The following is a 72089-nucleotide window of genomic DNA, read 5'->3' as shown; positions in this document are numbered from 1 at the left end:
TACATTGATTGGAGGTTTAGAGGGAAATTCATGGCCTAGTAGTGAACGAGATTTTAGTTCATCATTAAATGGTCTTTGGTGATGCATTATTAAGTTGGCATAGATATTAGTAAAGCTAGGACTGAAGAGATACCTGTGATTCATCACCATCTCCAACAAGTTTCCCTATATGAGTATGTCTCTCATATCGTTCCAGGACGTTTTCCATGCTGTTACACAACAAAGTAGCTAAACTTTATTATTCTATTGACTATATAATTACAACAAAATAAATAAAAATAATATGTAGCTTTATAAGATGTTGTATGTATATGCTAAGTAGCCAAAAAGAACTGAAGGTATATTAGAGGAATTGTGACCACATAATTTGTTTTATTTTGAAGATATTTTGTCTTTTCCAAATCATTCCATGGCCATATAGAAGTTTGCCATTCATATATATGGGAAAAAATATATTAATTGAGCCTTTGGTGCCCTCAGCTTAGCATAATTAGAAAAACCCATTACTTGGTCATCTAAGCTAGCTGGCACTGTACCTTCCAGTTAACCTGCCAGTTCAGCCTATAAAACTAAGGGATATTCCGAATATTTTACAACTTTGACCAATTATACCTAGCTTATTGCTTCTACCAAATATATTTTTTTGCTTCTATCAAATATGTTTCACTCAATATAAAACAAAAGGCTATTCCCAACATGCTGCAACTGCAACTTTAGACCAAGTGTACCTTGGTGCTTCTACCAAATATGTTTCACTCAATATAGCGGGTAGCTCCGTAGCTGACTATATTTCGTACACAAAACACCTAGACAAAAGTATTAGATGCCTATTGGATCACATGATGGCATGGAAAAATGGAAAATGAGCAACTACAGTTCATTTTTGGGATATATATATATATATATATACACGAGTGCAAGAAAGACAGATAGAAAAAAAAATTAAGGAAGAGAGGAATTAATGAATATGATAAATAATGTAATGAGAAATATAAAAAAGTTAGATGAAACAAAAAATAAGTGTAAAGTAGCAATAACTCTAGCAAAGAGATGTGTCTGGAATGTATTTTAATATTGGTTTAAATTTATTAAGTTAGATCCTTTTTGTGATCTATCTTTATATGGTTTATATATATATTGTTGATTAAGAAAAATGTCACCATATTTTATTTTACATGGATCGATTGTTTAACAACAGATATAGATCTAACAATGTTAAATATTGCTTTTGTAGTAGTGTTTTCTCCCAAAGAGCAAGTTATCTTCTCTACTCGATGTCAAAAACCAAGCATATCATCTTATCACTTGGCCAAATCTGTAATCAGAGCATTTTAATCCTTGAAAATTATGAATAATGTCGGAAAACACTTCATTAAACTTAATCTGTATATAACCACACATCCACCGAATTTAGTATTGTTCCCATACCTTGATTATCTTTCTTTTCAACTCAGCAAAACCAATCTGAAGCACTATTTTAGCCATCGGCCATAACATAAATCCTTTCACCAAATTGATGATGATAAGAATATATTTCTTCCACTAAGATATGGAGGTTTAGCACAAATAAAATTCCTAGTTTTTACATACAAGTCAAACCCATTTACTTTTTGAGTTGTATATTTGTATCTTTATTTAATATATTTTACAATAAAGTGAGTTTTTAAATAAGTTTTTTGGTTAGGCTAGAATTTTTTTTTTTAAAAAAAAAGGCAAGACCAATTCTTAAAAACAGACTTCTAAACAAATTAAGTTCTGGCTTATAAAACCTAGAGTGATATTACACCAGTCATTCCTATTCATCCGCTTCCTTTGTGCGCAGCAAAGTTCTTTGTCCAAAAATTTAACACAATTGTATACTTAATATTTAAACCCGGACATTTGATTAAGTTAATCTCAGGGTAATTGATTTATCTACTCAATTATTTTCTTCCTATATTGAAGGTATAATTCATTTTGAGAAATTGTATTTATATAGTAAATCCATATGCTGTTTTTTAATTAAGAACCAAATAGAAACAAAATTAATAAAGGTGACATAAAATAATTAATATGATAGAAAAATATTAAGAAAATAGTATTAAAAATATTATATAAATTATATAATGGCTAAATTTTACTTTATTTTATCTTTTATCCTATTTATAAAATTTATTTTTGTTCTTTATCTTTTAAATTTTTATCAATTTAGTCTTTCCGAGTAATGATTGTTTTTTATTTTGAGCTACGATTTTGAATCATTTCTTAACTCATTCAAGATGTAATCAAAATTATCTAATTATACTTATATACATAAAAATTTAGAATCTAACAATGTTCAAACAAATAGATCATAAACATAATAAAAATAACTTAAAATAAGTTTAATGAGCAATTGAAAAATTAAAAATTTAATATAATTTTCTTTTCAATTTTTCATAAGATTTATTTTTCACGCAATTATGTTTGACCTTAATTTTATGGTTCAAATGTCATTTGTATGGGATTCATAATTTTCATATAGGTGAATCTAATAGAATAAATTTTATATTTTAAATAAGTAAAAAAAAAATTGTCTCAAAATAAAAATATTATCAATCATTTTAAATGACTAAATTGATCCAAATTTAGTTATAATATAAATGACCAAAATGATTTTTTAAAAAGAAAAAATATCAAACTGAATCTTAAAAATAAGCTAAAAGATCATTAAGTATAATTTAGTCTGATATAATTTTTTTTTTCGACTATACTATTCATACAATACTTTTCACCATATTACTTAGAACACTATTTTTTTTTCCTTTCCATCTTCATATCAAATAGCTTTTGCGTAATTTTCTCTTTTTTCTTACAAAATGTTCTACTAAAATATAGTTGCATAACTAGCATATTCTCTTCTCTCTTTTATGAAAAAAAATTATCAATGGGCACCCTAGCTATTTAACACTTAAAGAATAAGAAATACTTAGACTAAGAAAGAGGAGAGAAAAAAGTGTAAGTATAAATGTATGATATAGGCAATTTTTTTTTTTATTAAAAGGAGTCAAACTCTAATATTATAGTTTTTACAAAAATTCACACATAACTCAACCAATGGAATTTAACTCCCTTAATATGGTATATGTGATATAATGATGTAAAACGAGATGATAAAAGAAATTAAAATGATTCATAGACACCTACCTCTTATTTGACACTTAAAGTGAAAAAGAAAATAAATATATAAATAATAAATAATATGAAATAAAAAATAGAGATAATAAATATTAATAAGGTGTTCATAATAAAGAAAATGACTTCCCAACATTTTAAGAGGGATTAAAAGAGAAGATAAATAAATAGTTGACATAATTGATGGTGTAATATGATAGGAAGATACAAGAAAAATGAAAACATTGACAGAATATTTATAATTTGTATATGTCCAAATATTAACATCATTGTAATCTGTGATTCATATAACATTACTAAAAAATATTATAGATATTAACAAGGTATTTGATTTATATACTACTGTAAAAAAATAAAAACTATATATCATTACTTTTGATTTTATTTTCACTTATCCCTAGTCATGGTACGAATATGATTAAATGACGGCTTCTAACATGCAAGGAAACCTGCCCCTGCCATATAAGTGGAGGGAAACAGTGTTGGAACAGTAAAGTCTCTCCCAATATCCAAAGATCCTCGACCTGCCAATAATGCAGTGTCTGAAACACCACAAAGGTTAAACACAAACACCTCTTAGCAGAGCCAGAGAGAGGACCCTGTGCATGCAGAAAGAAGTTCACAACACAACAACGCATTGTCTTAAACATGGACAGATGCAAGGACCTGATGGCTTAGCAGAGAGATGCCCCTCCACAGTCCTTATGAAGCTTCCTAAAGACTAAGACTATCATGCATTTTTTTTTTGGTAAACTAGTATTCGTCGACTAGGAGCCAAGTATTTAAGAATTTGACAACTTGCTATAGATATTTTTCCATATGCATTAACCTGTTATCAAATCCTTGGTCATATGTTTATAAGAGATAAAAATATTCATAAACTATATCACACTATGTTAATTAGTTGCATACTTTTTTAAGGATAAAGATGCAAAGACCGTGCTACAACACCTTAGGAGGAAAAGAAAGAAAAATGTAAGTATAATAGAAAATATGATTTGAGCAAATGAAAAATAGGTGTTTGTAATATACGGATGTCCATATGTCATTATTCTTTCTTTAACTATCGTAATTAAAACATTAATAATGGTTTGTGAACATCCAAATGCTAATTAATACTTAAAGAGATAAAATAAAATAAAATAGAGAAGTAATAAATTTATAACAAATATGATGTATTTGTTAAAAAAAATGTTCAACTATCATCACCCTTAAATATTTGACTCCATGACTTAGAAGTTTCATGAATTTCAATGCTTTAGACTTATTATAAGATTTTCTTTTTATTTGAGATTTAATTTCGCTAAAAACTATAAATCTCTCCTCGATCAAGCTGTATTCTACGAGAATCAAAATTAAGTCTTTCCTCATGAGTTCTGTCATGTGTTATGAAACCACAGGGATAGGTACATATGTATTCTACTATTCATATATGCAGCTTCCTTAAGAGGACCACATTAATTGGCATCTCTGGTTGCAGGCTTCAACGTGGGAATTATTAAGGTTTTGATCGTCACATGGTGGAATTCAACACAGGTTGGGCTGAACGGAAATACAAACAGGCACATGATCTTTTATTGATAATTACCAATTGACGTATCAGTTGTGAAAGGTTAATCTTTTTTTATTAGACTAGTCCTTTGTGTTAGACCTAACTGGCTCTCTCTTGGCTCACTCTAACTTTGTGTAAGGGAAAGGGGAGTAGCTAGTTCCAAAGGAACTAACAAACGAAATAAGAGTATATGCCTTCTAGGAACTCCCTAGGAACACTGACAAGACAAGCTATGTATAATATAAGCCTCACAAAAGAGACCTGGTGCACGAGATGAACTCCTACTTAATAGGGTCTTGGGAATATATATAGTTGTACACAGACAGTTCTCATGATTTGAAAATGTAAGCTTAAGTTACAAGACAACAACCTTCTCTATGACTCTATCTATTTCTCTCTAGGGAACTACTCTTTGATTGAAATTAAACTTCTTTATTATAAGAAATGATCGAGAATAATGAAATTGATTATTAGTGTGCATAACTTAATTTAAGTAATTACCTAATTATTAACAATTTTTAACTTTAATTATTTATGTTAAAGTCAAGATTAATCATTCGTTCGTTTATATATATTAAAGGTTTTTTAAGGTAAAAGTAAGAGAAATAAATAATTGTTATTATTAATCATTAATTGTATGTATTGGCACATTTTTCATCCCACAACTTCCCCACCTGAACCACCAATACACCAACGGCACTACCACTCACTCATACTGAATCCAGTAAGTATCTACCAAAGATATATGAGAAGGAGTCCTGTACCAAAAACAAAGTGGTATGAACCATAAAATAGGCCTTCTGCTAGTTAAAGGAGTTTCACATGTTGGATTAGTTGAACTCGAAACAATTATATTTGATTAGGTTGGTTTAATTTAAATTTTGATTTTTTAACTTATTCAAATCAATTAAAATTGGATTGGTTTGGTTCAAGTCATCAGATTATAATAAAAAATAACTTATTATTTTTTCAATTTTTTATATACACTTATTGCCTATTTTATATAAATATTTAATGTTATATCTATGCAAGCCTTAATTTTTAATAACTAATTATTTATTTATTTAAAACATTTAATTTTTTATAGTTATCACTGTAATATATCTTTAATTTATAAAAAAATACATAATAAATAAGGTTAAATTAAAACATTTGATGGCATTAGATATGATCATAAAAAATTAAAATAGATGAAAAAAAAGAAAATAAATAAGTTGAAACAAAATTTAAGTTCTAAGTTTAAAATATATTAATTGAAAAACTTGAATGATTGGATTGATTTGGGTTTTTAAAAAAAAAGACAAATATGATAATCCATCCAATTATAATTATTTTAATTTGAAGTGACAAGAACTAATTATCAAACCAATTTAAATTATTTGGTTTGGTTGGCATACCAACTTCAACCCCGGTCAGTTTCCACACCTGAGGACTAATCCGGATATTAGCTAGTTTTGGGGAGATGGACTGATTCATCCGATTAGATGAACATCCCTACGTTCAGTGGGAAAATAGGCACTATGTGCATGTTGTTTATTAATTTTTTTTAATAACTTCAATATTTAAATAACTTAAAATCATTAATTTGATAAAGGAATTTTTTTTTATAAAAAAGTGTAGTAACCTAGTAGGTAGTTTAGAGTAGTTAAAGAATAAAATAATAAAAAATTTAAAACAAAATAGTTTATTAAAAAGCTGAAGCCAAAAGAACATTAGATACATCGCACCAATAATAATACATATAACGTGTTTTTTTAACCATTTCTATCTACTTATGATGACATGTATGTTAAACTTCCTAGCTGATGCATGGTCAGATACAGCTAAGCAACAATCCAATCGAGGACATGTACACCCCCGATCCCCCTAAGTGTTCTTTTCTCTTGAAGAGCTCTCACAAGGCTAAACTGTATAGAGAGTTAGCTTATATAAAGATGCGTGTATGCCTTATTGCATATTGCATATAGACATATAATGCATTAGTAAATCAAATTATTTTGATATTTGGCATATGTACTGCCCAAATATTTAATAACCAGCAACAGGGAAAGCACTTTTTTTTTCTCTTGTAACTGTCTGGATAATCTTATAGCCATCTATTAATATATATTATCCTTTTGACCGATTCCAAAAAAAAAGTTAACATTTGATTAAACTTCAACTTTAACCCCTAAGAGTATAAGTATTTATCAATTTGATGCATCACTTTTGTGACTACCACCAAATTTGAATTAGAGAAAGTGATGAGTGAAAAACTGTTTTACAAGACAGTATTTGGATTACGCGTGATTAGTAATGTGATTTGATTTAACCAATATATTTAGCACTTTCATGAGACTCATGAATCATGTTTTGAGGTAATTTATTGAAAAACTCACCGTTGTGTATTTTGATGATATCTTGATAATCACCTGAGACACATTAGAAGTGTGTTGAAGTGTTTAAGTATTACACTAGAAATGTGTTAAAGTGCTTAAGAAGTTTAGCTTGTATAGAAATAGAAACAAACTGTTTTACAAAACAGTATTTGGATTATGAGTGGTTAGTAATGTGATTTGACTTAATCAATATGCTTAGCACTTTCATGAGACTCATGAACCGTGTTTTCAGATAATTTAATTTATTGAAAAATTTGTAATTGTGTACTTTGTTGATATCCTAGTAACCGCTTGGAACACATTAGAAGTGTGTTGAGGTGCTTAAGTATTACACTAGAAGTGTGTTGAAATGCTTAAGAAGCTTAGCTTGTATAGAAATAGGGACAAATACACATTTTATACTAATCAAACAATGTTTCTAAGATTTGTTGTGGACTCTTGTGAAGAGTTTTAAGTCTTTAGGAATTTAATTCCTAACTTTACAAAACTCCCATTTTTGTTTGATATATAAGCCATTTAATCTAATCGATAAAATAATATAATATACATTAATATTCTCATGTTTAATGAATAACTGAATAGTGGGATTTTTTGAGATTTCATAAAATCTATAAAAAAAATTATATCTTGTTTTGATATAGAATTGAACATGTATTCTTATAAACAATTTTAGTTTTATATATAGAGAGAGAGAGAGATGGAGAGAGACTCTAATAAACTGTTTAAGATTAGAAATAAATATATTTAATTTCTAATATAACTTATACAGCCTTACACTATTAACATACGTGAATTGCATCTTAAAATTAAAATAAACATATTTTGTACGAATAAGTGTTAAAATAAACATAATGCAATTATATCAAACAGGATAAGCCAATGTTTAACAGAAAAAGGCAAGCTATTGCTTTGCTTGCTTTGGAGTGTGGAGATTTGGGTGCAATTAATAATTAGTTGTTACAATGATAATATGTTAAAATTTAAAAATTAATATCATAAAATATATGATAGTAAATTATGAGTGTCTAACAGGATCCGTGGAGTGCTTATTTCAAAACGTTATTAACACACACATAGACACACACAGAAGAATAGAAAGAAAAAAAAAAGGTTGTGTAAGAAAAAGTGTCTCAATCCGCATGCCTAATGCATATTTCGTGAACCGGAAGTACAGAATCCTTTTCCAGTTAAGAAATTGTATTTTGAAAAACATATATACAATTAGGGAGATATTAAGAAAAGGAAAAAACAAAAGTGTAATACTATAGATTGATGATAAAGATAGATGAAAAGAATATTATATTATAAAAATGTGATTTATAATATATAATATTTGAGTGCCCTTGTATTCTCAAACCTTTTCAATATCTTCACTTTCTCTTCCCAAAAATTATACTATTACACCATATAATATTTGAGTGCCCTTCTCTTCTCTTTACTGGTGTATAAAATAAACAGTCACACTACATGGTTATAAAATCTAAGGGAGCAGCTAGCAGCAGCCAAAATGGCATGGAAAGCTCTAGGGTACTGTCAATGTTTTTTGTTTGGTAGTGGATTATGTGTATTTTATATGGGAATAACAACTAATAAGACAAATAATTACATAGTACATGCAGCATAATATAATACAAATACACATCTACCAAGAATACTACATACTGGAGCTCAGCATGATATATATCCAAGTCCAATATTAGTCAAACTTTTATTATTTCCGTTGGAGCCAACAAATCACTGTCTTCACCAGAAAGGAAATTTAATCATAGAGATTTATAAAGTAACTGTAAACATTTACCAAGAGGATCGAATATAATAAAAACTTCCACAGTTCCATTATAAATCGGATGTGTCAAAAGCTGGTAGCTGGTATGCATTAAAATGAAAACACAATAACAAACTAGGAAATTGTATGGAATTGTATACTACTACTATTTCATTTATTTTTACTGCACCAAGGTTTGAAAACACGATCTGTGACCGTCAGTGGCAACATCAAGTTTTTCAACTCACCCAAACCACGTCATAATGGTAATAGTGTCAGCATCGGCTGCATTATTCTGTAATTTCTCACAAAGATTGCGACGAAATTGTAATCACGGCCGCACAATTTAAAACATTCCTGAGTACTATTTTATTTTGACTTTGAAGCAAGCTAGTGAACAAGTTAAAAAGGTAGAAAATATTAAACAAACCAAAAAAAGATATCTAATTAAATAAATGATTTGGATAGATTAGCGAAATCCAGAATATCATGTACGTAAATACATACATGGTTTAACAAATACCTGAGCTACAAGTAATCTAAGCAAGCACTTAAAAGTTACAAGAACAAAAAAAGAAAGGGGAAATATAAAACAAATAAGGTCTAACTCAAAAAAAGTGAAGCAAAGTGGTTAAATAACAAACCTGGATTCAGAAGAATACTCAAAAAGCTTCCCTTTAGCATTGAACACAATCAGTGCCACTTGAGCATCACAGAGCACAGAGATTTCATTAGCTTTCTTTCGCAGCCCAGTTCTCCTTTTGGAAAACGTCACTTGGCGGCTGATTTTGTTCTCGATCTGCTTCAGCTGAACCCTTCCTCTCCCCATGATCTTCAAACTTTCCCGATCAAGAAAGAAAGACACAATAAGATAAACAAATGAAACACACAAACACAAATAAGGAAACCCTAGAGTGAGTGAAGAGCATAGAGAGAGAAAGATAGAGTATAATACCTAAGCTAAGGGAAGACAAAAGAAGGAAGAAGAATGAAATGAGAAGAGTAAGTGGGGGTGTGTTGTTATGTGACGAATTCGCATATATAACATGAGTATCTTTCTATTTTTGTGGTGTGCTAGAACGGTTCTAAAGTGAAGCCAGTTTCCATGGTGAAGAAAAGTAAAAGATAAGAGAAAACAATAATAAAAAAAATTAAAAAAGGGTAGAAATAAAAGCGAAGAAAGAGAGTGGAACGAGGTTTGGGTTATGGTACGATGCGGTGTCGACTTTTCATTGGATGGGGAGGAACCGGGTACATGTGTTGTCGATGAGGGATTGTTGGAGAGGGACACGTCGTTGATGTCACGGATGGTGACAGTACCGTACGAGGTTGTGGGTCCCAGGGTTCTAACATGCGGACGAGAAACGGGTTTGTTGTGTTTGTGAATGCCACTCACTCCTTAGTTCTCACTTCTATTCTTATTGGTCATTCCGTTATTAATTGCCACTATTTTTCGGCTAATAGGTTATCAAACTGTACGTTGCATATGATTTTATAAGGTTGAGGCACAATATGCATTTGCCAAAACTTAAGGATGAATCTTTTCAAATATTAAGATTTATTTAAGAAATTAATGTTTTTTAACAGATTTTTATATATACATATTTTAGGAATTAAATTCATGACTAAATGTTTAAGGAATAAAGTTATCTACTAATTATATTATAATTACACCATATTGATTATGATTTTATAAAATCATATTCACACTAAAGTAAGGTGAAAAATTTTAGAATTTAGAATTAGGGATGGAATTTGATTGATATGAATAGTGCATCGTTTTATATGTTGTATTTTGTCCATTATAAGATCATGGGTTGATCTTATATTATCATTTTTGTAGAAAATATGATCGTTATGGCCTATGATTAGCATGATCTTTAGATTATGACTTTTACATATAAATAAATCATACTTAAATAGAAGGTCGAAGCAAGTATTTGAGTGGAGTTGAGTACACTTTGTCATTTGGTGTGCTTTATCTCTATAGTAGGAGTGATCTTAGGTTGAATTTGCTAGTATTTGTCATGATTGTTTGTGATTCTATCAATATTTGTCATGGCTCATGATCGGCGTGATCTTTACTTTATGAATTATTTTCATTATTACATATAAATAAACCAAATTTGAACGGAAGGTCTAGACAAGTAAATGGGTGGATTCATTACAAAGTGACATGTAAGGAATACCCAAGGAAGATACCCTCATCTGCCTTAGCGTCAAACTTTCCTAGGCTTTCTTTACCATTGTTTAGAACAAAGCATTTACATCCAAAAACATGTAAATGTGCAATGTTTGGTTTTCTATTGTTAAAAAGTTCATATGGAGTTTTCTTAAGAATGGGTCTGATTAAGGCTCTGATCATAATATAACATGCGGTGTTAACCGCTTCTGCCCAAAAGTATTTTGAAAGAGGTGTGTCATTTAAAAGAGTTCTAGCAATTTCTTCTAGGGCTCTATTTTTCCTTTCTACTACTCCATTTTGTTGGGGTGTCCTAGGTGCAGAAAAATTGTGTTCTATACCATACTCATCACAAAACATTTCAAAATCATTGTTTTCAAATTCACCTCCATGATCACTTCTGATGGAGATAATTTTGAGATTCTTTTTGTTTTGAATGACTTTGGCAAGTCTTCTAAATGCATGAAATGCATCATTCTTATGAGTAAGAAATAAAGTCCAGGTATACCTAGAATAATCATCAACAATTACTAATGCATAGTAACTTCCACCAAAACTCATGACCCTAGATGGTCCAAACAAATCCATGTGTAATAATTGCAATGGTTGAGTGGTGGAAACAATATTTTTAGATTTAAAAGATACTTTTGTTTGTTTACCTTTTTGGCATGCATCACATAACTTATCTTTTTCAAATTTAAATTTAGGCAAACCAATAACTAGATCTTTTGAAATTAATCTATTTAGATGATCCATGTTAATATGAGCAATTCTCTTATGCCATAACCATGGATCACAATCTTTACTTAAAAAGCATCTATCATTTTCATATTTTTGTTTTAAATCAATCATGTAAACATTATTTTCTCTAAAACCTATATGTTCAATATCTTTATCATGCTCATGTTTAATAACACATTTTTCAGAATCAAAAGATACTTTATATCCTTTATCACATAATTGACTAACACTTAATAGGCTATGCTACAAGTAAAACATTTTCAATAGGAGTAGAAGAACTCGTACATATTTTACCGACTCCAATAATTTTGCCTTTGTTGTTGTCACCATATGTAATGTGTCCACTTTTCTTGGGGGAAATGGTTGTGAATTTGGATACATCTCTCATCATGTGCTTCAAACATCCACTATCTATGTACCACTTCTTCCTTACAGATTCTTCTTTATTGTTTTCATGAGATTTTGTCATAAGACACAAGTTTGCTTGGTCTTCATCATAATCTTGAGATGACCTATTCCTGAAAATGCTTTTGAAAAACAAAAAATTTAAAGAGGCCATGAATCTTGAAGTTGTTAAACTTTCTACAAGATACCTGCTCTGATACCACTTGTTGGATCGAGTGGCCTCAGAATAATTAAGAAGGGGGGTTGAATTAATTATTCATAAACCTTTACTAATTAAAATTTTACTCTTCTAAGGCTTTTACTTATGTTGTTAAGAGAATAAGGAGTAGAAGAGAAACTTAACCAAAAGTAAAAGCGGAAATTAAAATGCACAGCGGAAAGTAAAAGAGTAGAGAAGAAGGAGACAAACACACAAGAGTTTTTATACTGGTTCGGCAACAACCTGTGCCTACATTCAATCCCCAAGCGACCTACGGTCCTTGAGATTTCTTTCAACCTTGTAAAAATCCTTTTACAAGCAAAGATCCACAAGGGATGTACCCTCCCTTGTTCTCTTTGAACAACCTAGTGGATGTACCCTCCACTAGAACTGATCCACAAGAGATGTACCCTCTCTTGTTCTCAGTCAAACCCAAGTAGATGTACCCTCTACTTGTACCACAAAGGATGTACCCTCCAATGTGTTAAGACAAAGTTCTCAGGCGGTTAAACCTTTGAAATTTTGTGAATGGGGATACAAAAGAATTCTCAGGCGGTTAGTCCTTTGAAATCTTTTGTATATGAGAAAATGAAGAATCAAAAGAATTATCAGACTGTGTTGTTTTGAATTCTTTGACAAGGGAGAAGGGAGACACAAAAGAATTCAGGCGGTTATTCCTTTGTTCTTTTGGAAAAGAGAGAAGAGAGACACAAAAAGAATTTAGGCGGTTAGTCCTTGGCGAATTCTTTTTGGCAAAGGGAGAAAGGAATGAAAAGAATGAATAGCACAAGTTTTCAAGGTTTGGAAAACCAGAAAACTTTGGAAAGCTTTTGGCAAAAGGAAGAAGAAAAAGAAGTTCAAAAAGACTCAGAAATCAATATGGAAAAATTGCTTGTGTAAAGAATGAATTGGAAAAGATAGATGTATGAAATGCAAAACAAAGCATTGCTTTTATAGACTCTTCATGTCTGGTCAAGATAACCATTAGAAGAGTTATGACTTTCAGAAAAACTTAAAACCAATTTGAAAAAGTCAAAAACTATTTGAAGAGTTACATCTTTTGATTTATTCAAAAACTATCACTGGTAATCGATTGTCAAATCAGTGTAATCGATTACACAAAGCTTTTATGTGAAAGGATATGACTCTTCACATTTGAATTTGAATTTCAACGTTCAAAGGCACTGGTAATCGATTACCAAAACATTATAATCGATTACAACTTTTTGAAATTAATTGGAACGTTGTAAATTCAGTTTGAAAACTTTTTCAAATCAATTTTGTTACTGGTAATCGATTAACACAATCTGTTTGCTACTGGTAATCGATTACAACAATCTGGTAATCGATTACCAGAGAGTAAAAACTCTTTGGTAAACATGTTTTGAGAAAAACCATGTGCTATTCAATTTTTGAGAAAACCTTTTCATACTTATCTTGATTAAGCCTTCTCTTGAGTCTTGAATCTTGATCTCTTGAATCTTGATTCTTGATTCTTGAATTCAACTTTCCTCTTGAATCTTGAAGTGTTCTTGATTCTATCTTGAATATCTTGAACTCATTCTTTGATTGACCTTTGAGCTTTTTGTCATCCTCTTTGTCATCATCTTTTGTTATCATCTTTGTTATCATCAAAACATCTTTGAATCACTCTTGATTCACCATGAAGCTTTGCTTCTACATACAGTTGAAGATGACTTAAATAAATTAATTGGTACTACCTATACCAATAAGATGCATCTAATTTTTGGTAGATCATCACTTAAGAACACCATAAATAAGTGTGCTTGACTTGGAACAATTATGGGATGAGTGATCTTCTGGGAAGTTTCCCAGAAAGCATGGTAGTAAGGATAAAGCACGCTGAAAATCTCCTTGTTGGTTTGCACAATCATTGATCTAGAAGTAGCTAGAGTTGTTTGATGAGATCTTGAAAAGGGATACCTACGGAGGGTTCTAACTAACAACAATGTTGAGTGAAGTGTCATCATGTGAACTATCGACAATCAGGGATGTTATATAAAAGATTTTGATGGTAGGTTATCTTAGGCCACAAATAATCAAGTATCCAAGTGTAGAAAGCACATATGGTAGGTTTAAGTCAATAAGGACCTAGTGCCTGACATTTCTCTCCTTCTATACACTTAAGTAAAAATGGAAGTTGATACATATTTCTCTAAGTTTGAAACAAAAGAGTTTGTAGTCGAATTGCAAAGGATGGTGTCCTTTATGCATTCAACGAGGGAGAATATAGTGATCGCCAAGCCATGGTCAGCATCCAAACATGTATTATATTCTTGAAGGTTTTACCTTGTCAAACTTCACACCATCTCACACTACAACACTTCTCACGGTTATACTTTACTCAACTCCTTGATGGTTAGAATCCTCCATCGGTTAAAATCCTCTGTAGGTAGCCCTTTTCAAGACATCGACAATTTACTTTGGCTTCTTTCAAGATCATTGAGTATCCCCACAAACCAACACATGATTTTTTAGCGTGCTTTGTCCTCACTAACACGCTTTTCCAGAAATTTTCCAGAAGGTCACCCATTCCATAATTTTTCCAAGCCAAGCACGCTTAACTTTGGAGTTCTTCAGTGATGGGCAACTGAAAAGTAGATGCATCTTGTCGGTATAGGTAATAAATTAATTCTTTTAAGTTATTTTCAACTGTACAGTCTTATACCTGCACAACCTTTGGATCCCTCTGTTTTTGGTGCGATTCGTCGAGGTGTTACATCTCAACCTAGCAATCTCATTTGATGAGTTTGAGTGCGACATTTTGAATGCATTGAATGTGGCTCCAATTCAACTTCATCCAAATAGTTGGGAAACTATGCAAACCTTTTAAGTTATATATGTGGAATGTCATGCACATGTCTCCTGTACCTTCCTAAATTACTCTATCACTAATATATAAAATTGAGTTCTAAGGTGAGATGGGTACCCTTAGAGGGATAAATAAATTAAGCCGTATTTTTTCCTCTTAGGATTGTAAAGGAGGCTTCTTCTGATTTTGTCCTATTGTAGATTACCAAGACAAAATTTTTAATTCTCAAAGGAAGTCGAAGTTTCCTTTAAGTAATGAACTTGCCTCTACTAATTTTCTATCAACAACCATCATCCAACCTCAAACACAATCCCACTCACAAATTGAACCTTCACTTAACCATCTCTCAAGCCCAGACCATCTCACAACTAGAACCTTTACTTAATCAAACATAAACCCACTCTCAAATTAAACCTTCCACCAGCCACAAACCTTAGATAACCAATGCCTCTATCATAAGACATTCTTTTCTTTAGACCAAACTTCACCTTCATTAATCCAGAAGTTGTTATGCTTGATGAGGATGGCAATCCTATTTTGGATTCTCAAGGTAACCTTATCAAATAAAAACCAATTCCTAGAGAACTCCCAGATAGATTTTTTAGGTTCTTGGGCACACTAAATCCTAACATGAAATTCCCTAATCAATCAGGTTTTAAACTATTGGATCAGTCGGGAACCTAGAAGGGGGGATGAATAGATTCTTTTGAAATCTTTACCAATTTGTTCTTTAATCAAATTAAAAACAACCCTTTTGAATTAATCAATGTTCTCTCAAAGGATCACATAAAAAAGATTAGTACAATCAAGAAAACTTAGTTTATAACAAATGTAAAAACAAAGTTTTTATGCTCCTTTGAGATCAATTCCAATACCAAGATGAATTCAAGACTAAGAGTTAAGAGAAAAAGAGAATCACAAAGACTTTATATTGGTTCAGTCCATGCAGGACCTACATCCAATTGTTCTAAGACCTCTTAGAACTTTCATTATTTAGATAATTAAGTACAAACATTATGCACACACAATTCCCTAAAAAAAACTCCAATTTTTCCCTTGAAACCTACAACAGAGAGACCTAGAATTGAAACTCTATCAATTCTCTGAACCTCTTGGTAACCCTAACCAAAAATCAAAACATAAAGAATGTAAGGTAAAGGATTGAATACACCTAAATGTGTAGATCTTCATTATCTTGAAGTTCTCTTCCCAATATGATTAATTCATGATGGTAGAAGGAATGATTCTTTGATCAACTTCAATGTTGGATCAAGTGGCCTCGGAATAATTAAGAAGGGGGGGTTGAATTAATTATGAACGTGTCATGACTAATTAAAATTTATCCTTCTTAATACTACTAGATTCAATTAGGCTTTACTACAAAGCTATGAGAAAGTAAAGAACAGAAACAATAACTTAGACAAAAGTAAAGCGGAAATAAAAAGTGCACAACGGAAAGATAAAGAGTGTAGGGAAGAAGAAGACAAACACAAGATTTATACTGGTTCGGCTACAACCCGTGCCTACGTCCAGTCCCCAAGCAACCACCGGTTCTTGAGATTTCCAATAACCTTGTAAAATCCTTTACAAGCAAAGATCCACAAGGGATGTACCCTCCCTTGTTCTCTTTGAACAACCAAGTAGATTTACCCTCCACTTGAACTGATCCACAAGAGATGTACCCTCTCTTGTTCTCAGTATTACAACCCAAGTAGATGTACACTCTACTTGTACCACAAAGGATGTACCCTCCAATGTGTTAAGACAAAGAATTCTTAGGCGATTAGTCCCTTGAATCTTTGTAAGGGGAAACAAAAGATATCTCAGGCGGTTAGTCCTTTGAAATCTTTTGTTTAAAGGAAAGGGGAAGAATCAAAAAGAATTCTCAGGCGGTTAGTCCTTTGAATCTTTTGGCAAGAGGGAGAAGGAAAGAATCAAAAGAATTCTTAGATGGTTAGTTCTTTGAATTCTTTTGATAGGAGGGAGAAGGAAGAATCAAAAGAAGAATAACACAAGTTTTTGGCCAATGAACTTTTCTTGAATAAAGAAAGTATTGAACAAAAACTCTTAGAAGAAAGTTAAGAATAAATCAGAATGATAATCTCTTTAAAATCCGTGCCATAGTCACATATTTATAGTCACTTGATGACTCTTGAAAAAAACAAGTTAAAAGTTGTGACTCTTGGCAATTTCTTCAAAACTAGTCACTTTTTAAAAGTTGTGACTCTTTTGAAAACTAGTTACTTTAAAAGTTGTGACTATTTTGAAAACTAGTCACTTAAAGGTTGTGACTTTTGAAAAAATCTTCAGAAACAAGTCACTTTAAGAATTGTGACTTTTGATAATTTATTTTTCAAAATAAGTCACTGGTAATCGATTACCATAATGGTGTAATCGATTACACATCAACAGATGTGACTCTTCATGTTTAAATTTAAAAATTAAAATATTTAGAAACACTGGTAATCAATTACAAGTATTGTGTAATCGATTACACGAGTTTGAAATTGTTTTATCACAAGTTGTGACTCTTGAAATTTGAAATATAATGTTTTAAAACATTGGTAATCGATTACATGCTTATGGTAATCGATTACAGCTTTGTAAATCAGTTTGAAAAAAATGTTGGCTACTGGTAATCGATTACTACCTTCTGGTAATCGATTACCGAAGAGTAAAACTCTTGGTAAGAGATTTTTCTTTGAAAAATTCTCTTGAACAAAATTGTGTTATTCAATATTTTGAAAAACTCTTTTAATACTTATCTTAATTGAGTCTTCTCTTGATTCTTTACTTGAATCTTGATTTTTGATTGAACGACTCTTTGATTCTTGAAACTTGCTTGACTCTTGATTCTTGACTTGAGTCTTTGGCATCATCAAAATAAACTTGAAAAGCATTGCTTCCACATTCAACATTCAGACTTATACAATGCAATCCTTTTAGAAGACTCTCTTAAAATACTTTTCTCCAAAACTTAACGTATTAAGAGTCGCTAATAAAGAAAACACATAGGATATTTATAAATTTTAATAGTTAAAACATATCTAATCGACTATAAAATTAGGCAATCGATTAATTTGTAAAAAAATCCCTTTTGTTCTGCATTTCCATAAACTAGATAATTGATTATCAAATGGGATAATCAATATATTCGTTTCAGCCTAAGTATCTTTGTTTCTTCTATGGTTTCTGGGTTATTGATTATCACATATGGTAATTGATTATAATATCATACAGAAAGCTTCTCATTATTTCCAAGAGTTAGGTAATCGATTATCAAATGAGGTAATTGATTATCGATTAATTCGATGCTTCTAGCCAAATTTCAAGTATAAGTAAGTTCTTTGGAAACTTAGAGAACTAGAATACTTCATTCACTTCATATTTGATCAACACTAAGCATGAAAAAGATTGAGACTCTATCACACACATGCCTATTCTAAAAACATTCTAAAAAACATGTTATGCATTGCAAAATTATCAAACCAAAACTAAAATTAAGGGCTTCAATCTTTGATCTAACATAAGCCATGTACAATTTCACTAAATCATATATACCCCTACATCTCTTAGGATTAATCCTCTTCCAATCAAGCAACAAAGTGTATGGGATGACCCAAACTTTAGTCATGTTGTGATTGTCATAGCCACTCGTCCAACATCCATATCATTAGAAGCTATTGCTAATAGCTTGAGATATGTTACTTCTAATTCAACTTTTTGTTGAAAACAAGTTAATTATTAGGCCATCCAACTTGAAGTTTAGGCCTTTGCATCCAATGGAACCAGACATTTTTCTTGTTAAAGAATATTTGAAGTGTGTAGGATAGGTCAAAGCACAAGTGTGAATGAAAAAGAAAGCTATGGCATATCCCTCAACACTCATTTGCCTACCATTGGCCTAAATAGAAAGAAAACTAAAAAAGACCACAAGCACCTAAGTTGCCTATCAAGACCAACGTGGAATTTCATAAGTTGCTAGATATAATCAATGTTTAGAATCATGGATCAAAGGCTTGTTAAAACCTTCTATGAGGACGATGCCAAGAAATTTTGGCAACAACATATGTGGGATATAAAAAAAGAAGTTGGTAGTTCAAACCTTTTAGAAGCAGAAAAGGTTGCAACTCCTTCTATTTGAATTGGACGAGCAAGATGCAAGGGTTGCAAGCATTACAACTTTATGATACCATTGCATGTTGTTAACTCATTGGAAAATGTACCAATTCGTCTCAAGTAGTAAAGTACTCAGAAGTTCGAGTGTCGAATCTATAGGAACTTTGTTTGTACTTGTGTTGGTGTTTATTCCAATTTCTGAGCAAGAGAAGAGTAGAAGAAATAAAGAATTGTAAATGTAAAATTTGGAGAAAGTAAAGATAAGGAATTTAAAATAGAGGATAAAGAGAGGTAGAAGATAAGATAAAGATTTAAAGAAAAAGATGATAAAGATAGAAGATAAAGATGATGATAATGCGTTTGAATGCTTAAAGGTAAATTCATAATTTAAAATATGTTGGGGCCTAGCATACCAAACTACCGCTGATGCAATGTTAAGGTGTTTCTCTATTTAATGCTATTCCAATTTTCACCCCTCATCTACTAAGATACACAACCTCGATCCGTCACGATAAAGAGCCTAATTTATCTATACTCTCTCTCAAATCCCTTTGTAGAGATAAAACAGTAAATTACATGAAGTTTGGAGAAGTATGCATAGGCAAAACAAGATCACTCTATCCCTAGCAATGAGTTGTTTAGATGCCCTTTCCTAGTTCTTTAGAAATTAAACACTTCCCAATGCCTAATCCCTAAACAGATGCATGGATCATCAAGCCATACAATAACAATAAAGCACATGAAAGAAACAATAAAAATTGGCATTGCATTAAATAGGTAGTAAGGAAAGATTACATTACAAGGACATTTGACTGCTAAGCTCCCAACAATGGGAGTTTAGCCTCTTATTGTCATGGGAGGCTTTACACTTTAGGGGCTAATGTGGATAGAAGAAGAAGAAGGATGGATAAAGAAAGAGAAGGAGAGAATGGCTATGGAAGGAGGGTTTCCCCTATTAGAGATGCTCAGGCTTTGGATATATTCATTAGAGAGCTTTGAGTCTCGGTGTGTTTTTCTCCTTTGCTTCCTACCCCTTTTATAGGCCTAAGGTAGCTTAAAATTCATGTGATCTCATGCTTAGTGCAGGCTTTCACGCTAAGTGCACCTTTGGGCTTCTTTATGGCCCCTCTTCCCACAAAGCCTGAGATGGTCGCTAAGTAAGGAGACGGGTTGGGCCTGACTTGCGCACTAAGCAAACTGTCCCTTCTTCAACTTTTTCTTCAAGGTTTTTTCTTCCAGTTTTTGTATCAATTTTCCTCCAAAGCACTTGTAATTTACTTCTTTTGAATCCTGCTGGTCAAAAATTAACATGATATTAAATTTCTCATTATTTCATTAAAAATAACAGTAAAGTAAAAGAATTTTAATCGTTCTTAGCCAAAATTGACTATCAATTAAACTCAAATTTCACAGTTATCACATACCCAACTAGAAAGAATTTCTCACCTTTGATAGGTGTTGAGATTGAGATTATATCTCTCTTTTTTGTTATCCATGTTTATCAATCTCTCGAGTTAATTGCTAACTCTTACGAGTTTACAAGTCCACTTACCCTCTGCAAGTTGACTCTTGTGCAAATTCTCTTTTTAGTAGATTCTGGGTAGACTCAGTAGATTTTATGCAAACTCAGTAGACTATTGAGTTTATCACTGGGTCAATAAATCAATAAGTTAATAAAATTAGATGTAAACTCATGTTGTTTTGGGTTGTTTTTGGTGTGTTTAGGAGGATTCAACATACTTCAATTCAGTATGTTGTTCCTAAATCAAAGAACCCTTACTGTTGATGGATTGGCAAGTGCATCAATTCGTCTCAAGTAGTAAAGTTAAAATGGAAATCTGAGTGTCGAATCCACATAAACTTTGTTTGTACTTAGGTAGATGAATATTTTATTAATAAAAGAAGTTAAATAAAATTGACTTGAAAATGTTATGAGAAAAATAATAATTTAAATTGGTAGAAAATTAAATCAAACAAGAGAAGAAATTAAACAAGAATTTAAATTGATTAATTAAAGACAGAAAAATTAGAGAACCCAATAATATTGTAGAAGTAAATTCAAAAGATGAGAATGATGAGAACTTAACCTACCAGAGCTACTCTTTGATTTAATGTTAACGATTTTTCTCTATTTATAATTATTCCAATTTACACCTGCATCTACTAGTATACTCTAACTTTGGTCTCCTGTATGAAAGAGTCTAATTTATATATTCTCTCTCTCAAATCCCTTTGTAGTGCTAAAATAGTAAATTGCATTTAAGAATAAAGATATATAACAGGCTAAAAAAATATCAACTTATCCCTAGTGATGACTTTATTTAGATACCATTTTTCAATTCTATTAGAAAATAACGTCTCCCAATGCTATCCCTAAAACTTAACATGCAAATGGGTGATCAAGTCACAAGAAAAGATAACACAAATGTAATATTCATATATAAATAGGAAGAAAAATCACATCAAGAGTAGTTGGTTGCCAAGTTCCCAACAAAGGGGATTTAGCCTCTCATAGTCACAAGAGGCTTTACAATTGCAAGAAGAGAATATTTAGTGAAAGGGAATAAGATAAGAAAAAGGGATGAAAGGAAGAAATGTCTTCTTATGATTACTTCTCCTTCTTCTAGTATTTGCCTTCTATAAAGAATTATATTTTCTTGAAATTTCTGTGTGTTTTTTCCTTCTTTTTTCTTCTTTTGTAGGTGCAAATTAACTTAGCTAAGCAGCCTTCTCGCGCTAAGCCCGTCTTTACTTTCCTGAATTAGCTTGTTTTCCTTAATTAGCATGCTTTCCTTAATTATCCATGTTTTCCTTAATTATCTTTTTTTTTTGCTTTATTTTACTCACTAAGCATCATAAATTCATCACTTTTAATATTTTCTATACAAAAACATAAATGATGTTAATTTAACAATTATTTGCTAAAAAAAGGAAGAATTATGAGAGGAAAATTACAAATTCCTATATAATTTAACCCCAAAATATACTTATAATTAATAGTTATCACTTACCTCTAAAAATATCAAACATTTATTCTCCAACAACATCAAACCCTCATTGGGAAAGCTTTACCACTACTATCACATTTGTAAGTTATTATCTAGTAGTGATGCATTACTAGACTTGGTTATTTAAATATTATGGAATTTATAATTTACTATTTTGTTTTATTATGTTGTTGAAATGTTCAATGTTAGAAATGGCAAGTTGAATCATAAATCAAGAAGAGGGGTGAATTGGTTCCAAATTGATTTTAGACCCCAAATGGGAACTTTTCGCAAATAATTTCATTAATCCAAGAAATTTAGGTGTGTTTCAAAGGCCTTTTGTTTTCTTAAACACAATCAAACACTAACTCAATGATTCATAACAATTATTAAAGCTTAAAGAATAATAAAATTATGCAAGAAGCGATACAAGAATTTAAATATTAGAAAAAGATGCACACAACATTGTATACTAGTTCGATTTCAAAGAAATCTACATCCAGTTGATCCAAGTAAGCCACTAGAATCTTTCCACTATAACCTTTTGAGTTACAAACAAACTGACAAGCAAATGTACACCACAAATGTCTAAACTCTTTGAAAACTTATTAAGAACTAAACCCACATGTAGAAAATCCATTACATGCAAACCATTAAGAAACCTACTCAATGAAAAATGAAAAAAAAAATCACAATTAAGGAAAAATTCCACCTAATTTGTGAAAGATTTCACTTGATCTATGAAAGTTTTGAAATATTTCCTATATAGTCTCAACTATCCTAATATATATATATATATATTCAATTTGATTTATCCTCAATATATTTACTAAATTTGTTTTTCACATTTCTCCTTGTTACATACTTAAAGTAGAAAATTTAGGACAATTAATGAAATTGAGTAGTTATTACAAGTTACATTAATTATTACTATTTAATGGCCTTAATTTTACTAAATAATTTTATTTCAAACCTAGCATTAAATTAAAATTTCTTATCATATTTTCTCAAAAAAAAGTTCTTATAATATATTATATTTACAAATTTTTATATTAATATAAAATTATTTAGTATTCCAATAATATTCATCAAAATTAACATAATAGATTCTTAAAATATATAAAATAAAATTATTTTATTTATAACTATTTAATTTTAATAAAATTTGACACACAATTAAAATGATATATATAATTATAATTCAAGTTAGATCGTTAAAAATCATATTTTGAATAAATTTAGGCATATGTTTAAGGTATTTAATAAATGGTCGAATTTTGTTTTGAGTCCTTGATAAATCTTTTTGTAATTTTGAGTTTCCGATGTATTAAAACTTTTATTTTGAATCTCTATCACCAATTAAGTGATAATGTGTCACCTTACAAATTGATATTCCTAACATTGTTAATAATAGTGTCACGTCATCACTTAAATGATGATGGAGAGTCAAAACAAAAATTTTAATATATTAAGACTCAACAACAAAAACTTTATTAGAAACCTAAAATAAAATTAAGTTATTTATCAAAAACTTTAAACATATTTGAGTCATAAATTTATTAATAATAATTAGTTTAACTTATAGCAGAATAATTTATGCTCTCCATTTTTTAATAAAAAGTATTTATTATACTAGGAGTGGATCTTAGTTTCAAATATATTTATTGATGTTGGTTGTAAGAGGTGTTGAATCATTGCCTGTCAACTCCAAAGGGTGCTATGAATTGAATAGAATTTTGACAACAGAAGGTCCGTAATTATGATTTCTTTTGAATTTTAATTATTATTGTCGTTTTACTTATGTTAATACTCCTATATAGGAATGAAACTTGGTAGCACATCAATTGAATGGGCTTGCTTTTAATCAAATCTTGTCCGAGCTGAGGAAGCTGTGGACCATACTTTCATGGGCCTTTTGTGTCCAATTGAATGCTTACCTTGTCGGCAAAACAAAAAATAAAAATAAAAACAAAAAGCTTCGGGAAGAGTTAAGTGAGTTGATATTGAAAGTGACTTACTTTATTCATATGCTAATTGACTAAACCAAAGTAAAACATCACTTTTATAATGTGATTTCAGGTCAAAATTCAAAGAGATAACTTTTGATTAAGTATTTATAAGAAAAGCTGTCTCTTAATCCTATGTCACTTAAGATGTCTTACATGCACCTAGTAATAGAATATAAGCAATTGAGTTACTATATATATATATATATATATATATATATATATATATATATATATATATATATATATATATATATATATATATATATATATATATATTGCATGATGCGGGTGACTTATTGAAAATGAGGCCATTGGTTTTATCGGGTACAAGTTCTATTGAAAATGCTACTTATTTCGTTGGTGTTTGTTCAAGCGACAAATCTAATGGTCAATAATTTATTCTTTAGGATATTCTTAATTGGATACTTTTTGTAAAATAAATTCTATTTTATTTAGGAATCTTTATAATGATGAGTTCATAATGGTTTGAAATATTATTGGATTTTTATAATGAAATTATTATGAGATAATGAGTCTAATATATTGGTTGGCGGTGTTAATCAACACCTATATGTTCCGAGTTTCATTTTTATAATGATCATACATGACTTAACGATAAAAAGATTTTTTTTCTTCTTATTTTACTACATCGATTTTTTTATTTTTTAATTTATTATCGAAGTCTCCTTATTTTTTAAAATTTACTATCTAAATTATTAGAAAAAAAATTAAACATTGATTATTAACTTATTTTACGCATATCACATTGAATTTGTGTTATTGATTTTAAGAATTAGAAAGTTTTGGTGATGTGAATTGAGATTATTAACACTTTTTTTATTATTAACACTTTTTTTGACATAGATTGTATTATTGGTTGAAATTTATTAAAAAAATACAAAAATAATAAGTAAAGCCCATTAAGTAAAAAATAAGACCTACTACATTTTGTTTATTTCAATTTAATCAACTTCAACTAATAATAAAAATATGTCAAAAAAATGTGTTGAATCCTCTCTGATTAAAGATTTGATTAAGTGCATAAGAACATTGAATGAGATGAACATTATTCTGCGAACAACTTAATCAATGAGGTGTTCATTCAATTGATTGGCACCATGTTGTTTGAAGTTGAGTATCAAATCAATGATAAGAAGTTTTGTGTGATGCCAGCCTTTACCCAAAAAGCTAAAAATGATTATTCTTTGCAGACGAATGAAAAACTTCAAAGGACAAACAAAACAAGTGGTGGGAGAAAAGGAATGGCTGGTGATGGAGATATGGACACTTCTTGTGGTCCTCAATGCCCTCTTCTTTCTATTCTCATTTTTCACATATCCAACTAATCTCCCACTTATGCCACTTCGAGTACCTACTTTCCCACACCCCAATTTAATTAGCAACCCCCCACTCACTTCCCTGCAAAATGAAACTACATAAGTCACAATACTGAACAAATTTCATTTGAATTGAATTTGTTAAACATTAACTATATCCTAAACAACGTGTGTAATTTCTGCACAAACTTATGTAATTGGTTATAAAACATCTGAGGAATTTTACATATGAAATTGTTAAACATAACTTTTATATGATTTTATTTTGAAAATTACATCTTATTATTATCTTTAACGGATATCTTACTCTTTTAATGTGTTTAAAAGTTCATTATTTTCAGATTAATTTAGCATTTGTTAATGTGTTTTTTCTTTAATTATAGAAATTTATTTATTATATAAAAATAAGTTGTAGTTGAAAAATGTAAAAAGATAATAAAATAAGATTTATTTATTGTCTTTTGACTACATTAAAAATAAAGATATAAAAACAAAATAATTCAATCCAATTGAAAGCTATTTTTTTTTTTTATATTGGATGGAGTTGAATTTACATTCAAATTAATTCAAAATGAACTGTAGTATATTTTATGACAGGATCAAATGACTTTTATGCTTAAAATTTCACTAAACACTAGTAACCATAATTAGGATTCTTATAAAAATTTAATTAGAATATATTAATAATGTAAAGAAATTTATAGTGTCATCGAATCCTGGATTGTCATGTAATTGAAAATTATTTATTTTCACAATAATTATTTTAAAATAATTTCTATTTATTCTGTTAAGATATCACTATGATTTACATGATGGCATCACTATTGTTTCTAGATGTGATGTGGGATAGACAATTAGTATAGACATGTTAAGGTGTGATCTCCAAGAAGGCTATATTTTATGAATATGTATGGGAAGTTCTATAGGATAAAAAATCTCCAAGTTTATCAAGAATATTTAGGAGTGTCACTATACAGGGCACATGATTACATAAAGTACACTTCATTGGTACTTGCACCAAAGGGCTACACACTTCATTAGAATAACAATCAATGGAATTAATTCTAAGATTGATGGTTGAGATATCCAAACAAAACAATCAATTGACCATTTGGCCTCAACATTACAATTGAGGTGATCGATGTCATTTTTATATATAGTGGAAGGGTCAGGGATCATATCTCCAACGACTTAAAAACAAGTGACAATATGTATTATTGAAACAAATTTTATCAAAATTCAAAAGTTTTTTTTTCTTGTGGGGGTGGGGTGGGGGTTAAGACTGTCTTCCTAATATATCTATAATCTTATCAAGGTTTTCTCTTCGTAGTTCACCCTTGAAAATAAATTCAAGTGGCATTTCCATAGCCTCAGTATACTTTACAATATTGTCATATATATCATTGTACAATGCTCCACTAATGAATGCAAGAAGTTTAAAAACAACTCTTAATGCAGCCAGATTAGAAAGAGATTGCAAATAAAAAATGACACTAACTGGTCATTCAGTCAGATAAAACTTGTCCTTCCAAAATATTCAAATTAAATACTATAACCTTCATGCCACATCCTATGTCTATGGCTAAAGTTTTAATAGTTTTAAGTCAGTCACTGCTGTTTTTATGCCAAAACAAATTAACAGAAGAACAAGCAGCATTTACACATTTCCAACAGCAAGAGGCATTTTGACTTTGGCCTTAGGTGTTTGCTAATTTTATTTATGTAGCCATCTAAAATACTGAGATCTTAGGTCAAAGCATCCATCCAGGAATAAATCCATTGACTTGTTGAGCTTGAGTTGTGGCAGCTAGCTGCTGCTCTGAGGCTTCAGGGATGTACCTGTAGTCAGAACTGCACCAAGGGACAATCATTAAAATACAATTCAAATTAAATCACCACATTCAGCACAAAAATGCAAGAAAGTGGCTTAATTACCCTATCTGCAATGTGGGGTTGCACTCCAAAGGCTGGAAGAAGCCTTGAGAGTGAGCATTTTGGGTTCCATATGGCATACTTTGCTCACCAGCTTCCCATGTTTGCCTATACTGGTTTCTTGAATTGATTTCTTCCAGCTGCCAACAAAGTAGTCATGAACCAAATCATCATTATAGGACCTTAATGTGAATGGAAGAATAAACGATATAAGGTTATGTTAAACATTGCTGAATAGTTTTTCCATATTACAAGTATTAAAGAAATTGCACAATCATATTATATGCAACAGGACAACAGGAACAATAATATATCAATACATAAACATACTGGTTTTAAATGAGCAGCCAAGTGGAGAAAATGAAGGAGGAACTTCTGATAAGGTTTTTATTTATTTTGTTTGGAGAAATTCATCTGTGAATTCAGTTCTTAGACTAATCTAAGGACTATTTACTAGAAAACTTTAACTTCCAAATATCCAATTCCAATCTGATTCACCAAGAATTAAGATGCAAGGTTGTACTTCTAAATGGATTTATAGGAATAAAAATAACAAATTATCACACTAAGATGTCATATTGCCAATTTTGCATGTTGTGGGATGAATTTGGTGGAAAATGGTATGATGTTTGTTACCTTCATGGTCAAAGATCTGTTTGCTTCCACCAACATATGCTCCTGTATCAAACAATAGCTTGAAAGTGTTATAGACACACACAAAGTTGCTTTACTCTATATTCCATAGTTATGCTAATAACACTATTTACCTTATTCTGAAGATCAGCTAACTGGTCCAGCATGAACTGAGTCTGCAAAAGTAAAGTTCCACATAGTGTCAGATAACAGTAATCATAATTAGCTTTTCATAATGGAACTTAAGACTCTTAAATTACCACTGGTAAACATATGAAGAAAAAAAATTCAATAATGAAAACACATGCAATTTCTTGACAGTTTCATCTTCTAGGCTTATAAAAATGTGTTAGATATAATGAAGAGAAAATCCTGTTGGTGTCCATTTTCGCTAACAATAATTTGTTTATTCTGTTACACAACTATTTGAACTTTGAACTCCTAATGCAGAAAATAAAAGGATATAGAAAATATTCAAGAGAGAGATGTGAAATCACATGGAGAAAACTACATTAGCCATGTGGCCAGGGTCAGTCAATGCAACAACTTATAAGTACCACTTTAATGAGCTTTCTATGTATAATTTTCTGAAGAAAAAAATAATGAAACATTGATATTTTATTACCTTTGTTGACCTCACTTGCTTAAGAGATGAATCCAGTTGGCGCTCAAGCTGCTCAAGATCTTTGGTATTTAATGGGCCCAAGTCTTCACCAAGAAGGTTCCTGCAGCATGGAACAAGTGCAAATGGTAAATCATTTTTCAATATTATGAAAATTCAATGATGATGACTAATTTACTGGCTGCAAGAAAATTTTCTCAAACCTTTACTCACAATTTTTTTTAAAAAGAATGGTGAAAAACCAGGTTATAAGCTTTTAATATAGTACTAATTTTATCAGGAGTTTTTTGTATGTTTTTAAAATACTTTTATATGAAATTCACCTTTGGGTCCTTTGAAGAGATTCAAATCTTGCTTTCAGCTTCAAGTACTCACGGTAGCTGCTCTGCTATACAAAAGCAAATGACAAATGAAAAATAACAAATTGGAATTAATTTGCATAAGATATATTTTATTATAAGTTGGCAATAATCAAGTTCTAGCAATATAATAAGACTTTCCTAAGTGAAATTTCTTAAGAGATGTTATTTCTATAATGTTATAAACAATGGCATTACTACGTACCTCAAGCTCTTTGCCAGGTTTGCTGACTTCCACTGCACCATAGCTGCACTTTTGGTACCTTTCAAGTGTTTTGAGCATGCTGCAGATTCGAGGAGAGAAAGGAAGAACTAGTAAAATTGATAATGGTGTATGGATATCATAAACCATACCAAAAGAATTACTACACCAAATGAGCCATATATCTTACTATACATCAATCTTAGCCTACACCCTGATCGTTACGGAAAGGTTAATCTGGAATGAAGATTTTACATTTCAGATTAACTAATCCGAAATTTATAAAGGATGTAGGCTAAAATTGTTAGGTGCTGGAAGAAGAGGGCCCCCATCAGATTTAAATGGGGTGCCAATTTTATTGGAGGCCCAAAAAGTTAGAATTTGCTCCTCTTACTTTAATGACACAAAATCAAGATCAGCAATTAGTATACTTTATTTATGCATATTTATATTTTTATTATGCATCTATATCAGACTTACCCTCGACGTTTCAAGCTGTATAAAAACAAATTAAACGGTTTCAAATTAGTGTAACTAGTTTCCTAAACTCTAATGCATGATAGAGGGACAAGTAAGGTGCAATACAAGGCTGCTGAAAACATAGATGCATGGTTTTTGGAACACTAAACGAAATTATCATGCAAAACCTACTTTAGTGAAAGTTACTTTCATGATTTTTGGTTATAAGGATACCTAGATCAAATTTATACAGTTTGGTGAGGAGTGATTAGTTATTAATGGTCTATCTTAGACTCTAAAAACTAGTAGAGCCCTATAATAATATTGTGTTATATATATCAGAACCTTGATTTCTTAGGTAAAATTAGAGAAAAATGCAAGTTGACATCATAAATCACTGCGAAAGTTCCACTAAATGTTGAAGATAATAGAAATAATAAAAAATACATAATTAAATGGCATTTAAATCAGAAAACAAACATGTATTGTTTCTTTAGTGCTGCAGATATTGTTTTGTAGAATTCAGAATATAATCTGATTAAAAAGAAAAGAAAATGTCATCCAACCAAATATCTCCTATAAGTATCAAATTGAAGCAGTATTAGCCTGATCTTCTGAAGCAATACAATGGGAAGCTAGAATATCAAATTACATATTAGAAGAAAGAAAAAGGCACTAAGCTCTCCCATGATATACATACAACATAATACTATTTCAGATAGAGTTAGTGACTGGTTATTAATTGAACATATAGTTTCCACATGTTAAGCAGTTGTAGGACTGTTATGATGCATGACAAGATACTTTCATGGGAAACTTTATAAAATTAGAAGATAAATATACCACTCGTGTATTTTAAAAGTATAATTTACTCATTTAGATAATCAACATGCTAAAATAATTAAATGAGAAAGACTAAACTAGAAAGCACTAGAATATATATACAACTTTCTTTTTTTTTGAGGAAAGAAATATATACAACTTGAAGAATGATATTTACACATTTGTTGAAGTTACAGTTAACTAAAACAGATTATAACTAAAGAGATAAATGCATAAATAGCATTAATTATACAACTAGTTGGTGTTAGATATTCATATCCTTATATTATTGCAGGCCGGTTACACATTATTTGAATAAAACATAATTGCAAATACTGCTATATGAATTAATCTCTAATTGACAATAAATCTTTTCTATGGTTAAATCCAAATTAGGCAGAATTTTTTCCTTTTTCACTTTTCTCTTTGTCAACTCATTTACTAGCTAGCCAAGCTGTAATCCCCCTACCTTTGAGACAAATATCTGCATTCTATATACTAGCTTTTTATAACACATACAAACAATCTCATATAGTACTCATGCAGTAATATGATCATATTGATGAAAAAATAACCCTTAAAAAATAATGTTGTGCAATTGTCCTAGAATATATAAATGATTAATAAATATGTTAAAAACATATCGCTGTGAGAATTTATTTCAACGACAAATCATTCTTAATGACGTATTCCCCACGAGAGGTTAGGGGGAAAAGAACAAAAATTAAGGAAAGTGAATAAAATTAATTTAACTTATTGCCATTAAATGTCCAGCATAACCAACTTACTTTCTCAGCATTGAACTTCAATGAGATAGACTTGTAAGGGCACACCTATCTCATGTTTGTCCTTCCAATTTTCAGTACTAATAAATTCATTACTAAAGTACTTGGCTTTAATAATAAGGGATAATACAAGTAATTGTAAGACAACAAATCATCATAAAATCTCAACTAAAGAATAAAAACTAGAGGGAGTGAAGGAGAGAAGTATAATTAGTTTCTATAAAACGAAGAGAAATTAAAAATATAAATTTTACATGGAAAATATATACTAAAATGATATAATATTATATTATATATATTTATATATTCATATTGACCAGCTGTGCTTATGCTTAGATAGTATTAGATATAATATTGTTCATTTGTTCCCCCTTTATTAAGAAAAAAGAAATACTAACTATTAAATGCAGCAATTTCAGACAAAAAAGTCCCGTACACTGATAAGCTGATGATGAAATAAAAACACCCTTTATTTCTTTCCAAATGTCAAACTTATTTGTTTTAGAGTAAACAAATAGTGCTTATTTGTTTTTGGTGCAACACACTGGACGCTTACATTCTGTCCTTGCTTCATTGGACTTAAGGTGTGTTCAATGTTGTCATAAGAACTTCATTTCAGGACAATCAAGTACTGCTGCTAACACATCTTGGTCAACTACTCACATACATAGATATAGCCAGACTTTAAAGGAAACAAAAAACAAAATAGCAAAAAAAAACTATAATACAAATAAATTAAACAAAAATCAGGCCAATAAAACAGATCCATTAGTCTTATTGGTTAATAAAAAGAATCCATGGAGGAAAAAAATTACATAAAATTAAGCAAAAATCCCTCAAACCAGGAGGGGGAAAAGAAAACCAAAAAGGAAGGGAAATCAATCAACAAAATCCGTACAAGAAAACAAAACATCAAATATTTTTCCAGATCATGATCTACATCACCAGATCTCACAATCTTACATTCAAAAGATCATATCAAAGTTGAAAGATTGATCAATTACTTCAACACTCCAGCACATACGAAAGAGAAATAAACATGAAACTTCTTCTCAAACCAATAGAACTCACAAAATCTACAAACTCACACACTAAGAAATAAGATTCATGAAGTCATGTGGAGAAATAAAAAATCAGCAAAAAAGGGTATTTTTTTTCTTCAAAAAGAAAAAGTATTCTTCTCAAACATAAACAAATGAAAGGAGAGCCAAGACAATAGATCTTATAAATACACATATACCTGAACACAAAACAAAGATTAGAGAAACTCATTCAATTTTTTATATGATTATGAGTGCAAATAATAATTAAAACAAAGAAAAACAACACATACCTGTTGGTGCTGCAGAATTCATAAAGCTTGCCACGGGTGGAGAAGATGATGAGGGCAACCTCAGCATCACAGAGAACAGAAAGCTCATAGGCTTTCTTGAGAAGCCCATTTCTCCTCTTTGCAAACGTTACCTGCCTGTTTATCTTGTTCTCTATCCTTTTCAGTTCCACTCTTCCCCTCCCCATAATATTTTTTCTACCTAATTATTATCAACAATACTAATATTACTATTGCCTTATATCTTATTCAAACAAAATATTTGCCCTTTTTTCCTATTTTCTTTGATTCTTTCTTTCTTCTTTTATACGTGCAGTTTCTATTTCTTTTTCTTTCTTTCTATCCCCCTCTTTCCTTCTCTTAGGTACCTGTTGAATCTTCTTTTCTGGGTCAGTACTCTACTGAACCCAAATTTGTGAAAAACAAGAGAGGGTTCTGGAGTAGTTCAAAACACTCTTGAAACCCTAGAGAGAGAGAGAAAGAGAACAAAGCAAACATCAACAACAACAACTACAACACAGTTGTGTTCATCTCTCCTGTTATCTAACTTGGCTTTTTTATCCTCAGATGTTCACTTTTTTTCTCTTTCTTTTTATCTCTTTGTTCCAATCTCCACCATAAAATGTTGTGCATCTTACTAGGGTTGGTCTGAGTTTCCTGTTTCATACAAGTTTTTTTTTATCATGCTTTACTCGGTTAAGGTATTTTTGGCAAACAAATATTTACCCAATCGCACTTATAGAGCGTGAGAAACACACTCGGAGTGTAACCCTCTTTGATGCGGGGTCGCGTGTTTTACACGGGCGCGTGGAGACAGCTGTCTTTAACTGTGGATGCTTTTAAGAAAAAATCTGTCATTTTTTTTACTGTGTTCACGTAAGTAGAGCACTGCAAGAACGTCGTCAGATACCTTAAACTGGACCCCACGTGTCAGATTATCACTGGCTTCCATTTTCTAGCATGCAAAACGGAAATTTAGTCTTTCAGATAGGCATGGATAATAATAGTATTAAGGTTACATTAATATTTAGAATTTAGATCTATCCATTACATATAATTTTATTGAGTTTTAAGATAAATATCTAATTTAAAAGCAGTTGACAGAGTTCTTATATTTTTTTAAAAAAAATTAATCAGATCCCTGTTCATTAAATATCATTATTTTTCTATCAAGTTATTAAATTATAAGGAGTAATTTAACATAGTTTAATTTCGATACACAAATAGCATAAAAAATTTATACTACGGATTAATTAAAAATCTGTTATAAATGATTTTAAAATAATTATCATAAAAATTAACAAAATCATCATACATAAAAAATTTCTAATTAATCAATACTTCATCCGTTATAAGAAAATATTTTTATCCTAATATAATTGTAATTTTAGTTTTTAATATAACATTAATGAATTTTCCACCTATATCTCTTATATATTAAGAGATCAACTATAAAATCTGAAACATTTCCGATTGTTTTGGTAGATGGGGACGGAATATCCGGGGTAGCTTCTTGCAGCAGGAACGTTGGCTATATTAACGATCAACTACAAAATCTAAAAATAAATTAATAATTATATAATATTAATTTTATAAAAATATTATTTTATTTTATCTATTTATTATTTTTTGGTTTAATTACCCATTTAATTCTTATAATTTTTAAACTTATTCCTTTTAGTTCTTATAATTAATAAATGAATTTTTTAGTCTCTAAAATTTAATAAATAAATTTTTTAATCCTTCAAATTTATATTTTAATTCCTAAAAGGTATTTATCTCGTTAATTTTTTTAACTTTGTTAGTTAAAAAAAAGTTAACTGCAGGAACATTTTAGAAATTAAAATATATATTTTGTGGATTAAAAAATATACTTACTAATTATAGAAACTAAAAAAGATAAATTTAAAAAGTATAAGAAGTAAATAAGTAATTAAACTTTTTTATTTTTTTTATTTGTATAAAAAATGGTCTAAGACAATAATTGTTATAGGATAGACGGAGTAATGTAAAGATTTTTTTATATTGTAATTATTTACTTAGTTTAGAAACTTAGTAAAACTACAAAGTTGTACAGGACAATATAAACTTGTAATAGGAAAATATAACCTAATATCAATACTGATAGTATTACTACTTCTTGAGTAATTAACCTGGCCAGTAATTAATAGTTTGTGTGAAACAGCTTGTTTGGGCACGCGTTCCACTCAACTAAATTCACCTTTATAATTTATATGCCAAAATCAATTTTGAATCATTTTGTATCCGAACACACACTTATCTTCTTTTCTTTTTTGAGAAAAACACACACTTATCTTAATCATCAGTCTTTACCTAAAATAATCTTAATCAATAGTCAAGATGAAGTTAGAATAAAAAAGAGTCTGGTAAATTGTTTTCTTTTTTTAGGATCCGGTAAATTGTAAAAGGTTAGAATCTAATGGGAAAATATATCGTTATGTACTTATGTTGCGAGGACTGTGGCAGTAAGATGTGTCACTCAATAGTCAGATGGAGAGTGGCCAGCTACTATACCGATTACCAAACCCCTTCATCAAATAAGAAAAAATATCTCAGTTGTAGATATATTATTTTTATACAACTCTTTATATATAATAATTATTTTTTTTCGATGATAAAAATATTTAATGGATATGTACTTCTTAATCAATTAAAAATGATTTTTTATATGAATTTTGAAGTAATTTTTAAATCAATAAATTTATCATATAAAAAGCATTATAATTAGGCAATAAAATCAATATGTAGTATAATTTATACACAATATTAACTATTTAATTACATTTCTCTCTTGATTTTTATCTCTCTTTTTATTTAAACGGATTATATAAAGTTGTTGTCATTAATTTTTAAATAACTTACAGAGGTTAGAAGAATTTACTGAATTCTTTCACGGCTGAAAATAACTTAATTACATTCGCCCATGCCACTAACTTTGCATTCCTGTTAACACCTTGCACCCCAGTCCATGGTTCCCCTGAGTTGAAATCCTGAACCCCTAAAAACTTGAAATTATTAGCTGGTTTAGAACACCACATCATTTATGGTCACAGCTAATAATTATGTGATATATAAATAATTTAATATTTTAAATTGATTAAGATTTCTTAAATTAAAGAATAACACAATTAATTTTTATTAAGTAATTATTAAGTATATCTTTAATTTAGTGAATATATACTTAATGTTTTATATGTTAGTAATTGTCTATATGTTAGTAATTATTAGTCCGAACCATGGATTATGTGATCCTCTTTAACCCCATAATAATTTCTCCCTAAAAACAAGCAACACTATTTACCCCTCCTAAAGTAAATTAAATAATACAAAGACTAAACTATGCAATCATTCAATGAATTGGCTTCTATTTCTTCTGCCAGATGCAGCCTAAAAAGGCCGAAACAGACATCATGTACAAGCTGCATGTGGAAAATGTTAATCAAAAGAGGGACTATTGAAACTTTTTTTTCGCACATTATTCATGCGCTTGATTTTTGTTCTAAACTTTATGTACTTCAGTCTTTTAATATATGTTTCAATTTATCAGCTAGATATATAACCCAAAATATATTTTTATCCAAAAAAAAATTACATGATTATATTTTTATCAATTGTTATATAGATACTTTAGCATTTTTGTTATAGAATTTTGAAATATATATATATATATATATATATATATATATATATATATATATATATATATATATATGTGTGTGTGTGTGTGTGTGAGAGAGAGAGAGAGAGAGAGATTTAAAAACTATTAATGGATTATATAGTTATAAATAGGATAAATGATTATTTTGGTCTCTAACTATGTAAATTGGTACAATTAGTTCTTGAAAGAACAAAGATTTTAATTTAGTCTTAAAATGTGTAAAAAGTATAATAATTATGTCTTATTTACAATTTAATGACAAATTGATTAATGATTTTTACAATTTAATGCTAAATTAATTCTTAAAAACACAATTTAATATTAAATCAATTATTGAATATTAAAGTTAATGATAAAATGTGTCCACAAACTTAACCTAGGATGGAATTCTCACACTTTTCATACATTCAAATATTAAATTATAATTTTTATTCTTTCAAGAATTAAATTATCACCAATTTATATATTAAGGGACTAAAATAATTATTTATCCTTATAAATATTAGCAAAATAAAAACATATAGTTATCAATTTTTTTGATTGCAATTTATGTTAAGTCACCCTCGTGAATACAGTGGTTTTTCTAAGTATACACATTTATAATTTCAAAATTATAGGAATATTAATTTTTTTTATAAGGATTTATAATTAATTTAACCTCTTGCTTAACTTTATTGACTTTTACTATATGAGATTGAAAAGAATTTTAATAAGATTGTAATATATTGAATTTCTTAAAAAGGTAATTTAGTTAAATACAACAACAATTTTATTTACTGAACAATAGTATTAAACATTTTTTTAATCTTATATGCCTATTCCATAACTTAACGAAATGAAAAATAGAGTTTTCAAAATATGATAATTTTTTGTCTATTATCAATATAATATTTTCTTTTTCTTTTTCTAACATTATTTATTTTATTTTTAACCTATATATGCATATATGATGTATAAGAAAGGAAAATCATAACCTAATATAACAAATTAATTTGAAATGAAAATAATGTGTCTTTACTAATTTATAAAACAAATTAGCACAATATATTCTTCTAAGGACAAAACTCAATTGAAGTTTCATAAGTATTTAGGTTATTGTTCCTTCATCACAATATACTATGCATATTATTTTATAGACCTCGTCATTTATTTCATCTCTCTCTTCTTTTTACTGGTATTTCATCTCACTTAAAACCATCCTCCTCAAGACTTGGATCTAACAACTTCACCCTTCCAAGAGCTTTACACTAGCTTAGATTTTGTACATGGGTTTTGGTACCCCTTGTACCTCTTTTAAAAAAATTCTTTGCTTTTGCTGATTAAAAAAAAAAAAATAGCCCTTATAATTATGCCAAGCACAATTCCTTAATTGGTGACATCGTTGAAAAATTCCCCATCCAGAAAAAAACTTGATAAGGTTGTAAATATTGATCATTGATCGATATATGTTACGTACGTAGTTCACTCCTATTGGTACAATAATCATAGCAATAATCGAACCTAGAAGGCTCCAACATGTACGTCATATCACCTTCATGGAGGACTTTAATCGAATGCCATGCCATGCCATTTTAGATTTTTAAGGTGATTCTCCACAGAGTGAAGTTCTAAATAGAACTTCGAAATGGAATGGTTTGGCCAATTTGGCTCAGGTAGCCTCAATTTAGGGCATTTTTATGTTAGACCAAATCAAGTCTAAATATGTTTAAAGCAAGTATATTGTTAACCTAATATGGTTGAATACGTGCTGTGCGAGCCAACCCCCTGACTTGGCTAATTCTATTCTTTTTCATTGTATTTTTTTATTAAAAAAAAAGAAATCAATCAAATGTTTAATAAAAATGTAAATAAATGGGAGTTAAACTTGTACAATTTAGTTTTTGGTCAATGATAACCAATTTGGAAAGTTAACATATTTGTCAACTGTTTGTGCTTCAATTTTCTTAAGGTTTAAATATTTTTTAATTCTTGTAATTTAACATTTTTTTTTTGTTTTTCATCCTATAAAATTAATTTTTATTTTTAGTCTCTGCAAATTATATTTATTTTATTTTTAGTCCTTAAAACACTTTAAATAATATTTTGAACAGTAAAAAAATATTATTTACATTTTTATAAGGATAAAAAATAAAACAAACATAATTTATAAGAATTAAAAGAAAAAAAAAGATACAAGGAAAAAAAGTAAAAAAATTGTAAATTACAAGGACTTAAAATATATTTGGGTATTTTCCTAATAAAAAATGGTGATAATATATATGTAAAATTAACTAAAATTTTAGTCTTCATGCATGTTAGCCCCAACAGGAAAAGGATAATACAACCTGAACTAGTTAAGTTGGGAAAAAATATGCTTGATTTGAGTTTAAATTTTATTAGTTTAATTATTCACACAAGTATTTTTCGAAGGCTAATTATTCACACAATTAATCTAAGCTATCAGCATATTGAATCTATTTTAACAACTTTACTTTTGAAAGGGGTGGATTAACACATGTTATGCTTTAATTAAGTACATCGCAAGCACACAACAAAATTTAGATTAACACATGTTATACTTTTTAAAAATTGTTAACTTATTAGAAATCATTTTAGATATGACATTTCGAATCATTCTAATAAAAAATAATAATCTTATGTATATCATAATTTATCATTAAATAACAGTATAAAAATTTACATTAATACATTCTAATTAAATTCTTGTAATTTTTACTCAAGTTTTGTCCTCCAAGGTATCAAACATTATACAAATTTGGCGAATACAACTTCGGGCACATTGGCATTTCATTTAATTAAGTATTGTTTTTTTTCCATGATAATGAAAATATTAATCAGCACAAAATTAAATTTTCAATATAATTTTCAAAATTACGTCCTTCTCAAATTTAATAATTTACGATGAATAAAATTAGTTAAACTCAAATCATCTTCTGTAACTTAGGCTATGTTTGTGACCATGAATACCAAGATGGATTTAGACAATGCTAAGTAATACGTATTAGAATTTTCTTCATTGCCACATATATAATGAGTAAATGACACCAACCTCGGTCTAATTTATTTCTTATAGCTATTAATTTAGGTGTTGCACAACTAGCTTTTTGTCATTTTCTTTTAGCCGTGTTGCCGCCATTAGATCAAAACCACATCCTATGAAGAAATGTCAAATTTGGATTTGATCAGAACCCATAAATGATAGGTGACTTAGGTTAATTTTGTTGCAAAAACACCTAAAGTCAAATGAGAAGATTAATTGTACACAGCTAGCTACGGGTGAGTGATTCCATCCACTTGTATTTTATGCCAAAGGAGGCAACTTATGTTAGAATTGGTAGGGTCCTATATTCCAAATAAGGAAAAAGAAGACGGAATTATTTGATCACATTAAAATCCACCAATCCAACTAACTTTGTTAAATATGTTGCATATTTTGTGGCCTAAGAAAGAGTCCCAACCATGCTTCTCCCTTCTTTTATTTATCTTTCTTTCTTTCTAAAACAAAAAAATCTATTGCACGGCCCTATTGTTAACACGTGCACCAGTTTCAAAAGGAAAGTCACATATTATTTATATAAATATATACACACATGAGCATATATCTAGGGATAGTGTGTAAGTTTTGACGAACAAATTAATATATGTAGTCCTTAATAACATTTTAAAAATAAAAAATTTAATTAACCAATCTAAACATTAAATAATTTAACATTATCCTGATAATTAAGTATATTAAATTTTAGATAATATAAAATTTGTGAATACGTACTATAATAATAAAGATTTATTAATTATGTTTAAATAATATGTTATATATTATAATAAAGTACGTAGTACGTACTATAACACAGTATTAATTAGTTTTTTAATTTTATATAATTTTGTAGACATAATTTATTTTGTCAAATCTTTTAATTATTAGATTGATAAAAACTTATTTCATGAAAGAAATTTATTAAACGTGGTTGATCGAGTGTTGCACCTAATGTAAATATGGATATTAAGACAAAATTTGATGACACTAAGTTTAAGTTTTTACTATTAAATTACATATTTATAAAGGTCTATATTTTTTTTACTGAACAAAGGTCCATATTATCTATTAGATATTTACAAATGTCATATACATTATAATATTATTAAATTGTGAGGTTATTATATAAAATTTAGCTTCAGGAAAAAAAAACTATTTTAGATGAAATTATATTTTTCTCTTTTGATGTTATTTCTCTACTATGACTACAGCCGGTTTTACATATAAGAAATATATAGTTAATTCATCAATACCAATAAAAATTATTAAATTAGTTAATTTTAATTAATATTGTCATAAATTTATTTAATTTTCCAAAATTATCCATAAAATTAATTGTTTGAGTGGTGGTTAGACATAATGATCACTACTCATAATCCAATAAATAATTTTTTAATCAATAAATATGAGTTTTATTGTTAATAACTCAATAAATATTTTTACTTTTATGAAGAATAAGATTTATCTCATTAATAAATTTCACAATAAATTAATGATAAAAAAATTAACAATTACTAGTACTAGTAATGCATTTGGAAGTAGTTGTATGTTTCATATAATAACAACAACAAAAATACTATTATTTACTTTTCATTTAAAGAATCGGATGTAGTATTGTGTTGCTCAAAAATAAGAAATTAAGTATCTAGTTTCTTTCTAATATATCAAGTATAGTATCATTTGACTTCATGGTCTATACATTCAAACTTAACAAAATTATAGTAATATGATCTAAATTGCCTAATCTTAATAACTTATGGTAAAAATAACAATAATGATGATTATAAAAATAATAGTGATTTAGAGTGAGGTTTGAATCATAAGAATAATGATGATGGTGATAAAAAAACAATCAATAATAAATTAGTAATAGTAATGTGTATAATGGTGATGTGGATGTGGTGATTAACAAGTTCGTCATTAAAATGATAAAATACAGGTTAAGAATTATAATTTTAATCTTTTAAAAATAAAATATATATTGTTCTGATATAATATATATAGTTTACATAATAAGATCGGAGATGGAGAGAAAAATATTATTTTAATTACATTACAAATATATGAAATTAGACATTCTAATTGTGATTTTAATTGTAAAAGACTTTCAAATTTAAATTCCAATTCATGTTCCATACACCAATATAATAAACCATCAAATGTGTTGGTTGGTGTGTGATTGAGGTCTTAAATATACAGTTAAAAATTTAGAATTTTTTTTTTATGAACTCAAATAAAATTACTTTTCATGAAAGATATGGGTGATTTAGAAAGAAAAAAAAAATACACTAAGAACACAACTCAATAAACCACGTTTACATGCGACGAAAGAGTGCTCCTGGCGTAAGCACTGCTTTATGGTCAACTATCGCTGCACTACATAATCCATCCCAAAATTCACCATTTTCCAAAGGGTACTCAGACTGTATATATAAATAAAACTGCTGCACTAAGAAATTAAAGAAAAGATACGTGTCGAGTTTCCATTGGCTAGAATGCACAGTACTAGGTGATACAAAGTCGATTGATGGAAAACCCTGCACTGCACCACTCGAGGACACGTGTCGGAAGGAGAGTGCAGGAAAATTTAACCATTGGATTTTCTACCGTTACCTGCTTTGGACGCGTGCCATCAAAAGCCAATCTACGAGTTACTGTGCGGTGATCTGGGGCACCAAAAACTGGGTAGATTCAACACCACTGACAATGTCCAATCATATTGAGTAATTTTTTTATTTTTAAAATGCTTGCAACAATTAACCCAATAACAAGTATTATTAAACTTCATGGAGGCTACCCACTTGAAGACCGCCAACCATCACAGGGGATAATTTTTTTTTTCTAAATTATTAAAAAAGTGTAAAATTTAAATTAATACTTAAAAAAATAAATAAGATATCTTATGATTTATTAGTAGAAAGTTGTAAATTGTGTTATAATTTTGATTTTTTTTTTATTTTTCATTAAAGTGGTAAAAAATTTATGTCTTTTATTTTTTTAATAGGATTTTAAAGTTATAAGTATTTTTTTAGAAGTAGTAAATTATTTACAACTTTAAAGTTGTGAATAATTTTTTATTTTAATTATTAACGAATGTATGTTTATTTTATTTTTTTAATATTTTTTATATTTATGTATATTATTTTTATTTAATATTTCTATATTAAATAAAAATATTAAAATCTATTACTACTAGTCTATTTACATATTGAGATAAATGAACCAATTTTAAATAAATCTAAAAAAATACTCATTTCGTAAAATTGAAGGACACAATCCTACTAATTGTCTATATTTTTATTTATGTTTATGTTTAATTTGTATTTTTTATTTTATATTAATGTATTATGTAGTTTTTATTTTAAGAATTAATTTTATCATTAAATTAATTTTTGTTATTAATATTAAAATAATTTATAAAATAAAATTAATCAATACTATTGTACGAAATTAATAATTTACTTAATGATAACCATAAAAATTAATTAAAAAAATTCAGAAAATAAATTAATATTATTTGTTAAATTATAAGTTGATATTATTTAATATCATTAGTAAAAAAAAAACATTTTCATATTTTTGTTAAACAAATATGTGTAGTATATTTTAATATTTTTATTTTAATTTAAGTCTTTTTGTATTATTTCAATTTAAAAAATATATTAAATTAAAAATATACAAAATATGGAAATATTAAATAAAAATAATATATAAAAATATAAAAAATATTAAATGAAACAATATAAAAATATATAGAAATATTAAATAAAACTAAAAAAGAAAACAAACATAAATTCGCTAATAATTAAAATAAAAAATTATTACGACTTTGAAGTCAGAAATAGTTTATGACTTCTTTAAAAAAATACTTACGACTTTAAGTTAAATTGTATTAAAATTAAAGTTGTAAACTTTTTTCTGACTTCGTTAGAAAAGAAAAAAAATGAAATTGTAATACAATTTACAACTTTCTAATTAAAATTCATAAATATCTTACTATTTATCACTTTTTGAATATTAATTTAAATTTTATTTCCATTTGATAATTTTGAAAGGAAAAAAAAACTACTCTTATGGTGGTTTCACCACTTGAAGACATAACTATTTATAGTCAATTTTGTAGCTATGATCTTTTCGCCTAAACATGCCCAAATTTTGAAATGAATGATTAATTCAAATGGATATTTCTACGGCAAGAATCCATTTAACCACTGTCAATAATCATCAGTAGGTATTTTTTTATCTTTCTTTTTGAAAAAGAAAATGCTCGCAAGTGGCAACAATTAACCCATGAGCAGGTATCAAACTTGTTGGTCGAAGTTACCCAATTGAAGACTTAGCTATTTTTAGTCAATTTTATAGATACGAGATCTGTTTTTGCCTAAACATCCTCAAATTTTGAAATGAATGATTAATTCAAATGGATATTTCTACAGAAAGAATCCAACATTTTTTTTTCCTAGAAACTATATTCACATAACATATTTTTAATTAAATTATCTTTTTATAATTTTATTTTTCTTTATTTAATTCAATTTTTTGTTACTAATTTTACGTATCACACAGATTTTTTTTCTTTATATATACGTGATATGAGTCAGTATATACTTTCATTAGTATTGGCTCAATTTTTTAAGAGCTGTATACAAACAGTACAGGAATTAATTTAGATACTGTTCTATAAATACTTTTAGTATTGTTTTTAAATTTTTTTTTTTACAGCTAGTAGTATTGTTTTCAATAAAAGCATGAAAATAGAACATGTGTAAGTAATTGTTATGCATGCATAATGTGTTTTCATTAAAATAAATAACATCTAAGGTACTTATTAAAATCTGAGTTTTGTTTTTAGTCTAATTGCGTATGAGAAATTAGCCATCACTATAAAACTCGTTTTATTTATTTATTTATAGGTAAGCATTTAACCTTACAAGTTTGATAAAAACCAGCTCTGGTTTCTTCTTATGAGATGCCTTTGTCTTTGCCTAGTTACAACTACTAGGGAATCACTAAGGACTCCATATCCTATGATGCTACAGTAGAGGAATAGCATCTGCCCCCCATAATGACCTAACAAACTACCACAAAGGTCACTTCCCTTAGGTCCACTGCCCAATCTTTCAAATAAATTTAACCAAATCCAATCATACACCTTCAATCTTCATACCAAATAATTATACCATGTGGGGGGTCTTGCTTTTCACACCCAAGCTACTTCAGGGCACTCCCTTAACACATGGGGAGTACTTCGGTTGGTGACATTGGACAAATGGAAGTATGGAACTAGAGAAGAATATCTTCCGTGCATAGCTATTTAGCTAAGAGCTAGCCACATAATATTGTTGAACGCCAATTAGTTTGTACCATATGATCTCTTACCCTAAATTATATATATTATTCTCACTATTTGCACCTTACTAGCAGTGTTAATGATATATGATCTTATGAATTAATGGTACTGATGAGTGATCGAGGAGAAGAATTCTTTTATCTTATGAAATGGTATTTCATTTGAAAAGTATAGCACTTCACCATGCCAAATTATTGCGATTAATATTCATGTAGGGAGATACAACAAGATTGTTTTGATAGGAAAATGATGCATGGATATCTATGTTATTATATCCAATTGACGTATTTTCTCAAAAGGTAGTGATATGAAGTATCCAACATCACCCCATGACTTGAAAGAGAGTGGAATACACAAAGTATTTACCCATATAGAGAATCAAGAATCCTTTATAATAAAGAGAGATAACTCATTCACAAGATATGAATTCTCATATCACAATCAACCCATTTTTATTGAAATAGATGACTTGACTATACATTATTTAAGTGACTTGCTTAAAAAACAATCATTTTTTAATTGATCCGTACCAATAAAAAAAATGAGTCACAAAATTTAATGTAACTTAAACTAACACTTACTCTAATCATTTTAACATTAAAATAAATAAATATATAACCAATAAAATTCATAAATCTACTTAAAAATAAGTGGGGTCTAGGGTGAACCATTTTCATAATTGATCCACTGCAGACCATTATTTACATCCTTAGATTAATACGAGAAGCATGGTGTTATTATAGTTATTTTTCCTCTTTACTTTACTCTCCCTTTCTCTGTGCCTGTGCAGTCTCGGATGACACTTCACTACCTTTGGCAGCGCCTCCGACAAGGTCTCCACAACCTTTGACGACAATGCTTCTGACGCATTCTTGACAGAGTGGTCTAGCCACCGTCGAACCACATTCTTGATGAATGCTTCTGACCACTTGCTCACGGTGCGCCGCATCGCACCAGATCTAGATGCGTCGAATAACAACACTAGACCTTGCAGCGCCACAACCTCGTTATTCGAGTTGGATCTCGTCATCGGATTCAAAATTTTCTCTCTAAAAAAATCAAGACACCATTTTATGTAGATCTCACAAATTTCGTACGATTGAACGTGGAGAGTTTCAGAGAAAGAAATGGGAGCTTTTGACTTGCGCTGTTGCGGGTGTGGTACATGTGGGAGGGTGTATGATAAAGTTATGCACCTTAATGAATCTAATAGCTATAAATTATTGTGCATGGTGGATCATTTGTTAAAGTGATATTTCCTTAGACTTTGTCTTGTAATAAGACTTTTATATTTAAAATAAACAATTAATTTAAAGAATCATATATAATAAAAGAGAAAACAAAAGTATAAATGATGTCTAAGTGTAATAGATGATGTGATGTGATAAAAAAAAGTTAGAAAAAAATGTTAAATATTAATGAAAAATTAATTTGATACTGTATAATAAAGTATTTATTGTATCTCATTACTTAGAAATATTGCAAGATCGTTGAAGCAATGGGCCCTCAAAACCAAGTCTAGAATATTTTCTGACAAAAAAAAAATATAATCATCACCAAATGCTAACGTTGTGTGTTTTTTTAATAAACTAGTAAGTAGCTCGTGGGATCGATTTGATTGATACTTTTTTTAACACTTATTCTTATAATTAAGCATTGTCTAAAGACGTTTAAGTTTAATAGAATAAAATAATAAGATGAAAACGTTTGCAAATGAGCAAATAAGATGCAATTATTTACTATAGATGAACATGATACTGTGTAAAATAGAAGTAGTTATAAAATGTAAGTCCAATTTAGTGTATTACTAAAGGAATAAAGGGGTTATAGTGACAAATTAGGATTTATTTTCTATTTAAATTATATTGAATCAAACAACATACTAAATGTGTATTTGTAGATGAGCTCTTGAAGTAACAAAATTTTTCTTCAATAATGTAAAATTATAGTATATTTACATTGAAATCAATTTATGTTATCAACTATTTGATAAGTGAAACTTTAACGAGCAAACTCTTTTTCTACTTTTTAGGTCTAAAGCTAGGTTTGAACTTTTCTAGTTTGTTTATGGTGCACTTTACTCTCAGGTAGATTGATAATTGATGTGTATAAGCATATTATGTAATTAAGACATATAAGAATTATCAAATTTCTCCTCTTTTATTGATTCTTTTTTGTGTGAATCATTGGAATGTTGGTATCTCTGAGTTTTTGTGTATGAGATGCTTACATTGTTAGATTTAAATTGTTTTGGTGGTGTTTGTTTTGTAGGAATACAAATGAGGGATGAGAAGAGAAGTTGAGGCCTGATGATTTTTGCTGAGTGCGTTAGGCTCGCTCAGCGCGCTGAAGTCGATTAGCGGGAAGATTTCGCTTAGCGAGAGGAAGCTGCTTGGAGAACTTGAAGTCATGTGAAGATGCGCTAAGTAGGAAGATTTCGCTTAGCGCCCAACCACTTACTCGCGCTTAGCGCAAAATCGCAAAAACTCAGACCAAAGTGGCTTTTAAGTGAGAAACAATAGGAAAAAGAGGCACTTCTTATTTTTATCAAAAAGCAAAACCTAGAGCTCGAGGAAGAAGAACGAAACACCCATTGGGAGCCATTGCTTACCTCTATACCATCTTCTACTCCTCCATACATTTTTATCTTTTTTGTGCATAGTTAAGCCTCTCATGACAATGAGAACTAAACCACCCATTGTTGGGAGCTTTCCACCACTCTCTTTATGCAATGATTTTTACTATCTATTTAATGTCATTTTCAATTCCATTGTATCTTTCTATGTGTTTGGTTTGATCACCCATATATATGTCATGTTTAGGATTTAGGCAATGAAAAATGTTTGTAATCCTAAAAATGAAAAGGATAGAAAGAGACAAAAAAATCCATAAAAAAAACATTAACTCAAGATTTTTTTAAAAATAAAAATACCTTCCTTAGAAAATAACTCATAAAATTGGTCTAATTATTATCCTATTTTTTCTTTATATATAAAAGAACTAATTTTAAAAGATTTTCTCGTGTTGGCATAAAATCAAAAACTCTTTTTTTTTTTCTTATATAGGACTAAAATTTGAATTTAACCTAATTTTTGAATAGCAATAAAAATCATTCAAACCCATATTGAAAGGAGAACCCGTGCTCTTTGTATTGTGTTGTGTCGTGCCGCTCTACAGATAGTAATCCCTTAACTTCACAATAAACCATGTTTCATGCTTGTTTACATTCACTTTTGACTCTCGAATTTTCTTCACCAACCAACATAATTAACAACTCTTTTTATATACCACTTATTTTTGTAAATATTATTAAAACTCTATGTGGTATTAAAGTAACTATTATTGGGATTCATACTTGTAGATCTGTTTGATGCCCAGATAAAATTTGGTTATTTTCTAATTTACACGAACCCTAATTTAGTTTTTGGAAAATATATATTGCATTGATAAAGATATTTATCCAGATCAAGATTTTTTTTTTCGAAATGCGATTATTTTATTTTGAGCGGCAACCTCCTGATTTTAGATTCCAAATCATTAGCATATTTTTTTATTCTCTAGAATTGATTTTATTTGGATCGTGTATTGTTTTATTTATTTTGAGTTTGATTCTTAGAATGATTTCCTCGATGATCCAGGCATTAGCTGTTAGCATGATGTTTTGTGAATTAAATGAAAAAGCTTAAATCAATTTGAAATTCTCTAACAAAGGTGTAAACTGTGTAATGTTTTATTGTGGATAGGTTCTTTAGAATTTGCAAATGAGACAATTAGAAAAGAAAAATGGTACAAGGAGTGTTAATGATTCAGCTCCACCAATTAGCATTCCCTCTCCATGTCATACTCAAAGTCCATCACAATAAGGGACAAAAGCTCCTTCACAACCACAAGGACATGAAACTCCAGCACAACAAGGGCAAGGACAACAACCTAAATCTTAAATCTGCACAAGCAGAGGTAAGAAAAAAAAAAGCTGATAGACCTCCTTCTAATGTTTGGGAAAATTTTATTAAGAAGGAAGATGGTATGGCTTATTGTAAGTATTGTACATCATATGCAACAACTAGTTCTATCTATGGAACCTTTAACTTGAGAAGACATGTGTTGTGTTCCAATAATGTAAGAAAAACCCACATAGGCAGGTTGATAAAAATAAAGGCAATTTTTTTTAGAAGTGATAGTGAGAGTGACCCTAATAAAGTTAGTATGAAACTTGTTGATTTTAATCAAGAGCATACTCTAATAGCACTTGCAAAGATGATAATTATTGATGCACTTTCCTTTAAGTTTGTTAAAAAATGAAGGGTTTAGGAAGTTCATGGAAGATGCTCAACCTAAATTTAAAATTCCTTCTCGTGTCATTATTGCTAGAGATATTGCATGCATGTGTTTAATGATGAAAAGGAGAAGTTGAAGCATGTGTTGTCTGCAAATAAACAAATGGTTTCACTTACTACGGATACTTGGATGTCAATTCAAAATATGAATTACATGTGCGTGATAGCTCATTACATTGATGAAAGGTAGGAGTTGAATAAAAAAATATTGAAATTTTGTTTGATTTCTGCCCACAAAGGTGAAACAATAGGGATAACCCTAGAGAATTGTTTAAAAGATTAAGGGATTTCAAAAGTTTGTTGTGTAACTGGATAATGCAAGTGCTAATAAATTTTCTATTTCATATCTAGCTAGAGCATCGAGTGTTTGGAATGGGAATACTTTGTTGAATGGAGATTTCATGCATATGCGATGTTTTGCTCATATTTTGAATGATGTTGAATGGAGAGTTCATGCATACTTTATTGAATGGAGAGTTCATGCATACGTGAGCTGCAAAAAAATGAGTTAGATAGATATTTGGAGGATGATGTTGAAGATGACCACACTGAGTCTGACATTTTGAATTAATTGGTGGAAATTGAAAGCATCCAAATATTATATTCTTTCATGTATGGCTAGATATATATTGACTGAAATCAATTTGAAATTCTCTAACAAAGGTGTAAACTGTGTAACATTTTATTGTGGATAGTTTCTTTAGAGTTTGCAAATGAGACAATTGGAAAAGAAAAGTGATACAGGGAGTGTTAATGATTCATCTCCACCAATTAGCATTCCCTATCCATGTCATACTCAAAGTCCATCACAACAAGGGACAAAAGCTTCTTCATAACCACAAGGACATGAAACTCCACCACAACAAGGGCAAGCACAACAACCTGAATCTGCACAAGCAGAGGTAAGGAAAAAAAAAGCTGTTAGACCCCCTTCTAATGTTTGGGAACATTTTATTAAGAAGGAAGATGGTAGGGCTTACTGTAAGTACTGTAATGCATCATATGCAACAACTAGTTAATTCTATCTATGAAACCTTTAACTTGAGAAGACATGTGTTATGTTCCAACAATGTAAGAAAAACCCACACAGGCAGGGTTGATAAAAAACAAAAGACAATTGTTTTTGGAAGTGATAGTGAGAGTGACCCTAACAAAGTTAGCATGAAACTTGTTAATTTTAATCAAGAGCATACTCTAATAGCACTTGCAAAGATGATAATTATTGATGCACTTGCCTTTAAGTTTTTTGAAAATGAAGGGTTTAGGAAGTTCATGGAAGATGCTCAACCTAAATTTAAAATTCCTTCTTATGTCATTATTGCTAGACATTGCATGCATGTGTTTAATGATGAAAAGGAGAAGTTGAAGCATGTGTTGTTTGCAAATAAACAAATGGTTTCACTTAGTACAAATACTTGGACATTAATTCAAAATATGAATTACATGTGTGTGATAGCTCATCACATTGATGAAGGGAAGGAGTTGAATAAAAAAAATATTGAAATTTTGTTTGATTTCTGACTGTAGAAGCAAAGCTTCCAAGAGTATTTTGACGATGCCAAAGATTATTAAAGATTCATTCAAACAAGATTAAAGAATCAAGAAGATTCAAGTGAAGATTCAAGAGAAGACTCAAGATATGCAAGAACCTCTAGAAAAGCATCAAGATAAGTATAAAAAGAATTTTTCAAAGAAAATATTGAATAGCACAATTTGTCCAAAAGAATTTTTCAAAAAAAAATCTTTTATCAAAGTTTTTACTCTCTGGTAATAAATTACCATAAGGCAGTAATCGATTACCAGAAGCCCAAAACAATTTTATAACTGTTTTACAAAGTAGTAATCGATTACCAATATTTTTGAACATTGAATTTCAAATCTCAAGAGTCACAACTTGTGACAAAATATTTTCAAAATAGTGTAATCGATTACACAATATTTGTAATCAATTACCAGTGGTTTTTGAACGTTGGATTTCAAACCTCAACATGAAGAGTCACAACTTTTGATAAAATAAATTGTGTAATTGATTACACCATTATGGTACCAGTGACTGGTTTTGAAGAAATTGTCAAGAGTCATAACTTTTAAAGTGACTGGTTTTTAAGAAATTGTCAAGAGTCACAACTTTTAAAGTGACTGGTTTTGAAAAATAAATTGCCAAAGAGTCACAACTTTTAAAGTGATTATTTTTTGCCAAGAGTCAAAAATTTTAACATGGTTCTTCAAGAGCCATCAAATGACTATAAATATGTGACCATGACACAAATTTTGAAACATTTGATTAACACTAATTCTCAACATCTTTCTAAGAGTTTTTGTTCAACACTTGCTTTATCAAGAAAAGTTCATTGGGCAAAAACTTTTGTTATTCTGTTTTCTTCCTCTCTTCCATTCTTACAAAAAGCTTTTCAAGAGACCTACTCTTAGTGACTGTTTTCAAGAGAAGGTCTTCTTGGTTGCAAACACTGAACACAAGGAACCAACGTTCCTTGGGTTCATTGCAAGAAGCAGGATTTGCTTCTTGGTGGATCACTAGACACAAAAGACCAACGTCTTTTAGGTTCATTGCAAGAAGTGATTATAACTTCTTGGTTGTTATCACTGGACACAAGGGACCAACATTCCTTGGGGTTCATTGCAAGATGTGGGAATAACTTCTTGGTTGTAACCACTGAACACAAAGGAAGGAAGTCCTCTGTGGTTCATTGCTTGTAAAGGATTTTACAAGGATAGTGAAAATCTCAAGCGGGTTACTTGGGGACTAGATGTAGGCACGGGTTATGGCTGAACCAGTATAAATCCAGTTTTGCATTCTCTCTTCCCTTAATCTCTTTTACTTTCTGTTGTGTTTATATTTCTTTAAGTTCACTTCTCCTTATTTGTTATTCGAGTAACTTACAATTAAAGAAATAATTGAATCTAGGGAATATATAAGAAAGAGAAATTTTCAATTAGGAATAGTCAAAAAAATCTTAATTCAACCCCCCCTTCTTAACCACAAAGGTGAAACCATAGGGATAACCCTAGAGAATTGTTTAAAAGATTGGGGGATTTCAAAAGTTTGTTGTGTAACAGTGGATAATGCAAGTGCTAATAACTTGACTATTTCATATTTAGCTAGAGCAACGAGTGTTTGGAATGAGCATACTTTGTTGAATGGAGAGTTCATGCATACGTGAGGTGCAAAAAATGAGTTAGATAGAAATTTTGAGGATGATGTTGAAGATGACCACACTGAGTTTGACATTTTGAATTGGTGGAAATTGAAAACATTTAAATATTATATTCTTTTCTGTATGGCTAGAGTTATATTGGCTATTCCTTTATCTATTGTAACATCTGAGTCTGCATTTAGTATAGGGGGTAGAATCCTAGATTCATTTCATAGTTCGTTGAGTCCTACTACTACTGAAGCTCTCATTTGTGCCCAAAATTGGCTTAGATCTACTAAGCAAAATGTTAATGACTTACAAGCTGAAATAAATGAAACGGAAAAGACTAAATCAGGTATTTAATCTCTTATTTCATTTTTTATATTTGTATTAAATATCGATTAATTTTTGTACTAATAGGGTTGTGCTTAAATTTTTGAATTGTTTGGTTTGGCTTTAAATACTACGAGGATTAAGACTCCAAGTGTTGGGACTACTAGTGTTGGAATTTCTTAAAGTATTACTTTCAAGTGCATTGTTATTTGTTTCACCTTTTTTTTCATATTTACTTTTTCTACCATATTTATAATATTAATAAATCATATTTGGTTCATTTGTTTCAGCAAATCTAATTGCAACAAATGTGATTGTAGCAAATTGGGTTGCAAGAAATTAGTTTGTAGGAAATAATTATGTTTCAAACTATTATAGTAAATCTTGTTGAAGAATATTTTATTTTAATTTGTATTAGTCTATTTTAGAATATTATGTTGATGGTGCTAAATGAATCAATTTTACTACTTTTAGACATTTGATAATATTGTGTTAATTGTATTGGATATTTGAAAGAATCACGATATAAAATAGTAGTTCTATGAAAAAAAAGACCAAAGTTAAATAGATAATTCGTTGGTCCGAACCGAACCAAATCGTTTATGAATGAGTTAGGTTAAAGACAATTATAAAAACCAAACCAAACAAAATCAATCAAATTTTGTTTGGGTTAGGTCCTAAATTTGATCAAAATCGGTCCGAACCAGCCCATAAACACCCCTAGTAGTAATAAATCATAATTAATTTACTAATCAAGATAGGCGTCTAACAACACTCCTTAACGTCCGAATAGAATGAAGTAATATCTTTTACCTTCAAGAACTAATAGAAGAATAATGTAATATTTTCTTATGTCATTTATAGCACAAGGTTAACTCTAGATTATAATATTACTGTCAAACTCTAATAAGTTAACACATTATATTTAATCAATGAATGACTTAAGAAACTTTTTTCCTTTTTCATTCAATTGTCCTGACCAAGGTCTTAATTCTATCATAGAGCTCAAACTTATTACCTAGAGTTGATGGATTCGTTCATGATTAGTCATTAATTCTACAAGTATTTAATCATATTCAATATTCATTCAATTAGTGCCCTAAGTGATGTAGCTCCATGTGGAGCTTGTAGGCCTTGGATCTTCTTCATCAGTGGAGTCAATTGCTTCTTGAAGATCAATGGCAGCAGAATGTAGAAGGATGAAAGGTGATTGGAGATGCCACTTCAAGGAGAAGATGAGTCAAGAACAAGCTCACCACCATAGGAAGCCATGGATAAGAGCTTGAAGGTAGGAGAAGATGAGTGGAGGGAGAGGGAGAGAAGGGGCACGAAATTTATGCCTCAAATGAGGTCTGAACTTTGAAGTGTAATTTCTCAAATGATCAAAGTTGAAAAAAATACACACACAAGGCCTCTATTTATAGCCTAAGTGTCACACAAAATTGGAGGGAAATTTGAACACTTGAATTTGAATTTGTGGAACCAAATTTGGAGCCAAAATTTCACTAATTATGATTAGTGAATTTTAGCTATGGTTCAGCCCACTAATCCAAGATCAAGTTCAAGATTCTCCAATAAGTGTGCTTAGGTGTCATGAGACATGTAAAACATGAAGGACATGCACAAAGTGTAACTATATGATGTGACAATGGGGTGTAGCAAGCAAATGCTCACCTCCCTCTTAGGATGGTCCAAAATTTAATTGGATTGGACTTCTCCCAATTCAATTAAATTTCATTCCCAACACACACTCATCAAATAGTGCACTTAATGCATGTGAAATTACAAAACTACCTCTAATACAAAACTAGTCTAGGTTCCCTAAAATACAAGGGTTGAAAAATCCTACATTACTAGGGTACCCTCCCTACACTATGGAACCCTAAATACAAGGCCCAAAAATAATGAAACCCTAATTTAATATGTAAAAAGATAAATGGGACCATACTTAGCCCATGGGCCCAAAATCTACCATAAGGCTCATGAGAACCCTAGGGCCTTCTCTTGCATCTCTGGCCCAATCTTCTTGGAGTCTCCTAGCCATGGATCTGGTGATGGGTCCCCCCCTTGGGAGGATTGCATAACCCCCCTCCCTCTTGAAGAAGATTTGTCCTCAAATCTGTAGACCCCTCATCATCTGAATTAGCTACACCTGCAAAAGGAATCAAATCAGTAATGTTAAAGGTGTTGCTAACTCCATACTCTTCTGGGAGGTCTAGCCTATAAGCATTGTTGTTGATCCTCTCCAAGAACTGAAAAGGGCCATCACCTCTGGGGCTAAGTTTGGACTTTCTTTTAGTAGAAAATCTATCCTTCCTAAGATGGAGCCAAACCCAATCCCCTTTATTAAGAACCAACTCCTTCTTTCCTCTATTGCCTTTAGCTGCATACGCCTTTATTTGGTTCCTAACCCTCTTATGTAATTTCTTCACAACCTATGACCTAGATACCCCTTCTTTATGTATAAAAGAAGTTTCAAGTAGAAGGGGAATTAGGTCCAAAGATGTGAGAGGATTGAACCCACAAACAACCTCAAAAGCTGACTACCTGGTTGTTCTATGAACCCCTCTATTATAGGCAAACTCCACATGAGGAAGGTACCCATCCCAAGACTTGTTATTTCCTTTTAGGAGAGCCCTTAATAATGTGGATAGAGATCTATTCAATACCTCTGTTTGCCCATCAGTATGTGGGTGAAAAGTGGTGGAGAAAAAGAGCTTAGTTCCTAGCTTAGCCCATAAAGTTTTCCAAAAAGGGCTAAGGAACTTAGCATCTCTATCAAACACAATAGTCTTAGGCAAACCATGAAGCCTCACAACTTCTCTAAAAAAAAGTCTTGAGATGTTACTAGGATCATCTACCTTGTGGCATGGTATGAAATATGTCATCTTGCTAAACCTATCCACCACCACAAAGATAGAGTCTACACCCCTCTGGGTCAAGGAAGTCCAAGGATAAAGTCCATACCTATATCTACCCAGGGTGCACATGGAATGGGTAAGGGTGTGTATAGCCTATGAGGTATCACCCTAGACTTGGCTTGTAAACAAGCCACACACCTAGTGCAATACCTATGGACATCTTTTTTCATATGGGGCCAAAATAATTTTTCCTTGAGGAAGACAAGAGGCTTATCAATTCCAAAATGCCCTATTAGCCCACCCTCATGGCTCTCTTTGACCAACAACTTTCTAATGGATCCTTGGGGTATACAAAGTCTTCCCTCCTTGAACAAATACCCCTTAGCAATGTAGAATCCATCTTGGGCCTTGTGCCCACAGCTAGCATAAATGGGAGAGAAGTACTCATCAGAAACATACAATTCCCTTATGTTATCAAATCCTAAAATTTGAGCTCCAAGGGAAGAAAACAATGTATGTCTCCTAGAAAGAGCATTTGTAACCACATTGGTCTTTTCCTTTTGGTATTTGATAACATATGGAAATTGCTCTAGGAACTCCACCCATTTTGCATGCCTCTTGTTTAACTTGCATTGTCCTCTAATGTACTTAAGTGATTCATGATCACTATGAATAACAAACTCCTTGGAAACAAGGTAATGTTCCTAAGTTTGGAGGGCTCTAACTAAGGCATAAAGCTCTTTATCATGTGTGGGGTAGTTGAGAGCGGGACCATGAAGTTTCTCACTAAAGTAAGCAATAGGGTGCCTACCTTGCAACAAAACAGCTCCCACACCCGCACCAGAGGCATCACATTCTAGCTGAAAAGTTTTAAAAAAGTCAGGGAGAGCTAGAACGGGTGCCTTGGTGAGCTTTTGTTTGAGCAAAGCAAAGGCTTGCTCTTGTTTGTCTCCCCATGTGAATGCCACATTCTTCTTCACCAACTCATTGAGTGACGAAGCAAGTGTAGAGAAATTAGGAACAAACCTTCTATAGAAACTTGCCAACCTATGGAAGCTCCTAATATCTCCTACACTTTTTGGGGTGGGCCACTCTTGGATGACCTTGATGTTCTCAGGGTCCACATGGACCCCATTTTTGCTAACCACAAAACCTATGGAGACTACACTATTGACACAAAAGGTGCATTTATCTATATTAGCAAAGAGAGTGTGTTTCCTAAGAACTAAAAGAACTTGCCTTAGATGTCCTACGTGACCATCTAGGTCCCTGCTATAGACTAAGATATCATCGAAATAGACAACTATAAACCTACCTATGAACTCCTTTAGGACACGATTCATTAGCCTCATGAAGGTGCTTGGTGCATTAGTGAGCCCAAAAGGCATCACTAGCCACTCATACAACCCAAACTTGGTCTTGAAAGCGGTTTTCCACTCATCACCTTCTCGCTTCCTTATTTGGTGGTAACCACTTTTAAGATCGATTTTGGAAAATATATTTGCACCAAGCAACTCATCAAGTCTAGGAATGGGGTGACTATACTTCACAATTATGTTGTTGATGGCCCTACAGTCTGTACACATTCTCCACATCCTTCTTGAGCACCAACAACACAAGGACTTAGGCTCTCTTGGACCCAACCCTTCTCCAACAATTCCTTAACTTGTGATTCAATCTCCTATGTCTCTTGAGGATTGGTCCTATAAGTTGGCCTATTAGGAAGACTTCTTCCTAGGACTAAGTCTATTTGGTGTTCTATTCCCCTAAGAGGAGGTAACCCAAGGGGTATCTCTTTGGAAAATACATCACCAAATTCCTGTAAGAGTTCTTGGACCTTTAGGGGAATGGTCTCAAGTGGGGGAGTTGTGGCAGTGCTAAGGGAAGTCTCCCTTGAATGGAGAATGTAGAAAGATTGCTTGAGAAGAAGTGCTCTCTTAATATCTCATTTTGTTGCAAAATGACTATCAATATTTACAACTTTCTTAGAGGAACACCTTCCTTCTTTTTCCTTCTCCTTGACCTTTGGAGCTAAGGCCTTACTATTATTTTTTTTCTTTTGTTTATCTAACTTTTCCTCATCACTCTTGTCCTTCATTGTAAGTTGATCCTTAGCTACCTGTGAAGATGTTTGAGGATGCAACACAAATTTAGTGCAAAAATGGGTGAGGGTAATCACATTAGTTAAGCCATTGTAAATGATCTTCCTATCAAATTGCCATGGCCTTCCTAAAAGAATATGCCCTGCCCCCATGGAAACTATATCATAATTAACTTCATCCTTATATGTCCCAATGGAGAATGGTATCTTCATTTGTTGGTTAACTAACATTTCCCCTTGCTCATTGAGCCATTGAAGTTTATAAGGTTTTGGGTGGAGAATGATAGTAAGGTTCAACTTGGAAACTAATCTTGTGCTACAAAAATTGCAACAAGATCCATTATCCACAATGAGAGAACAAGTTTTATCTAAAATTTTGCATCTTGTATAGAAGATGTTCTTTCTTTGTGATTGAGATAGATCACAAGATTGACCTTCAAGGAGCCTTCTAACCATTAGGAGGTCACCTTCTTCATGGGGGTAGACTTCCTCAAAAGACTCTTCACCCCTTACTTCATTTTCACTTCTACTAAAGGAAAGGGGAAGAAGTAGTCTCTTCTTGACTACTATAAATGTCTTGACCCCTCTTAATCATGGTTTTCTTTGTGGGGCATTGAGAGACAATGTGACCTCTCCTAAGATATTTGAAACATTTAATGTTGCCAGTCCTTGCTTGGGGACTAGTCTTAGGGGTGGGTTTCTCTATGGTCTTACGCTTATCTTCCTTGGGTTTTGAGGATGCAGCCCCCAAAATTCCTTGGGCTTGGTCCTTCCTTGGATAAAAGTGAAAGCCATAAGATTTTGAAGAAGGCTTTCTTTTAAGTTGTTACTACACTCTTATACAAAGTTGGACTAGCTCATCTAGGTCCCTATATGGAAGAAGTTCAACCTTGTCCCCCACTTCCATATTAAGCCCACTAAGGAACCTAGCTATGCTTGTTCTTTCCTCCTCCCTAAGTCCAGCTCTTAAAAGGAGTAGTTCCATTTGTTGTCTATATTCTTCAACACTCATACTCCCTTGTCTAAGCCTTTGGAGCTTGTCCATAAGCTCCCTTTCAGAGTAGGGGAAAATGTGCCTCTTCTTAAGGGCACTCCTAAGATCGTTCCAATACTCTACTGGAGGATTCCCATGAATCCTTCTTTCTTTAACAAGGGAAGTCCACCAATAGAGGGCATACCCTTGAAAGCTAAAGGTAGCCAATGAAACTTTTCTCTCTTCACTAATGTAATGGCAAGTAAAGATGATGTAGCTCCATGTGGAGCTTGTAGGCCTTGTATCTTCTTCATCAATGAAGTCCTTTGCTTTTTGAAGATGAATGGAAGTGGAATGGAGAAGGAAGAAAGATAATTCAAGATGTCACTTCAAGGAGAAGATGAGTCCAGAAGAAGCTCACCACCGTAGGTAGCCATGGATAAGAGTTCAAAGGTAGGAGAAGATGAATGGAGGGGGAGGGAGAGAAGATGCACAAAATTTTATGCCTCAAATGAGGTCTGAACTTTGAAGTGTAATTCTAAAATGATAAAAGTTGAAAAAATGCACACACATGGCCTCTATTTATAGCCTAAGTGTCACACAAAATTGGAGGGAATTTTGAATTTCTATTCAAATTTCACTTGAATTTGTAATTGAATTTGTGGAGCCAAATTTTGGATTCAAAATTTCACTAATTATGATTAGCTAATTTTAGCTATGATTCAGCCCAATAATCCAAGATCAAGTCCAAGATTATCCACTAAGTGTGATTCGATGTCATGAGACATGTAAAGCATGAAGGACATGCACAAAGTATGACTATATGATGTGACAATGGGGTGTAGCAAGCAAATGCTCACCTTCCCCTCTAAAATTTAATTGGATTGGGCTTCTCCCAATTCAATTAAATTTATTTCCCAACGCACACATCAAATATTCACTTAATGCATGTGAAATTACAAAACTACCCCTAATACAAAAACTAGTCTAGGTGCCTTAAAATACAAGGGCTGAAGAATCCTATATTTCTAAGGTACCCTACCTATATTATGGAGACCTAAATACAAGGCCCAAAAATAATGAAACCTTAATCTAATATGTTCAAAGATAAGTGGACTCATACTTAGCCTATGGGCCTGAAATCTACCTTAAGGCTCATGAGAATCCTAGGGTCTTCTCTTGCATCTCTGTCTTAATCTTCTTGGAGTCTTCTATCCAATGCCCTTGGGGGGGGGGGTAGGATTGCGTCATTCCTTCCCCCTTGAAAAGGATTTGACCTCAAATCCAGAGGTTCTTCAAACTCTGGGCTTCTTCCCTCAACACCTGTAAAAAGAATAAAAACATATATATTAGTGGTGTTTGGTATGTTGGAGTAAGGTAAGGTCTGAAAACCCATTTCCTGGGCATCTTCCCATGAGGGAACATGGTTCCTCACCTACTTAATGAGTGGTGCTACAAGTATAGAAAAATATAGGACAAACCTTTTCTAAAAGTTTGTTAAGTCATGGAAGCCCCATATTTTCTTTATACTTGGTGGAGTGGTCCACTCAGGAATGACCTTTATTCTCTTAGGGTTCATGGGAACCCCTTGATCACTATTTAAAAAATTAAGGAAAGTAATGCAATAAAACATACATTTTTCTGTATTTTCATGTTGGTTATTCCTACCAAAAAGTACAACAAACCTAAGATGTCCCATATGAGCCCCTAAGTTTGTATTGAAACTAAAAATAAGAATAAACCTACCTAATGAGTCCTTATGTATGTGAAGCATGAAGATGTTAGATGCATGGGTGATTTTATAAAAGAGGGTTGCACCACTCAACACATTCATCATACCACCTATCATAGGGATTCAGTGCCTCATAATACCTATTTTAGGCACTAACAAAGTACCAGGAGTTAAGCTCTTACGAGCAAACCCTCATCCAGTAACTCATTTACTTGAGGAATAACCTCAAGCTCAAGAGGTATGGCAGTGCTAAGGGATGTTTCCCTTGATAGGAGAAGGTAGAAAGATTGTTTAAGAAGGAGTACTTTTTCTATATCACCTTTTATTGCAAAATGATTTTCCTTCTTAACAATCTTCTTGGAGGAATCATTTTCCTCTTTTCCCTTCCCCTTGGCCTTTGAAGATAAGGCCTTACTATCGTTCTTTTTCTTTTGTTTTTCTAGTTTTTCTTCTTCATCCCTCTTATCTTTCATAGTTAGTTGATCTTTGGCCACCTATGAAGGTGTTTGAGGATGCAACACAAATTTAGTGCCAAGATGGGTGAAGGTAATCTCATTAGTTAGGCTATTGTAAGTGATCTTCCTATCAAATTGTCATGGCCTTCCAAAAAGAATAAGCCATGCCTCCATGGGAACTATATCACAATTAACTTCATCCTTATATGTCCCAATGGAGAAAGGTACCTTCACTTGTTGGTTAACTATCATTTCCCCTTGCTCATTGAGCCATTGAAGTTTATAACATTTTGGGTGGGGAATGATAGTGAGGTTCAACTTGGAAACTAATCTTGTGCTACAACAATTGCAACAAGATCCACTATCCACAATGAGAGAACAAGTTTTATCTAAAATTTTGCATCTTGTATGAAAGATGTTCTCTTTTTGGGATTGAGATAGATCACAAGATTGACCTCCAAGGAGCTTTCTAACCATTAGGAGGTCACCTTCTTCATGGGGGTAGACTTCCTCACTAGACTCTTCACCCCTTACTTCATCTTCACTTCCACTAGAGGAAGGGGAAGAAGTATTCTCCTCTTGACCCCTCATAATCATGGTTTTCTTTCTGGGGCATTGAGAGGCAATGTGACCTCTCCCAAGACATTTGAAGCATTTAATGTTGCTAGTCCTTTCTTGGGAACTAGTCTTAGGGTTGGGTTTCTCTATGGTGTTACCCTTACCATCCTTGGGTTTTGAAGGTGCAGCCCCCAAAATTCCTTGGGCTTGGTCCTTCCTTGGATAAGAGTGAAAGCCATGAGATTTTGAAGAAAACTTTCTTTTAAGTTATTGCTCCACTCTTATACAAAGTTGGACTAGCTCATCTAGGTCCCTATATGGAAGGAGTTCAACCTTGTCCTCCATATTAAGCCCACTAAGGAACCTAGCTATGCTTGTTCTTTCCTCCTCCCTAAGTCCAGCTCTTAAAAGGAGTAGTTCCATTTGTTGTCTATATTCTTCAACACTCAAACTTCTTAGTCTAAGCCTTTGGAGCTTGTTCATAAGCTCCCTTTCATAGTAGGAGGGAATGTGCCTCTTCCTAAAGGCACTCTTAAGATTGTTAGACAAGTGGCCTCAATAACTTAAGACAGGGGGGTGAATTAAGTCTTACAATTCCCACTAACAAACTTTTAACCCCCTTCTAAATGATAGGCTCAGAATGCAGAAGAAGAAGCAACAATCAATTTAATAATGTTCTTTAAACATGCAAGACAAAATTGATTGCAATAACATAAATGAGATAAGGGAAGAGAGAAATGCAAACTCAATTTATACTGGTTCGGCCACGCCCTGTGCCTACGTCCAGTCCTTAAGCAACCCACTTGAAATTTTTCACTATCTTTGTAAAAATATTTTTTATAACTTCTGAACACCCAAGGAATCCCTTTCCCTTATGTTCAGGAAACTCACAATTCAAGAGACAACGAGTCTCTTGATTACAATTGACTTTCTGAGAAGAATAGAAACATTTCTCTCTTTTAGAGTGGATAATACAATTTGAAGTTTTTGGATGAACTCTCAATAGATTTACAAGTGTTTTCCCAAGAGTTGTTGAGAGAGCATTTGATAATGAAGTTCTCTTAGAATATCTCTTTCTTACTTTTTGAAGTCAGACACACATATATATAGGCCCTTCGTGCCTTTTCAAAATGGTTTGAAGAGATGTGTCTTTTCAAAAAACTTTTTCTGAAATTTTTCACTGGTAATCGATTACAGGTTTCTGGTAATCGATTACACAATTATATTTTGAAGGGTCATGACTTTTGAATTTGAATTTCAAGAGTTTTGTTGTTGGTAATCGATTACAGGTTCAAAATTCAAATTCAAAACCCTTTTGAACAGCTATTTTTCAAAATTGTCTTCTGGCAATCGATTACACTGCCTGGTAATCAATTACCAAAGCCTTGGATGTCTTGGAAATATTTTGTTTTGAGGCAAATATTGATGTTGAGTTAATGTAGAAGCAAGGATTTGTTTTTTTTTTAAGCAACCTTGTATTAATCTTGAAGCAATGTTTATCCTTTGAAGCAACCTTATTTGATTCTTCTTTGGCATCATCAAAATCATGTATTCATACATTCTCAAAGATCATTCCAATACTTTACTGGAGGATCTCCATGAATCCTTCGTTCCCTAACAAGGGAAGTCCACCAATAGAGGGCATACCCTTGAAAGCTAAGGGTAGCCAATGGAACTTTTTTCTCTTCCCTAATATGATGGCAAGCAAAAAGTTGTTCAACCTTCATTTCCCAATCTAAGTAGGCCTCAACATTATCTTTTCCATGGAAATATGAGAGGCTAACGTTAACTTCTTGAGGCCTTATATCCTTTTCTCTTCTTTGGGAATGATGTTTAGTATGTAAACTATGACGCCCTCTATTGCAAGAGTCATGACTACTATAGGAGGCATGTTTTTCTCTTTTCATTTATTTCATTATTTTTCTTCTTTCTTCCTCTCTTATTTGTTCTCTTTCATCTTGATTTATTTCTATCCTCTCTTTTCCTTTTTCTTTTCTTTCTAGTTTTTCTTTCCATAACTTGAGAGAACTCAACTCATCTAAGATTCTAGATAGAGGATCCTTATGACTAGTGCCCTTACCATTAAAACTAGATGAATGATGACTCATGTTGGTTCCTAAGTTATGGTTCTTTCTTGTTGGGGGTTTGTAAAAGGTAAAAGCTAGGGTTCAAAATAAATCAAGATAAGTGTGATAAGCAAGAAGAAAGTATTATGTAATTACAAGATAAACTAGGTGTGACTAGTAAAGAAAATAAGCTATGAAAGTAAGCAAGAAATTAAAATGCAAGAAATGAAAACTAGGCGAATCCTAAGAGTGTTTGGATGACTACATTTAAGGTTCCCAACAACACACTCACTATCCTAAGGGAAAGTTGCCTAAAATTATTACACACAAATGAAAGTTTGGTAACCTATTGGAGGATCCTAACACACTTCCAATGAAAGGCCTTTTTGTTACAAAATTTGAAAGCAATGAAGGTAAGTAAATTGCCAATTATAAAATTACAAAATAGTCCACAATTTTGGTGGTTGTGCTTGCTTTGGTGATTCACTCAATTTGGAGTGCATATTAGTCCAATAGCTCTTAAGGTGGTTGGCCCCTTACTTCTTGACTCAAATTCTTCAAGGCGTGACACCAATCCTCCTTTCCAATTCCCTATATGGCAACTTACAAAAAAAAAAAAAAGAGACATGCAATAACCAAAGACCAAAAAATGAAATGAAAGTTAAACCAATAGATTTTTAACAAGACAAATTTTCAAGGATTATTCAACAATTAAAGCAATGAAAAGCACTCAAAAGTAAGCTATAACTCAAAGAGAAACCTAGAATGGCTTTAGAGTAGAGTAAAAAAAAACTAAAAAAATAAGACTCAAGAAACCTCTATTTTTGGCACTTGTTTTCACACTAATTCTCAATTGAAATTTCATAACTAAGATTGGTATAAAATAGACACCAATTATAGAACAAATTTTGAGCCAAAACAACAACGACGGTGAAGCCTCATATAGAGTTTTCCTCTTTTGGTGAGGCATTGCTGCTGGTAGTCCCTATCGCCACAATGTTGTTACCTAATCGGATATCTCTAGAGGCCAGTGAAGTTACATGAAATTACCCTTGGAAGTTGTCACTGGATAGTGAACTTTAGACCCTTTCTGTTAGGTTCCAAAATTAGGGACATGGAGCAAACTCACCTTGTCTTGTTTCTGTGATCGCATCATGCATCTTTTCATGGCATTATGATGGACATACCATTTCTGCATTCACTATTCATCAAATTCATGCACTGCATTTGCATAAGTCATTGCATTTCCATACATATTCATTTAGCATTTTTTTTGTTTAGAGAATTATATACATTTTGTTGTCATCATTCACATGTTATGTTCACTCATGCATGTTTATGTCATATAGTTGCTCATGTTTTGCATTTTCCTCTTTATTGCCAAAAAGTCACAATGAAGCGTGAAAGTTTACACCGCGTTCTTAGTTACACATGTTGGGTACCATGGTGATAGCTATAAATAAACCATGTTGGGGTTATACACTTTTTTTCTCCTAAAAATCATTGAAAATCACGTGAACATGGTACCTAATGCATTGTTAACAAGAAAGGATGGTCTTTCGAGCATCGCGTGTCGGTCTCATAAATATATTTGTCATGCATATTATAAGTATGCCCTGATCATTCATCTCTATGATAGGTTGCCGAAGTATTGACGATCAAAATTTCTATTCCTTGGCTCATGGGGTCGAACCAAGCACAGTTTTTAAGAAAGGGTTTTATCAAGTCAAGGTCAAAGTATGGAAGTAGCCAGTTTGTGAAAGTTGGGGCAGAAGATGGATCGGGTTTACATAACTTCTTTGACTACTTCCAACACATGATTGAGCTAATGACTTACAAAATTAGGAACCGATGATGTGCCCGTGTTTTATTTCCAGTTGCACTTTGACTATGACGAAATGTAATGAACAATGTTGTTTTAATGAAAATTAAAGTTGATTCAACCCTATGTTCTATTGAGTGTTATGTGTAAAATTCATAATACTTCAACAACCTATCATTTGCATGCATTCATGCTTATTTGTTTTTCCACATTGGTATGCATTGCTCATTACATTCTTTCCTTGAAATCAGAAAAAAAAAGTAATCATTGTGTTAAGAAAGACAGATTGCACTTTCGACACCTATATCAGACACGTGCCAAGGCAAGGATAATGAGTGACATAGAGCAAGTACCAGAGCAAATGAAGGTCGATATGGAGGCCATGAAGGTGAAGATGATAAAAAATGATGGAAACAATGATGAGCATAAGGAAGATGATGGAGATCAATGTTGCTATAGTTGTTGTTGCTATTACTGCTACCGAGAGGGACTCGATTCACCCATTCGAGTTCAATCAAGAGAGTCGTCTAGTCTCAGATGTAGTAGGTCAAGGAGGCGAGGCGGCCACAAAAGCATATGGACCTCATTATGTCCAGGACCAGAGTAAGTCTTCTTTTCTGCCATACAGTTTGCCTCCCAATTATACACCACCTACTGTTGTTTACGCTCCTAGTGAAAATGTTGGTAATTCCACACCCATATTCATTGAGAATCAACAGCCCCAACCCGATCATACTTATGCCCATGTCTCTCAAACTTTGGGGAAACACATGAAACTCCCCAAGACCACACTCTTGGCCAGTTTCGGGGTTTATTCGGGATATACCATTGAAGGGCATGCGTTTTCTGGGGTCTTCGTGCCGAACACTTCGGGGGGACCTCAGTATCAACCACCACCCCAACCCTTACATTTTGTGATGGGAGGAGGGCCTCCTGCTATAGTTGAAAAGAAAAAATTTGATCATATGGAAAATAGGCTGAGGGCCATTGAAGGAGGAGGAAATTATGGCTTTGCTGACATGTCAGAATTATGCTTGGTACCCAATGTGGTTATTCCTCTAAAGTTCAAGGTGTCAGAATTTGATAAGTACAAAGGAATCACTTGCCCAAACAATCACCTGAAAATGTATTGTAAGAAGATGAGAGCGTATGTGAAAGATGAAAAGTTGTTCATGCATTTCTTCCAAAAGAGTCTCGTTGAGGCAGTTATTACCTGGTATACTAACCTGAAACCTTCCCGGATCCGCTCCTGAAAGGACCTAATGAATGCCTTCATTAGGCGGTATCAGTATAACTCTGATATGGTTCTAGATAGAATGCAGCTACAAAATATGTGTAAGAGAGACAATGAATCTTTCAAAGAATATGCTTAAAGGTGGAGAGATCAGGTAGCCCAAGTAGTGCCCCTGATGATGGAGAGAGAGAGATTATAAAAATGATAATGGACACACTGCCGATGTTCTACTATGAGAAAATGGTAGGTTACATGCCTTCGAGTTTTGTAAATCTAGTGTTTGTTGGCGAGAGAATTGAAGTAGGTTTGAGGAAAGGGAAATTTAATTATGTTTCTGCAAATCCTGGTAATGGGGGACTCAGGAGGAGTGGTGAGAGGAAGAAGGAGGAAGAACTTCATGTTGTGGCTGCAATTCCCGCGTGGCCAAACTTTCCACTAGCCCCTTATAATCTCATGTACCAATATCCTCGCCAACAATATCACTACTCACCTAATATCAGTCCTTCCTATTACCCACCACCCTACCAACCAACAACACCTAATCAGTCACAAAGGCCACCCTTAAATCAGCCATAAAATCCACCCACTGCACATCCAAGACCAAACACCACCCCTAATACCAACCAAAACACCAACCAGGGAAGGAATTTCCCAGAAAAGAAGCCTGTAGAATTCACCCCAATTCTGATGTCATATGCCAACTTACTCCCATATTTGCTCAATAATGAAATGGTAGCCATAAGCCCAAAAAAGATTCCTCAACCTCTATTTCCCTCAAAATACAACTGGAATGCGACATGTGTTTATCATGGGGGAGTTCTGGGGCATTCCATTGAGCATTGTATGACCCTGAAACATAAGGTGCAAAGTCTAACTAATGTCGGCTGGCTGAGATTTGAGGAGGAGAATCGCTTGTGAATTCTTATGTCGTCAAGCAATACTATGCATGATGCTTGGGGCAATTTGAAGGTTGTTGTTAGATGTCTCCAATGACTCGTTAGGATTTTCAGGTTTATGCTATTACTGTAAATAATAGTCACAATGCTAATAATATGGATGAATTTGATGTTGTTGTCTCTCATTCTTTCACAATTACATCTTTGCATATTTATTTAACTATCACTGGAATATGAATGTACGTCGTTGGTTTGTTTGCTCAAGTGACTTGTGCTCCTGAGTTGATCTCCAAGTCTGCCCAATTAGAAATTGTGCGTTCTACATGTTTGGTGGGGGTGCCGTAAGTGACAAGTAAAGTTAAATAAACATTTGATTGACTGTGTTTCCAAATCAACAAATAATAAGTACATACATTTAGGCGACCTCGTCTTATTTTTCTTAAAAGTTGCCTTTCTAAAAAAAAAAGATTTGTAAAGGGCAAGAGTCATTTGACTTAATCTGTCAATTGAAAATACTTTAAATATTTCTTGTCCCTGAAAATTATTTTTTGAGAACCTGTACAGTTTCTTTCATTTCTTCTTTTCTTTCATTTCTTCTTGCTACGAGGTTATGACAAACGACAACAGCAAATACCTCTGAACACTATACTGGACAATGACAACACCATGCATGAGCTTTAAGAGAACTAGGAGGTAGATAAGAAGTTCTCACTTGGTAAGTTGAAAACCCGAAAGGCCAGCTTAGGCAAAAGTTGGGGTAATAATAAAAAAAGAAAAAGAAAAAACAATCAGGAGTTGTTATCAGAGGTTTTATCTCAAAATCCAAATTGTAAAAGTCTCTAGTCAAGATTTGAAATGACACATGGCCATGTTTCATCATCCCAAACACTAATTTATCCCTTGTTACCCCTTCCGAGCCAAAGCATATTTATTTTCTTAAAAAAAAAACAAAAACCCTGAGTAGGAACCACTGCTAAACTGGCGGGAAGAGCAATGCAAACAACACATGCATGAGGCTTACTCAGCATGGTGTTAAAAAAAATCAAAAAGCAAATCCGCCAAAGGCGAGCAAAGCAAAAAGAGACAAAAGATCTCCAAATTTTACAAGGAAGGCACAAAAGTGCAATAAGGATTAATGTATAAGACAAATGGAGTAGAGCCCAACCCAAAAAGTTGAAATGAATAAAAGTATGAGCAAGACTCTAAAGGTTCTTACTCAATATAACCCTTAAACACTCTTTGAGCCTCTCTAATCCTTTCTTTCATAGCCCTTTTACCCCCTGACCATGTTACAAGCCCAATAAAGTCCACGTGGATCAAGGAATGATTAATTTTGCTTTTGAGTTTGGATTCTGGAATGGAACCTGCACGCTTGTGATTGAAAAAATAAAAAATAAAAAAGAAGAAGAAGAAGAAGAAGCCTTGAGGTTTGTACTTGCACATTTGAGAAGCAAACTTATTCGACCAAGAGCTTGTCGAAGATGCCCGAAGACAATTGTGATAGTAGGGTACATCTGATGTTAGTCACTCATGCAAACCCCTTAGGATTCCTTTTGAATCCAAGGGTAACCTTTGTTATATAAATTCCTTCGGGATCGACCCATGTCATCAAGTTTCAGCGGGATCGACAGACCCATGACATCACTCTATGATCTTAAGTCAGAAAAGTTTCACTTGGTCATATACCAAATTGTAATAATCCATTTCCATCCTTCAATGGTGCACGTGGTTGGTCCCAAAACCTTATATTTCCTTGTTGTGCAGAATAATCGAAGTTTTCAAACAAAAAAGAAAGGAGCGAATCCTAGAATCAATATTTCAGTTGATTGATTAAATATCAAATGGCTCCACTATTGTCATCCAAAAAATTTCAAGTGATTAAATAAAAACATATACTCTGAGGGAGTCTCTAAAGGAATCTGCAAAAGATAGGATAAGGTTGCATGAATTATCACGTCTTTCTGAAAGAGACAGTCAATCTGTGTTGTTCACAAAAAAAAACCACAAAAGAGGGAAAGAATGTCATGAACATTGCACAGTTTTCATGATTCAAAACCTTTTGCATTGCATTGCTAGATACAAAGCCTACATTTATTGCATTTCAAGACGAAATATGCATGCCTCTGCATTCCAAAATTCATGCTCTATATCAGGCTATAAGTGCATATATTTCTCTTTATATGCCAATTTCCAAAATTCAATATCCTATCTTTTGATTTTGGGATGAAAGACCCTCTTAAAGAGTCAACCTCTTGCTTTCTTATAAGGTTGAGCCCTTGGGTACTAGTACCTATTGGCATGTTTCATAAGACTCAACGTTCTTTGTTTTTTGTTTCATAAGACTCAACGTTCTTTGTTTTTTGTTTCATAAGACTCAATGTCCTTTGTCTTTATGTTTCCATAGGACTCAATGTCCTCTGTCTTTATATTTCATAGGACTCAACATGCTTTGTCTTTGTGTTTTCATAGGACTCAATGTCCTCTGTCTTTATGTTTTCATAGGACTCAATGTCCTCTGTCTTTATGTTTTCATAGGACTCAATGCCCTCCACTACTAAAAAAATAGCTTTCTACATCGCCCAATTAACATCAGTTATAGCTAAAACCGATGTTAACGAAAACGCGGTGGCATTTTTGTAAATAAGTAGACTTAGTTAACATCGGTTTTGGAAAAACCGATGTTAGTATGTCGTTTTTAACATCGGTTTTGTAAAAACCGATGTTATCGAGTCGATGTTAACATCGGTTTTATTATAACCGATGTTACGTAGTTGATGTTAACATCGGTTATTTTTAAAAAACCGATGTTGTTATCATTATAAATTAAACTTCTGAAATTGCACAACCCGCGCGCTTGAACCCTATCGTTCTTCTTCTTTCTCCTTGCGCTTGAACCCTATCGTTCTTCTTCTTTCTCCTTGTGTCAAAGTCGCCTGCGCTTCTGTGACTGCAACCACATTGTGGAGATCGTGTTTGTGGAGATCGTGTTTGCCACTTATCCATTGAGGTACGTCCTTTCGTTTTAACATTAGGCGTTCGTCGTTTTAACATTAGGCGTTCGTCGTTTTAACTCAGGGCTTTATTGTTGTATCTCCTTCTGCCTGAGTTCGTGTTTGTCGCAAACTGGGCTGCGCTTCCGTGACTACAACCACATTGTCGAGTTCGTGTTTGTGGAGTTTATGTCTGCGCTTCCATCGAAGGTATGTCTCTGTAGTATGTTAATGATGAAAATCCATTGTTCAATGGTTTGTCTCTGTTGTGATGTTTCGAAACCCTAGTTAGGCACAAAGGGTTAATCGTAACTGAATGTGTAGTGATTTAGGACCATATGTAATTGCCTTAAGCAGTTATTGTAGAATAAATTATGGAGTAACAACAGGGGGGGTTAGGCAATTTTTAGTGGATTTTCAGGAAGGGAGACATGAGGCTATCAAATTTACATAGAGGGTTTCAGGGACAAAGCTTTGATTTACATATTGAATTTCATCCAAATTTTTGACAAGTCATTGTTACTTCCATGAATATTGATATTGTATCATGCTTAATTATATGCATTTGGTTATTCTGATCATTGTGTGTTGTGTGATTATTTCTTCCATGCAGGTACATGATTCCTATTTGTTGTGAGAGTGAAATGATGGGCAGCAGCACCAACTGAGGTGAGTTTATATTTCCTTTTTTTTGTCTTTATCTTGGTTAGTTTGTTATATATTTTTTATTTTATATGTTTGAGTTTTAAATGTGTAAAAAATAGAAATAGAAAGGTCTGCTGATTGCTTAGGAATTCCTTGTTGTTTCATGGCATTCCTTTTGAACCTCAAAAGGTGCTTATGATGGCATTTGGTTAAATTTTTTATTATATGTATTGGGGTCCTTGTGCTGGGTTATTGTTGGGTTTGTTTTGCTTTTTGGAAGGTGGCACTTTTGTGTCTTGTATCTTTTATTTTCAGTACCTTTGGTACTGTTCTGTTTAATTATTTTTTTTGAACTGCAAAGATAATTTATATTGATAATTAGAAGTACCAGTGGTACTACAGATTACAAAGACACATTACATCAGAAAATAGCCATATAGGCACCCAACAAAATACAACATATAAAACCAGCCCTTCCTAATAGTGTTAAATAAATACTAAAGACATTGCTGAGGACCACTGTGTAAAAGAGACAGTGAAGTCCTTTTCCCACCCCTTCAGCCAGGTCCACATAAGGAAAAGAGTGGTGTCTGCCAATTTAGAGATATCAAAGGATTGGTTTTGAAAAATTATATCATTCCTAACTTTCCAGATTGAGTTTGTGACTGCCAGCCACCAAATTTTCCATCTTCTACCAACAGCCTGTGTTCCTACAGTAGGAGCATGTTGGACAAAATTATCCATTGGTCTACAATGGATGGTTCTGTGTTCCTTCACCCAGGATAGGAATTCCCACCACAGAGGTTGAATTTTTTCACAGGTGAAAAATAAATGGGGAACAGACTCAGGCTTGCTGTGGCAGAAAGGGCATAGATCATTATTAATTAGAATTTGCCTCTTGGCCAGGTTGTCCTTAGTGGGAAGTCTATCCCATAACAACCTCCAGGCAAAGGATCCCATATCAGCCACTATATGATTTCTTTGAGAGGAAATTGAGTACAAATCTGGAAATTGATCTTTGAGTGGAATTCCATCCTCAGCCTAGGCATCTTCCCAGAACAAAA

General features: G+C 31.7%; 2 protein-coding genes and 1 long non-coding RNA gene across 4 annotated transcripts in view; 1 reads left to right on the top strand and 2 right to left on the bottom strand.

The window, feature by feature from the left end:
- The window catches only part of LOC114399731 (truncated transcription factor CAULIFLOWER A-like), a 17358-nt gene extending 7392 nt beyond the window's left edge, over positions 1–9966 (bottom strand). Inside the window, exons 1-3 of the mRNA XM_028361949.1 lie at positions 9804–9966; positions 9493–9687; positions 134–209 (exon numbers count right to left, since the gene is read on the bottom strand). Of these exons, the coding sequence (XP_028217750.1) occupies positions 134–209; positions 9493–9677 (261 nt within the window). The 5' untranslated portion in view covers positions 9678–9687; positions 9804–9966. The remainder of the gene's footprint in view (positions 1–133; positions 210–9492; positions 9688–9803) is intronic.
- Positions 9967–27004: 17038 nt separating this feature from the next.
- LOC114398335 (developmental protein SEPALLATA 1-like) lies at positions 27005–33413 on the bottom strand. 2 transcript variants are annotated; one of them, XM_028360519.1, is made up of 8 exons: positions 32808–33413; positions 29412–29490; positions 29171–29235; positions 28851–28950; positions 28360–28401; positions 28229–28270; positions 27596–27732; positions 27005–27511 (listed from the first exon to the last, which is right to left on the bottom strand). In XM_028360519.1, the coding sequence occupies exons 1-8, from the start codon at positions 32990–32992 to the stop codon at positions 27412–27414; spliced, it is 750 nt and encodes a 249-aa protein (XP_028216320.1). In that variant the 5' UTR covers positions 32993–33413; the 3' UTR covers positions 27005–27411. The 2 variants fall into 2 exon arrangements, with proteins under 2 accessions (XP_028216320.1, XP_028216322.1); XM_028360521.1 differs by having other exon boundaries at positions 27096–27511; positions 29171–29232; positions 32808–33333.
- A 37147-nt stretch (positions 33414–70560) lies between these two features.
- LOC114400138 overlaps positions 70561–72089 on the top strand; it is a 2598-nt gene continuing 1069 nt past the window's right edge. Inside the window, exons 1-2 of the long non-coding RNA XR_003663903.1 lie at positions 70561–70590; positions 70994–71049. This is a non-coding gene — a long non-coding RNA (uncharacterized LOC114400138). The remainder of the gene's footprint in view (positions 70591–70993; positions 71050–72089) is intronic.

The sequence above is a fragment of the Glycine soja genome, chromosome 19 (assembly GCF_004193775.1).
Source record: "Glycine soja cultivar W05 chromosome 19, ASM419377v2, whole genome shotgun sequence".
NCBI classification, from domain to species: Eukaryota; Viridiplantae; Streptophyta; class Magnoliopsida; order Fabales; family Fabaceae; genus Glycine; species Glycine soja.
Note: the sequence above shows the minus strand (reverse complement) of the source record. Positions and strands in the feature narration are given on the sequence as shown.

Bases quoted from the DNA above. Each gene is read 5' to 3' on its own strand.
- LOC114398335 (XM_028360519.1), bottom strand. From the start codon at position 32,992: ATGGGGAGGGGAAGAGTGGAACTGAAAAGGATAGAGAACAAGATAAAC. The intron at 29,491-32,807 runs GTATGTGTTGTT...TCGAATCTGCAG, and splicing joins GAATTCTGCAGCACCAACAG to CATGCTCAAAACACTTGAAA. The intron at 28,271-28,359 runs GTAAATAGTGTT...TGTTTGATACAG, and splicing joins TAGCTGATCTTCAGAATAAG to GAGCATATGTTGGTGGAAGC.